We start from the raw sequence: 72,089 nt of genomic DNA, 5'->3' as shown, positions 1-72,089 counted from the left end.
CAACTATTGATAAATATTCAATTTAGTCTCAGAGTTTCACATTGTTCCAATTTAGACTCTCAACTACTAAAAATTGAGCAAATTTAATTTCAAATCCTAAAATAAGAGTTAAAGTTAACTCCAAAGTTGAATATAAAGATATTTTAGATATATTTTATTAAATCAAAATCTAACATGATAAAAATTACAATTAAATTAGATTTAGCTTTAAGAAAATATACCTAACATACCCTTCATATTTAATTTTGCAAGTAACTTTCGCTCTTATATTTTGATTTCTCTAAAGAAGAGCTTGAGCTAGTGATCAATCAATTGGAGGCCAATAAAGCTCAAGGTAATGATGGAATTACTTATTCTTTTATTAAAACATATTGGTCTATTATTAAAGAAGATGTTTGGAGGGTTGTTGAGTCTTTTTTCACTTCTAGTAAAATGTGTGCTGAATCGAATGAGACAATTATGGTGTTGATACCAAAGGTGAACAATTCTTTGAATCCATCAAATTTGTCCTATAAGCCTTTCTATGTCGATATATAAGATTGTGGCGAGGATGATACTAAATAGGTTGAATCATTACATTCCTAAAATTGTTTATGAAGAGCAAGCTGCCTTTGTGAAAGGGCCCCTATATCTAATCATATCTTGCTTGCCCAAGAGCTTTTTATCAAATTCAGATATTCGAAATCTAAAAATGGAATGATGTCCATAAAGATTGGTAAGTAATAGACCTATGATAGCATTGGGTAGTCTACTTTGAAACAAGTGCTAATTTATGTTGGTTTTTCTTCTAAGTTTTCAAATCTTTTTCTTGAATGTATAATGAATCTGAAAATCTCCATTTTGATTAATGATAGTAAATCTGGTTGGATAGAGGCTAAAAGTGGGTCTAGTCAAGGATGTCCTTTGTCTCCCTTTCTTTTTATAATGTGTTTTCAATTGTTATCAGTGTTTTATCTCAAAGAGGGAGGAATATTGGTATTAAGGTGGCTCCTTCTGCTCAAAAAGTATATCATTTATTATATGCAGATGATTCTATCATTTTTTTTTAGGCTAATTTCAAAGTGTGAAGAAAGTTAAGAAGATTCTTAATCTTTATTATAGATGATCTGGTCAAAATATCAATATCTTGAAATTGTCCATTCTATTTAGGAAGGCGGTTAAGAGAAGTTAAAGAAAATCTTTATCTAAAGTTTTAGGTTTCAAAGTGGTGACTGAGATGGAATATAATGGTATCAAAATTTCTTTAAGAAGATTGGTCTTTTCTGATTTTCAAGTTCTATTAGGGATAGCTTCTAATAGATTGAATGCTTGGGGAAATAAGTTCATTTCTTTTGCTAGAAAGCTCCAACTTTCTAGATCTTCACTTCTTTCTCTTCTTGTCTTTATATCGACCCATTCATTAGTTCCAATGGGAGTTTTGAATGAGTTTGATAAGATGTGAGGAATTTTTTATGGCATAAGTATGACGGGTCTAAAGGACTCCATTTTGTTGCTTGGAAAACTTTGTGCAAACCTATAAGGTGCGGTGGATATGGGTTGCAATCTGCTATTGAAAAAGTTGGTCCTTTGAGGGCCAAATTTGCATGGAGTTTTATTTCTGAGCCAGGTTCTCTTTTGAATATAATCTTAATGTCTAAGTATGGGAATGATATTTGGAACTCATAATATAAGAGCTATTCATCTGCAACTTGGAGAATCATTTTGAGTGGAGCTAAGTTTCTTCATCTAATTATTAGATGGAAGATTTCTATTGGTTCATAGATTAATATTGTAAATGATACATGGCTTATGTATAAGTGTATTCAAATGTGACCTACTTTTGTTGCGAAAATGAATGAACAGACGGAATCTCTTGTAGCTTTCATCGAGGATGGAAATTGGAATTTGGATATGATGATGCGATTTTTTGGCCAAGATTTGGTTGAACTGATTATGACTGTCTCTATATATTATGATTTACAAAGAGACAGTTTGGAGCTTTTATTCAAATATTTGAGTAAATCAATTTCTTCTTTAGTGTCAGATAGATCTTATGTATATAAGGAGGAGGATATGGATTGGAGATGGGTTAATAAACTCAAACTTAAGCCTCACATTGAGCTATTTTGGTGGAAGCTTCGTATGAATGCTTTACCATCAAATTACTTTCTTATGTATAGAAGGTTATTAGAATTTGATGAATGTGAGATGTTGCAAAGATGTTGAGAATAGTGAACATATTGCAATAAAATGTGATAAGATACCTCAAGTTTTTAGTATTCTCAAAAAATAAGGATTTTTTATTCCTATCTTTGATTATTTTGAAGATTGTATAATGGTATTGAAGGAGCTTGCATCTTCTGATCCAGTAACTGGTAATATTTATTGTTCTGTTGTGTTTTTTTGTTGGAAAGCAGATGTTAGATAATTCATGGCGGTTCGGATGATAATGCTAGCTGTTGTTATAACAGCTTCTTCTATTAGTTTTTTGGTTGCATGTTTTCAATCTAATCTTTTTCGGAAGAGTTGGGGTGCTAATCAGTTTTCAAAACTGTTAGTTTCTTGGCATCCTCCTCCTACATTGATTAAGGTGAATGTTGATGCATCATTGATGAGTTCTAATAAAGCTGGAATAGGCGGTGTTTTTAGAGACTCCAAAGGATAGTTCTTATGTGCTTTTGGATTCAGTTGTCTCCATTGGGAAACTATTTAGGCTTTGAGATTAAATTGACTCAATTTTTTATATTTGAGGGACTAAATTAGAACAATATGAAACTCTGAGACTAAATTAGACATTTATCAATAGTTAGGAAACAATTTTGAACTTTTACTCCCTTCAATTATTATGTTAAATTGAATTGTGAAATGATTATGTTGATTAAATATTGCACTAAATTTCTCAGACGCCTTAGAATTTCCAAGGTTCCTAATTCTTGCAGTGCTTGTTTGTCTAAACTTGCATTCCTAACTCAACTGCAAGTGAAGACAAATCATTTGTAATTTGGCCCAAATTAAGTTATTCTATCTGCAAAAATATCTATTTAGGGTCTAATTCCCTAGTCTCTCTTTTCATGAATGAAACCTCTCTGATTGTTATTGTTAGATCATTTTTTTCATGGATAAGATTTAAAGTTTTGCTGTGATGGTCCACTATTACTTCCACATATTGTACCTTGGGAAAAATGACAAACTAAACTAATCAATAATAAATGCCCCTTCTTTCTAGCCAAGTTTATCCCATAAATAATAAATTTTGTAGTACAACTATTGAATCAATAGCATAAAAAATCTACTTCATAAAAGTTATGTATCGGAGATAGCATCAATTAAAACCGCTGCTAATACCCCTTTTTGACAGCGGTTTTCAAACTGCCCATAACAAGTGTTGCAAAAAATCATGTTTTTTAGTAGTGAGATGATATTGGTGGGAGGCTTTATCCTTAGATTAGTGGTGAGAAATGATTATGGATGATTAGTTTAGAATTCATAGGTGTGATTTAGATTTTATGGTGGAATGATAAGACTTTTAGAAGTGATGCGATGGTGAGATAACCAAGATTAGTCTAATTTAGACTAATTTAAGCTAATTTGGTTAAGCACTACAAATAATAAATTTAATGAATGAGAAATGGAGGGAAATGGATGTGCACTATTATATTTAGATATGAAATTGTGATATGAAGCTTTTGATTGCTTCTTATAAGCTTGAAATGCTTATGAATGGATGGAGAACAAGACTTGGTAGGGTGTGGCTACTATTCGTCAGCAATTTCAAGGAGGTTTCGATGTGACTTTGATGGCTTTGGTTGAGGTTGGATGGCCTTGGGAAGTGACTTCGATATAGAGGATGTTGCTAGAAATATTTAGAAGAAATTTTGAAAGAGTAACAATTAGTATAAAAGAAAACTAATAATCAATCCTACTAAATACAAACCAAATGTAATTATATTTCTCCAAAGTTTTATTTTATTATTCATAAGTTGAAATTTTATCTTAAAAATCAATCTTGTTTATTAATATTAATAATGGCTCTTAGATTGTCATCATTTCAAATAAAATGAGAAAAAAAGAGAGGGAAAAAGTGGGGTCGAACACTTAATGGAGAAGGTATTCAACATACTTCTAAATGCTTATGGTTTTCACCAAATCTCTATTAAAGGCCAGCCAAAATTTATCCTAACGAGAAAATATAAAGCTTCAATACCAAAATTTCAAAGTATAATTTGAAATTCTTTTGAATTTTTATTAGGCTCTTATTAATTGGGCATTTTCTTTAGTCTCTTGTTTAATCTTCACCTTTAGCTCTTCACATTACTTTTTTATCTTAATTTTTATTTATCTACATGATTTACATCATCAATAGGAGGTGAACTAACCTCTAAACCTAGAAAATGTTAATAATTTATCAATAATATTATGATCAGTTAATAGAAACTTTTAATTTATTCTCTATCAAGGACTCAAGAGATGGATTTTAAGCAATGATTCACTACAAATAAATCAGGCTTTCACAACATTTTTTTTCTAACCTACAACAGCGATGTATTAATTTTCTCACATGCCTCCATGGCATTAGCTAAAGCTTTGAAGGTTATTGTTGAATACTTTTGCAATTGGACAGGGCAAAGAATTAATGCCAACAAGTCACAAATTATTTTTGGCCAGGTTGTAAGATACCCCGTGAAGAAGCTGATTGCTAAAGTTTTTGGCTTCAAAGTGGTTAAGGAGATGAGTTATCTTGGGATAAAGATTTCTCTTGACAGGTTGAAGATTATTGATTTTCAAGAATTATTGAGCAATGTCATGGATAGACTCAATGCTTGGGGTAAGAAGTCTTTATCTATGGGTGGTAATATTACTCTCATTATAGCTCTTTGTTGTTTATGCCAAATTTTTTAATTACACATTCTTTGATTCCAAAAAGAGTGTTGTATGCATTGGAAAAACTTTTTAGAAGTTTCATTTGACATAATTCTGAAGGCAGCCGTAGTATACATTATGTTGCTTGGGGAGATATGTGTAAACCGAGAAGTATGGGTGGGCTGGGTTTGCAATCTCTTGTAATGAAAGCTGGCTCGTTGAGATTGAAATTGGCATGGAACTTTATGAAAGTTCATTAGGGATGTTAGACCCTATGAATTAGTCCCAAAGCTAACCAAAAGGAAGGGGTGAATTGGTATTTTAAAAAATCTTTAAACATATAGAACAATTATCACAAACCAAAGTCACCACTGAAAAATAAGTGCAGAAAAATTAAAATGCAAAAGCATTAAAAAAGAACACAAGGGTTTATAGTGGTTTGGTCAACTTGACCTACGTCCACTCCCCGGAGGTGTCCTCCGAGTATTGCACTACCAAAGTGACTCTCCTTTAGCCCCCACAGCTAGGTGGAGAAGCCTTTAAAAACACCTCCTTTTTGCCACCCCCGACAAGACAGAGAACCCCACTCCTTTTGCTTCCTCCTAAAGCAGGCAGAGAACCTCGATCAATCGCTGAATCTTACCTCTCCCAACCTTCCAGGACAAGAGACTCTAGTGGAAGAAGAAGTGGAACAATGCTTGGAGCAACCCTTGTGAAACCCCTAATTAGCTCTTCCTCAAAGATCCTCTCTCTCTCCCCCCTTTAGATTTTCTCAGGTCAAGACAGCAGCCAACGATGTTAAAAAACATAGAACTAAAGCTCTTAAATAGAAGAGCTTCAAAGGAGTTCAATAAATGCAAGTTGCCGACCTTATCATCCAGGACGATCATCCGATCATCCTGTACGATCAGTACAAATCACAGATTACTGGCCAGACCATCGCTCTGAAAATGAACTAAATGATTGAAAAATGGCTTGATCGTCCTAGCCGATCTCACGATCATCCCGGATGATCAGTTCAAATCAGAGGAAAATTGTCTAGAGCATCGCTCTGAAAATGAACTGGACAATTTGAAATTGGCTTGATCGTCCCGGCCGATCTCACGATCGTCCCGGACGATCAGTTCAAATCAGAGGAAAATAGTCCAGAGCATCGCTCTGAATTTGTTCTGGCCTATATTTATCGTCTAGAAGCAACTAAGGGTTTTTGAATAGTTCATCCTGGCTCATCTTGCGATCGTCCCAGACGATGTGATCGTATCAATAATCCTTAATTGCTTCCTTGATTACCGGATCAATTTAGGCATAATTGTGCAATATCTTCCAGGCCGATCCAAGATCATCCTGGCCGATTTCCAAAAATACAGAATATCTAAATTGATCATGGCGGTTATTTCTTTCTGTATTGAGCATATTGTCTTGGTTGATACAAGTATCGTCCAGGCCGTTCGACTAATGATGACTGCCTTAACTAAGAATCCTGATTAGATTTTCTATTTTGAACTCGATCGTCTAGGACAATATAAATATCGTCCGGGATGATGTGAGTAAAAAAAATAGAAATTCTAAACCAGTAAGAAAAAAATCACCCAAGTGTGTGTTTAGGGTTACTTAGTATCAGACACTTCACAAGATTACAATTGACTCAAGAAAGGGAAAAAAAATACAGACTGACTCAGACCTAGTCTACTCAATCTTGAATTGGCTCCGTTTGTAGTCTGATCTCTTGGACCTGAAATGTCAGTAGAAAAAAACAGTCGTATTGTTTGCTATCATCAAAAGCATAATCTATGAAAAATAGATTTGTAACAATCTCCCTCTTTTTGATGATGGCAAACACAATTCTAAAATAACACTGAAAAACATATATGGCTTTTAAATTTCAAAAATTTTACAAGAATAACCATTTCAGAAGAGAACACTATAAGAACAAACATACTACTCCCCCTTTTGACATCTCAAAAAGGAGGAGGGAACTAAAACAAACTAAAGCAACAGAAAACATAATGCATAAAAAAATAAACTACAGAAAATAGAAGCTAAGACTAGTAAAATGAGAGACCCTGATCATCAGACGGAGGTGGTGGTGGTGGTGGCTGCTGAAAGTAACTGGTCATGGCAGCAAACTGTGAGCCAAACCAGGTTATGTCCTGGTCGTGCTGCTGGTGTGCAACGTAGGCATCGAAACGGGCTACATCCTCATCGTGCTGCTACTGCTGGTGAACTACAAAAGTGTCGAATCGGGTCTCCAACCGATCAAATCTCTCCACTAACTGATCAAACTGCGAGTGCTGGCGGAGAGGAACAGGTTCAAGAATGGGAGCGGGAGCCACCTCCTCTTTAGCCCCCTGAGGTTCCCCATCCCCTGGGGTGGACACGAGTACTATAAAGGATATTGAAAGAGCTGTTCGAGTAGAAGGGAGGTTAGAGGTTGGGAGGAGCAAGATATTGAAGTTGATATTTGATTTCAAGAATATACGCTATGAGATGTCCTAAAGCAAGCTAGGTTGGGCCTCCTCTTATGACCTGGATCGCGGATTGTTGTCAAATGATCAATGTAATGAAAAATTAGGTCAGTCGCATTAAACTCTCTTTGGATCATATTGTAAAAGGTAGTTAGAGAAAGCAGAGGAGTGATGTGGACTCGGTCCCCAGCTTTTGGAATAATGGAAGTGCGAAGGACATGTTGGATTATCCTAGCATTTTTTAACTAAAGAGTTAGTCTCTCCAACATGAAAAGATGCGTTTGTGTGGCGAAGAAAGTGATTTGCAGTAGATCAATCATAGTCAGGATCAGAAACAATGGTATGCAGCTTGTCCCCAGTGGTGGACAACTGCAACAGTTCAGCACAATCTTGATATGTTATTTCGACAGGGCGTCGATTCACATAAGAAGTAAGAGCAGTGAAGGAGGGATTTATGCGAATATTTGTGAAGAATTCACGAAGATATTTATGGATGACTTCTCCATTTTTATATACCAATTTTAATTTCTATTTTGAGCATTTATCTGTTGTTTTAAAAAAAATGTGCAGAAAAAAAATTGAAACAAAATTGGGAGAAATATCAATTCATGAAAACATAAGGCATAATTTTTGTCACAAAATTTTAGAGAGAAGTTTAGAAATGGATAGGGACAAAGTTCAAGTCATTAAAAATCTAGCACTTGAGAAATTTATAAGTGCTAGCTAATTTATAAATATTTTTCTATAATTTTCTGGTCCCTTGATTTGAAGATAAAAAAGAATTTTTTGATAAAATTGTATAATTAGCATAATCACATATACGTCCTTTAAATATTTTATTATAAAAATCTTAAGTCACTTATAAAATAAATTAAATCCCCTTTTTCCTCCCCATTCATTTAACAGAGAATGGAAAATCAAAATTAAGGGAAAAAGAGAGGGAAGGAGAGAAAAAAGCTTAGTTTTAGAGGTCGTAGAGAGCAATTTTTGCTCGTCGACGTAGTTGGAAAATTTGTTCATCTTGAGGTAGTCACATTATGCCTATCTCAGATTTTAAAAATAATAATTTTTTATCAATTTTTTTTTATTAAATTTCTAGTTTTGTTACTAAAAATGAGGATAACTTTACACTGGTAAAGTTTTCTCCACGTAACTTTTTTATATGTTATAGATATTAAAATCTTGAATACTTTAAATATTTTTTCAAAATTTTACACGAGAGATTTTAGAATTCATATAGTTTTTATCAAACAAAAAGTAATATGAACTCTAAAAAATAATGTTGTAGTACATTTAAAGTCTTAAAATAGTGTTTTACACCATCTTTATTAATTTGGTTATTTTTTAAAAAATGTACCTTTTTCTTAGTAGGATTTTATATTGCCTACCGTTATAACATTTTAAAAAGTTTTGAAATTTGTTTCTTTATGCATTATTTACTATTACTTAATAAAATATACGATTAATTGGTTGCAATGGGTGATTTTATGGAGAATTGAAAGGGGTAGAGAAAGTTCTATTTAGGTGATATATGTGAATTCTACCTCATAGCTGTTAAAATATGTCTATTACTAAGAATGTTGAACTCTGTCTATTACTCAAAGTTGTTGAACTTTGCATGTTGCTCAAATTTATTGAACTCTAACTGTCGAGAGGCACAAGGGTCAGAGTTATTAAACTCTGTCTATTAAGAGGAATATATAAAGTGCTTGTATATTTTATCTAAAATTTTGAAAACTGATTTATTTCTCTACTTAGTTTTGCTTTAAATCCTCAGTAAATGTTTAATAACTAAAATGGTTTGAGAATTTATATGGTTGAAATGTGGCATGCTGAGCTATGGTTGTTCACAGATGTTTTGCTTCATATTTTTAGGGTTTGGGAAGGGGAAAGTCCAGTTGAGTAGTTGTTCATAATCTAACCCGAGTTGTATTGTTTTTTATTGTACAACCATAACTAGATTTTTTTTTATGTTTTGCTTAGCATTATACTATATGTAGCCATGTATTACAGTGTATATACATTTTGATAATAAAATGAAAGAGATTTTGAAGATGAGTTTATTTTTAACACTTTAGATATTTTATTAGCTATGTATTTTGTTATTATTTTAAGATTTATTTTAAAAGGAAATAAAAATTAACTAGATCTACGGATTTATCTCTCATAGTTTAACACAGTAAGACATACTTATTAGTGGGCCTTGTCATGTTGGTTATTATAGAGCATCCGTTGTCCAAATATCACATGCTCTTGCGGAACCTCTTGTGAGTGCATACCTCATCATTGTTAGAGTCCTCAATGCCATATTTATCTATTAAATAGAAATTGGTTACCTCCTCTTCTTGTTCAATTTCTAAATAGTTTGATTCAGAATTCACCCAAAAAGCCTTATGCAATTCTTTGCTTGCTCCGTTTATTGTTACTTTCCTCCTCACCCTTCACCTTCACCAGGCAATTGGATCGTATGTGTCCTAGCTTTTTTGCATTAAAAAAATAAACAATGCTAGTGATAAACTTATTTAGCTTTGAGTTCTTATCTAATTATTTATTGTAATAAAACTTATGCTTCTTTTTTGGGAATCTTTTGAATAACCTTGTCATTAAAGTTAAGTCTTAAATTTCTACAAAGTATGAGTAACTGCTTTCTATATCATTGGATTTCAAGGAAATTATATTCTATTTCTTTTGTTCTCCTGAATCTAGATTTCATTGACTTACCTTTTTCTCATAGGTAATCAATGAGCTAAGAAGATTATTAAAAGAATATTCATTTAAATACTTTGATTTAAAAGTAGCTGTTACTTTTCATCTCTAGATTCAGGCAGGCAACATAAAATTTTATTAACTTTTTCAGCATTTGAAATGTCTTTTCCTAAGACATGCAGAGAAGTGATATTTTTTGTGAACTTAGTATACATAAAAGAATTGGACTCTCTAGGTTACTTGCAAAAAAAAATTGTATTTATGTAATATCAAGCTCATGCAATATTGTTTTACTTCACTGGTTCATTCATATATTATACAAAGCCTATCCCATATCTATTACTAATTGTAAAAGTTGAAACACACATGTAGTCTTCAAATTTAAGAGCACTAAAAAAATAATATAAATATTTTGCATTTATTTGTGCTAAATCATGATCATCTATGACTATTCAATAAGGAGAATATCTATTTTAACTCTATTAAAAATGTCAGAAGGTAAAGCATAACCAACTTGAATTATCTGCCACAATAAAAATCAAGGGATTGTAAAAATATAGACATACAAAATTTTCAAAACTAAAAGGAATGTTATCAAAAAATGGAGGTTGGGTAATTAAATATTCGTCCAAATTATTATGATTATCAAAGTGTCCAGTGGATCAACTTGAATTATCTGCCACAATAAAATCAGGGGATCAACTCAAGGTGTATAAACCTTAAAAAAAAGAGAGAGAACACGTTTTGATACCAATTGAAAGTTTATAATTAGCTCTAAAACCAATTGAAAGTACTTTAAGAGCACTTGAACATGCATAATGCATACTAATAAGAGGAAAGGGGAAGGGGAAGAAAAAAAGGGGGGAGGGGGGGGGGGGGGGGAGGTGTGATTGATTCTCTTAAAAAAATTTTTACTTAAACATAAAACTTGAATGTTGCAGAAGTGATTAAACAAAAGAGGTTTAACTTCTCAAACCAAAGTTCAACCAAAAATAATAACCAGATTTTATTTCACGAATATAATCAAAATAAAATTATAAAGAAAAGTAAAATGTTAAAAATAAGAAAATACAAATCAAAATTTATATTGGTTTGGTCTAATTGACCTACATCCACTCCTAAAGGTCTTCTTGGTTAGGTATTGCACTAAAAGTGACTATCCTTTAGCACACATCAAGGCAGAGAAGCCCTTCTCCCTTACCACAGACAAATAATAACCTTTACAGACTCTGAATAATCTCCCTCCTCTCACCCCCTCGGCCCTCTTTTAGCTTCTAGTTCTGACAGAGATGATGCTTCCTCTTTTTTCTATCAAGATCAATAGAGATGTTGAATCCATAGCCTCCTCGGGTAGGAATTCTCCAGCCCCAAATACTTTTCTTCTCCAAAGCTTCTCTCCAAGTTCTCCACTAAAACATAAGTAGCAGATGCAAGGTGCAAGCTAACGAAGTAACTATATGACCCATCTCACACCCCTTCATCCCTTATGGCAATTTCCCCATCTCCACCTCACCATCTCTATCCATTGTGAATATGGACTCTCTCCAAGCATTCACACATAAAGAAAATGTTACTTGACAGTCAAAAGACTCTTTCCCTCAATACAAGAAAGACTTTATAAAGTGGGCTAAAAAAATCCTAATTTTCAATATACACCTTTCTTTTCATACAATATGATACACAGATCATACAATACAATTTATTTACTTCTGCCAAAGATCATCATGTACGATTGAAAATCATCTAGTACTATCAGTTCAATCAAATCACAAATCCAAGATGAACATAGTTCGTCTAGAGGAGCTCTCTGTCAATCGTCCAATATGATAAAGATCATACCATATGAAATAAAAATTAGACTCTTTCAAATGTAAATTTACTTTTACATTGATGCAGCACTGGCTTGAGTCTTGATTCTTAACTTTTACTTGGTGTATGTTGTACCTAAAAAGGTTAGTGGCACATAAAACAAATGTAATATATAATGCAAGAATAAGTAACTAATCATCCAATAATATTTTTTAATTTCAAAAAATAATGTCATACTATGAGATTTCAACAATGTAAAGCTTGGGCTTCGTTTGTGATGGCTTTCTTACTGCTTCTTAAAGCAAATTTCTAGAATAAAATTTAATTTTTATACAAAAAAGGTGCTTTAAGAATCAATAAAAAGACCGTCTCAAATAAAGCATTAATCTATATCAATTAAGCTCAAATTGGAGATAATTAAGTTAAAATTAAACTAATCAAATTGAGAGATTTTTTTTGTATCAAATTGAGAGATTATAGTTTAGGTGTAATGACCATATGACCCTCTATATATCTAATATAGATGTTGGAAGTATACTACACAGGATCAAGATAAAAATACATTGGTGTGCTTGCAATGTTCTAGTAGGATTTTGTTGCTGGCAAGCTTAAACCAATTCAAATGAAAAATAAATTTGAATGCTTTAAAATTTTAATGAAAATTTGGATTTCCAAGATTATTTTTTAATTTAAAATTTTTATATATCATGGAGATGTTGCCATAATTAGTGATTTAACTTTTAATATTTTAGGAAAACAAACTTAAATGAATGATCAAAGTCAAAGTCTTCTTTAATTATGAAACTAGTCAAAGAAGAATAAATAATAATAATAAGAATTATGTAAGATGACTCTCTCATAATTATGATTGATCAATCTTGTAATTATTATGAAACTATAATAATTAAGTAATATTAAATAAAATTTGGAAAATACTAATAAATTGAAAAGTATTTACAAGTATTTGATAAGATGTTTGAAATTGAAAACATGCATTAGTTAAAACCAAAATGTATGAAACTCATTTTTTATTTATTAATTTATTTTTTTTATTTTAGTGACTTTATCACCCTAAATGAAAATAAAGATTTTTGTTTTTATCGAGGTATAAGTAAAATCGAAGTTTGAGAGGCTTTAAAGAAAATGAGGTGTGGAAAAGTTGTTGGACCTAATGATATTCTAATAGAGATGTGGATATGCTTAGGAGATGAAGGAATTTCTTGGCTTACTAAACTTTTTAATACTATTTTAAAGACTAAAATAATGCTAGATCATTGGAGAATGAGTGTGTTAATTCCTATTTTTAAGAATAAAGGTGATGCACAAGAGTGTGCGAATTATAGAGGAATTAAGTTAATGTGTCATACTTTAAAACTATGGGAGGGAATTATGGAGCATAGGTTGAGGTGTGATACTAATGTTTCTCAAAATCAATTTGGATTCATGTCGGGTAGGTCTACTATGGAAGCCATACATTTATTGAGAGGTTTGATGGAGAAATATATAGAGAATATGGAGGATCTACATATGATATTTATTGATTTAGAGAAAGCATATGATAAAGTTCCAAGAGAAGTGCCATGGAGAGTTCTTGAAAAGAAAGGCGTTAATAATGCTTATATTCAAATCATTAAAGATATGTATGCAGGAGCTATTACTAGTGTTCAAACACAAGGTGGTTTGACTAAGTATTTTCCTATTTTGTTGGATTACATCAAGGTTCAGCCTTAAGTCCATATCGTTTTGCTTTAGTCATGGATGTTCTCACTAGAAATTTGCAAGAGGATGTTCCTTGGTGCATGCTTTTTCCTGATGATATTCTTCTTGTTGATAAGACTAGAGAGGGAGTTGAACGTAAAATTGAATTATGGATGTCAACATTGGAGTCTAAAGGTTTTCACTTGAGTAGATCTAAAACTGAATATATGGAGTGTAATTTTAGTGGAAATAGACCTGGTGCGGGGATTGTGACTTTGGACGATCAAGTCATTAATAAGAATACATGTTTTAGATACATTTGATCTATTGTTTAGAGTGATGTAAAATTGATGGGGATATTATCAACAGAATTCAAGTTGGATGGTTGAAGTGGAGGAATGCATCGGGCTTATTGTGCGATATAAAAGTCCCCCTCAAACTTAAGGAAAAATTCTATAAGATGATGGTGAGACCTGTAATACTTTATGGTGCCGAATGTTGGCCATTAAAAGAGAAGCATAATACTAAGTTAAGTGTTGCAGAGATGAGGATGCTTAGGTGGATGAGTGGCTTGACCCTTAGAGATAGGATACAAAATGAGCATATATGTGAAAAGGTTGGAGTAGCTCTAGTGGAAGATAAGATTAGAGTGAGTCGCCTTAGATGGTTTGGTCACATTAAACGGAGGCCTTCCGATGACCCAATTAGGAAAGTTGAGGTATTAGATTTGACGTATGTTAAGAATGGTAGAGGTAGTTCTAAAAAGACTTGGTTAGACAATATTAGAAATTATATTTCTTTATTAGATTTAGATGAGAATTTGACTTCTAACCAGACACAATGGCGAAAAAGAATTCATGCAGCCGACCCCACGTAGTGGGACAAAAGGCTTAATGTTGTTGTTGTAATATAATTTTTAATTTTAGAAAATTAGGATTTTTAATTTGAAATTTTTTTATTTTGGCATCATTGAATTTGAAACTTATTTGAATGCATTCACTAGCAAAAGATGACATGCTTAAGAACTCCTCAATTCTTTAAGGGTATTTATGGTATTTTGCAAATAAAATAATTAAAATATTTTATATTATTTTAATTGTTAAAAATTAGAGAAGAAGTCAAATAAATCCCAATAAATTAGGTTATATTTTAGAGAGATGATGCATCAATGGAATGCATGCCATGGTTATGCCCCACTAAGGGAAAAAATGATAATTTTGTAAATAATATTTTTTTTTCTTCACAAATTACCTACATGCAAATGCATAAATTAAATTATGGAAAAATTTAAGTTTGTATATATTGAATTAAAGAACATCATTAAATTATATATATATATATAATTAGAAAATAAGAAAATTATGGGTTGCCAATATTTTTCCTAAGTTTCTTGTAGTATAATGTGTCTTTGTCCAAAATTTTATAAGGTTTGGATATATGATTAATGCACAACTAAAATCTTAAGAAAAAATTAGGGAATATTTGTAAGAAAAATTTCCATTTTTTTCTCCCCCACTCTACTTTAAAACAAAGTTTGGGTTTTTGCGAATCAGCTAATCTGATGGTGACCTTAAGTGATTTCTCCTCAATAACTTGACCAAATATATTGATTTCAATATGATAAGTGTAAGGGAATCCATACATCAACCTATAGGATTTTCTATGTTTGCCCTGGACTCTGAATTTAAGAAGGCCCAAATTATAAAGAGCTAACTAGTGATTTAGTTTTATAAATGTTTGAGTAATAATGCTCATTGAGATTGGTGCCTCACTTTTAGTGAGGCGAGGTGCAATAGACCTACCCTCTATGGGATTTGCCTGAATTGGTTAAGATCAATGGGTCGACCCCCACCATTTTTAAGCAAAGGTCTCAGTTGGTTTAACCAAGTGATTAAAACCTATTTAGAAGAGTTCATTGAGTTTTTGGGAGCTCACTACGAGTGAAAGAAGTGCGCCCTTATAATGGGAAAGGCTACTTCCTTATGGAATCTAGTTCCCGGGCGTTTGCTCCATCATCCACTGCCACTTGACTTTAAACATTGGCTAGGCTATTGTCAAAAGTCCTAAGGAGTAGGATCACGATTGTACTTCAGTTAGAGATGGATCATTTTCAAAGGCCATATGTACTTAGAACTAATCCTCTTTGATCAAAGTTTAATCTGTGATTAGCCTTGAATTAAGTGATTTATTTGTGATAAATTTAATTGAGGTAGTTACTAGCTCATATTATCTTTTAAATGGAAAGCTAATTCCAATTAATTGATGGTTTGGAAAGGGCTAAGTTGGATTAACTCCATTTGGTCCCATATGTGTATGTTGGCCTATTCGCTTAAATTGTCCAACTTGAATGGGTTATATGCGTTGGACCAAATTAGGGTTGCCTTTCAAACCTCCTTAGTTGAATTCAACCTATAACGATTTAAATAATTTGTTCAGCTAAATCACTTTGGAAGATAAGTATTCCCATTAATGGGGGAATTTAACTTGAATCCCCTAATATTTAATAAATATCATATATCTAATATTCAAAATTTAAAGTCCCTTAAGATTTATAAAATCTAAATTTATAGAATTCATTAAATTTTAATTGATTTAAATCATGTTTGTTGTCAAACATCCAACAATACCAATAATTAAGATATTTGTCCCAAAGAAAAAAAAGTGAATTTTAATAGTGAGGTAGAGTTTTTTTTTTTTTTTTTTTGATTGAAGAATAAATCACAATGAAAATGCAAATTAATGCATCAACATTTGTTATAACTCTCACAACCCAAAGAGTTACTCTGAACCACGGAGCTTCGATTCGAAAGGTGAAGCGAGTCTAGCTGACTCATGAACTAGCTCTATAAATGACACAACCTCGAGAAGCTAATGAGCTATGCTTGGGCCATCTTTGACTCGACTCGTTAGCTTGAGAGATGCCTGGTTTAAAAATATTATTGTGAAGTACACTAAAATATATTAAAATTTAACAGTTTCATTATAAAGCTATTAAAAATATTTCAACCTTATATATCACTTTCTTATATCAATTAATTATTTATAATTTGTCTCCTAAAATCTCATTTTTACCATATTATTATAATAATTGCTTGAATCATACTTATTTTGTCTCCTTAATAAGTAATGAGCTGACTCGATCTTATAGAATTAAACTTAAATTAGAGCTCAAATTTAATTAATTAATCAAGCTCAAACCTAATTTTATAATATTTCATACACCAAATTTTTTTGTACAAAACTTCTTGGAAATAACAAAAAATATAGTGATCAAAAGTAGTCAAAGTAAGCCTCATTTGTTGCCTCGAGCTCGCAAGGCGTTGAAAATAAGGCTTAATGAATCTCATCTCTATGATTTCGTTTATGTGCCACAGGATGTAGGGACTCCGACACGTAAATTTGTGTGTGTGCGTGGCAGCTAGGGGGAGGGGGTGGATTTGGGGATTCGAGCGCACAAATATATTACTTTTATTTATTTATTTTAATTATTATTTAGAGTTTAGATTATGACTGTTAAGTCTACGCTTCTTTTTCTTCATTCTTCTCTATTGTCGCCTCCTCTCCTTGTTTGATTTCCGCTTGACACCTTTTTCCCAAACAATTTTTGTTTCTCTTTTTATGGGCGGTTTGATATCATATTTATAGCAAGATTTACGTCATATTTATAGTAATCTTGCCAAAGAATTTTGGAGTGCATAATAAATCCAAATGCCTCGTAAATTCCGAATTTAATGATTTAATAATTTATGGTGTAAATATGGGATTTAGTAAATCCTGAAGTTCGATAGTTTTAAAAATTTACAAACAACGAGATTTACGTATTTAGCGAAAGAAGCACGTGAACGGGGTGAAATATCATTACCTTTGCGATGAACTCTAGGCGGCAAACTCCGATATGACAGGAACAACGTCTTCATAGAAGGTGGATAAATTTTGATACTTGCATAACTCAGTTTCAAAAGAAACAGAACATCAACAAAGAAATGCATAAGATGAAAAGCATGCCCAAGACAAGCAAAGGTAAGCGACTCGTTCAAAGTTATAACTCACGTGAACCAGCGAAACCAAAGAGAGAAGCTCTATCTCATGCGAAAAAGGACGCATAAAGAGGTAAAGCCTACCCACCTATAAGATTAATTCTTAAGTTTTTAATTAGACAATAAATATATAGTTTAATTAATATGATTTACTATAGAAAAACTTAATTAGATAATTAAGTGTATAAATATTAATTAAATACTTAATTAGCAATAGAATAATTAATTAATTAATTAGATAACTGTAAGTATAATTAGTAATTAAAAATAATACCTAGTTGTACCGAGTTGTACCTAGATTTTTCTAGCAATACCGAGCAAATACCTAGCACTACCGAGCAAATCCCTATCAATACCGAGCAAATCCTGAGCAAATACTGAGTTGTACCTAGTTTTTTCTAGCAAATCCTGAGCAAATCCTGAGCAAAAAAATAAAGCATTCCTGGGTTCTGCTCCGGGTCAAGTCGTCGGGCCGCGCGGTAAAGAGTAAGAACACGTGGCGATATGTTATTGGCGGCCGAAGGTACCTCTACGTCAGGTCAGAGGACGTAATAATTGTTCCAAAACTTTCTAAATCCGAATTTTCAGGATTTGAAAGTTAAATCGACTCCGATACCAAACAGCCCCCTTTTCTACCCATTTAAAAGATCTATTTATTTTTTCTTAACCCTAGCAGTCAAGAGCTGTTGATTTCGCCCTTCGCGCCCCATCAAATTCCAGAACTTCTGTGATACAAACCTCGATATGAACTTGAGAGGAGCTGTAACGCCCTTTGCCCTTGGCTTGTTTAAACATAAAGGAACATGGAGACGCACGTCCGGATCCTGGTGCAAATTCGAGCCTTACGGATTCCCAGAGACCAGCAAAAGTTCGATAAGATATTCCTGTCAAAACAAGAGCTCTGTTTTTTTTTTTTTTTTCCTTATTGTCTGCATCTCTTTTTAATTCCATTTGTGTCCGTAGAGGAAGAAGACAAACCCAGTAAAATATATCGGCGATTTGGGCCACGCTCGGATTCCTTCGTTAAATTTTCAACGGCGAATGTTTGCCCTGCTGTTGTCATTGTTTCTGCTGAAAAGAGTAGACATTCTTATGGCCGAAGCTCTCAACTTAGTAAGATATTTTTAATCTAATATTCATTTTTCCTCGTTGCTTGTAGGAAATGGAGGGTCTGGAATCATAATAGATTCCAACGGCACAGTCTTGACCCATGCTCGTAACATTTTTTCACCGGACTTCAATAGTAAGGTTAGCTTTTTACACTATTCCGGAGAGATGCTCGAGTCTGGTTCGTTAAGGAAAAAGTCTCTTTGTTTCTTTTTATTTTTTATTTTTTATTTTCCTCCTTAATCACTTCTCCTCATGACAATTGTTGCATATCTATTTTATTCCACACAAACACTTTTCTTCTTCTGCTTAATAGTCCCATGTCATTTTGCTTTAAATGGCTTTCACTGTTGCAACATCATGACTAAGGCTTTGTTTGAGATGGCTTCATATTTTTGTACTAGAAAGCTGCTTTAAGAAGCATTAAGAAAAAACATCTCAAAAGAAGCCTAAATCTTGCAGCCACAGTGCGTACAATAAGATTTAAACGATTTTCTCCCTTAATATGTACATCTTAATTGGTTTTTTTTGCTGTTTATTTTTTAATTCTTGGTCATAAACTAACATTGCTTAGCATAATCACTATTTTATTTAATTAGTCAAGATATCTTAGAATGCAAAATGTTTTGTCTCTTATTGTTCTTATGCATTATTCGTTGTAGTGGTAACACAAGAATGTTCAATATTGTCTCTCTTTGAATTTTAATGTTCAATCTAAAACTTTACACTGCATAACAATATTTAGTTTTCAATGAATTAGACATTATATCTTAGTATTTAAAGATGCTTGATTCCCTATCTTTCATTCTACATATTGCTCATTATATTATTAACATTGAATGCTCAATATTGTTTATTTTTATATAAAAAAACAGATTAATGTCAGTCTACATGATAGAAGAAAATTTTCAGGAACTATTCTCGAGGTTAATGAGGATCATGAGCTTGCTCTTTTGAAAATACAGTCAGAAATTCCCTTACCGACAACAATGTTTGGATCTTTGGGAAATTACAAAGCAAGAGAATTGATTTCTATTCACCGTCTAATAAGAGAAAAGGCTTACCCAAGGTAATATTGAAGAATGAAGAATTATTCAAATTTGTGATGAATATTGTTTAGAAAAATGAGAAATCTTGTCTATACATTCAACTTCTATATGTGTATTGATTTGATCAATGATTGCTAATTGGTATAGTGGTCACATAGTTTACCATATGCTGCTTATTCCCTAAAATCTCAAATAAAATTTCCACTTTTATAGCTGATTGATAAACTGATGATTGATGATTTTTTTGTGCTTTTTTAATTGATAATGTCTTAATCATATGCAGAACTTCAAGTCAAAATGAAGTAGATGAAGAGGTAAAGTTACTAAAGTTTTTTAGATAATTTTGTGTTTTCTTTATTGTTCTTTTTTTTTTTTTTAATTTTTTTTGGTTTCTGTTAGTTTATTCTTATTTTTTATTTATTCCTAAATCTTTTATCTTTCTATGTTATGTTGTTAACTGATATTTTTTTATAATACTATCTCTTGTATCTTTTTTTCTCCATAAAAGATAGATATTAGATAACATATGAAGTCTTTCCCCACAGTTTCTTGTTGCTTTTTATATTTGTTTTAGTGAATTTGCTAGTCCGGTTGATTTTCCTTGGATATATAGGGAGTCTAATATAATCTCTTCAAATGATTTTCCTACAAAATTATGTATTCTTTTTATTATACCCATCTTACTTCTCTTTTATCTTTTTGATTTTCTTACAAAAATTTGGCTCCTGTTTAAAAAAAAATAAGACTTGCACACACACCTCTTTGTGCGCTTATGCTCACGAGTGGCTCGACAACATTCCAATGGCCGGCTAGTTTGGCTGTCAAGTCTCAGTCAAAGTGTTTTCTACCTAGATGGTATGATTTGGACATTTTTTGAAGTTACTAGGACCATTTTTTCAACCGTCCATAATCAATTTTGGCATTTGCAAATCCTAAAAGATCCCCCACAATAAGTTTTTAGCATTTGTGAAAGTTATGGAGCAAAATTTTGACATTTTTTGCTTTGATCAATATCCTTATTTCATGGATTATTGAAATTATAATTAAGGATATTTTACTTAGTTTATATTTTCATAAGGAGGTTCAAGTTAATGTCTACGGAACGATCGCACCTCATAATTTTTCTAAAATTATTAATTTTATATTACAAATTATTTAAAAAGCTATGATATATATTTTCGGATTCTACAAGCTATGATATTCAAAATTCAATTATGTACCATATGAACTCCAATCTCAACAAACTTATAATCAAATTGAAGTCTCGATGAGACAAACCCAATGATATCAAAATCAACTCAATCTTAAGCCAAAATAAGCCCAAATGAAAAGATTGAAGCATATTTAGAAGCTTCTAAACATTAATGAGATGATAAAATGATCTCCAAAACATGACATGCTTATAGGTGAATCGATCTGCTCGACAAGATTAACCCAACGAGCCTAAGATCGCTTGATTCCAACACCATTTGGTGTAGCAATTGAAAAAACAGAATAGTAGTAAGCAGGAAAGCAATAGAACAAAAACTTAAGCAGATTGTATGTCTTCCTTGTGTGCTTACAAGAGTTTATATATTAAAGATAACTAACTCTACTTTAATAATATGAAGAAAAGAAAGGCACTGTACTTGTCATAACATAAAAGGAATAAAAGCAATAAGTAAGGGGAGTAGGGCGAAAATCATAGGGTAGGTTTTGCAAAGGATAAGATAGTTCAAATCAGGCCTCCCCTACTTCAGCAGAGCTTGTCTCAGATGCAATTGTAGTGGTAGAGATGTCAGGTGGATGGTATTGATAGATATCAAACACATTAAATGTTGAGAAGGTTTGAATATCATTAGGAAGATTGATGATGTAGGTGTTGTTAATTTTGCACGCAACATGAATAGGACCAATCTTTTTGAGGCTGTGTTTGGAATAGATGCCAAGTGGGAACCATTCTTTATGTAAGCACATCGTGATGAGATCTCCTAATTGAAAAAAATTATGTTGATGATGGGAATTAGCTAGCTGCTTATACTTGGAGTTAGTTTCAGCTAGCATAGTCATGACTTTATTTAGAATGCTCGAGAATTGATTGGTGGACTGAGCAATTATTATGTTGGACATTTAAGGAGAACTGCAAGATCTAGGATATGGTTTGGCATTTTATTATACACAATGCTAATATAGGGGTGTCAACAAAGTCAAGTTTGGATCCAACCCGAAATTAATCGGCCTTGATTGATTCAACATGAATTCAACCCGGTCGCACAAATGGGTTAGAAATCTGAACATGAACCCAATCCTCCCCAAACCTGGGTCGAACCGACCCTACACGGTTGACCTGACATGAGTGCGGGTCGAGCCCGAGCGCAGAGGTGCAGAGCAAGCCACTAGGCACAGGGGTGAGGCGAGACGTCCGGGGCATGGGCCACGGTGCGGGTGGGACCCAGTTTGTGCAGAGGGTTGGACATGGTGTGGGTAGTGATGATGGCACAAGCTAGTCACGCTTAGTGTGGGCACGATGGCACGTCGTGCGGTGCTAGCTGAACTCACTATGCGAGGGAGAGCTTGGCACGTTGTACGGGCGCGGGTCTGCCAGCTCCCAGCCGTATTGCATGAAGCATTAGTGGGAAGTGCATGTTGGCCATTTACGGGTCATTTTCGGGTTAGCGGGTTAACCCAGACCCAAACCACTTTTTCATATTGGTCGAAAGTCAGAATTAAAATCCGACCCGTTTGTTAAACGGGTCAACTAGAAATAGGATTTTTCGGATCGAGTTTGGGTTGGGTTTTTGGGTCATGTCATAAATTGACGACCCTAGCTAAATGGGCACTAACTTGTAGACATATTGAGCATAAAATTGAATGCAAATTTTGCTTGTACAAGAAACTCTTCCCACTATTTGGGATACTGCTGTACTAGGCAGTGGAGTATTTTACGAAGTGTTAAATTAGCGACTTCAATTTGGCCATCGGTTTGAGGTTGATAGGAAGAGCTGAGTTTCAAATATGTCTGTAGACGTTTCCAAAGTTATCTCTAAAATTGGCTGATAAACTTGATGTCCCTATTGGAGGTAATGCTACAAGGCAACTCGTCAGGGCTAATAATTTCTTTGAAAAAGAGACGGAAAATGTTAACTACATTAAACGTTTTCTTACATAGAACGAAGTGAGCCATTTTAGAGAACATGTCGACTACCACCATGATAGAATCCGAGCCTTGTTTGGTTTGTGAAAGGCCCAACACAAAGTCAATGCTTAAATTCTCCCAAATTGAGTTTGATATTGGTAAGGCAAGTAAAAGCCAAAATTTTATGCACTACCCTTATATGTTTGACAAACTGAGCATTGTTTGAAGATGCGAGACATCTCTACATATATGTGGCCAATAAAAATGGTATTAAAGCTGAGAAAAGTTTGTCTTGACTTGCATGAACAATTGGAACTCCTTAATAAACTTTTTTGATTAAGTATTGTCCCCAAGATGATTCGGGAATACATAAACAATTGCCTTTGAACAAGAAACTCTCTTAGATTGAAGTCAGCAAATGGACAACCACCTCTGTAGCGATCCCATAGTTTCGAAAAATTTGCATTGTAGCTAATAAATTCGTTCATTTCTTGCAATCTAGTCACCTCAGTTTATAGTTGAGTGAGCAAAGCAACTCGCCGGCTTAGAGCATAAGCAGCACAACTTAACTTTCCTGCTTTGTGATTTAGCACAAAGTTAAATTTCTACAAAAAGACTACCCACCTAGTGTTCATTTGGATGATGATTTTCTGGTTTTTGAGATATTGAAGTGCTTAATAATCACTGCAAAGTATGAAAATGTTGATGTAGAAGGTAATGTTCCCACTATTTTAGCGTCCGAACAATGACATACAACTCTTGCTCATACATCGATCATTTTTGTCAAGGAGGATTAGGTTTCTCACTTAAAACCTCAATCAGCTTATCATCTTGAGACAATTCAACTCCTCTACCTATAGATGAAGCGGAGCTGTCAACATTGAAAGGTTTATCAAAATTTGGTGGGGCTAATATTTGAGAACTATAGCCAATTTAATTGTGTTGAAGCTACATTGTTGAGCTGAAGATCACATGAAGGAGCAGAATTTAAAGCATTTTGTTATGGGAGCCATGATGACACTAAATCCTTGAATGAATTATTGATAGAAGTTTGCTAAACTGTGAAAGCTACGAACGTCAAAGTGACTGCGAAATGGGCCAATCTTTAATGGCCAAGACTTCGCAAGGGTCTATTTGAATACCTTCTTGAGAAAGGACGAAACTCAAGAAATAAATGGCACAACAACAACAACAACATCAAGCCTTTATCCAAGGTTTAAAATTGCGTAAATAAGCCTCGAGGCAGTTTTCGTCCGTGAGGCGAGGCGTAAGCCTCGAGGCGGTCTGAGGCGTAAGCCTCACGGACACAGAATTGCGTAAATGAAAAATTAAGGGTTTAAGCAGGAAAATAATAGCAGTAGTGGAAAATAAGAATGTAGATGCAATAAAATCATGTCCCAAAGTACAAAATCACAAAATATTAGTTTAACAAAACTCCCAAAGTACAAAAAATATATAAAATGCAATCATATCCCATCACTAAATGGGTCTTCAAGAGAATCTTCTCCAATTGTATCTATGAATGTCATGTCATCATCATATTTAATATGCGGTACCGAGCATGTATTGAGCGGTACCGAGCTTGTACTGAGCGGACGAATAAAAGAAAGTCGAATCAGGAGTTATTCAAGCTTTTGTTACTGCACGTCAAAGGCAAAGCCACAACATCGCGTACCTGCTCTTCCAACCTAACCGATGCCTGAACGTTTCCTGCACTCACAACTTCGGCTTCGTTTCTTTCCCTGCGTCGTCTCCTTCCGACTTCGTCTCCTACACTCACGGCTTCGTCTCCTTCCCTCACAGCTTCGTCTATTTCCCTCACGGCTTCGCCTCTAGTTCGCCTTTCAATTCTCACAGGAAGCCCTAATCCTATACGTGAATACACGACTCAATGCGGACGCCTCGTCCGCTTTTTTAATGGTTGATTTTAAGTAGGTAAGACCATTTGGATGAGGCATACGCCTCACCCATAATTGCGCAATTGCGCAATTGAGGCGCGCTCACACAGGGTGAGGCATACGCCTCAATCAGTGTCCAAATTGCGTGCGCCTCGAGGCGCTTTTGGACAAAATTGCGCAGAGACGGCGCGCCTCTTATTGCGCAATTTTAAACAGAGCCTTTATCCCACTGTGTGGGGTCAACTACATGAATCTTTTTTCTCCATTGTGCCATGTTAAAAGTTAAATTCTCATTTAAATCTAATAAAGAAAGATCATTTCTAATATTTTCTAACCAAGCCTTTTTAGGACTACCTCTACCGTTCTTAACATAAATCAAATCTAATACATTTACCTTCCTAACTGGCTTATTGGAAGACTGTCATTTTATGTGACCAAACCATCTAAGGTTGGGTAGAACCTGGGAAAAATCCAGGAGGGATTTCGACCCCTCTTTATGGGGCCCATGAAACTTATAATTAATTATGAAAAAAGAAGAAATCCATGGAGAGATATTTAGGAAGGTTTTAATTAAAATTGGGAGGGAATTATTTATGGAAAGAGTTTCAATTAGAATTTAAATGTGAGAGAGAATTATTTAAGAAAAGTATGCTAATTGGGGGGGGGGGGTTAGGAGGAGCTATTTAGACCTAATTATGTTGTTATTTTGTTACTATGCAATTTATTTATGTTGTAGATTTTCTTTGAGAGTTTTTTAGCTGTGTTTAGGGTTTGTGGGAGAGTCGATCTACCTCTCGATTAGTAGATTAACTTACTCGTATTCCTGTAGTTTTTTTACTTAGTTTCTTTGTTGTTCTTACTTCTAAGGCACATTAGAGTCTTGGAAATTTTAGTTAGGTGGTGAATGTGATCGTCAAAGGAAGAGCTAAAGGCTAGAATATCATCAAAGTAAGAAATATAAAACCCATCAAGAAAAGGCTTGAGCACATCATTAATAAGTTTTAAAAATGTATAAGGGGTATTACATAATCCAGATGACATCACCTTTCACTCATACAAGCTCTTACGAGTCTTGAATGCTATCTTCCACTCATTTGGGAGTTGAATATGAATCTAGTGGTAGCTACTCTGCAAATCAAGTTTTGAGAAAATGACAACTCCCACGAATTTGTCAAGCAAGTTGGAGATCATGGGGACTCGGAAATGGGATTTGATGGTAATCTTGTTAATGGCCCTACTATCAATGCTCATGCACCACTTTTCATCCTTTTTTGGAACAATCAATACTAGCACTGCACATGAACTCAAACTATGTTGGATCAATTATTTTTGAAGTGGCTCATCTTTCATATCTTGTAATATAGTTTGCTCAGTTGAGAAACAAAAGAATTTTGCTGTAAATTCCTCTAGTTCCTGAGTGATGCTAGCTAGAACTTCCGATAAGGCGTCTGAGTTTTGATCATAATTGATAGCTCGTCATGAATTTTCCTCTGTCATTGTCCTAGGTAATCAGCTCTGTTACTAGAATGGTGTAGCAAACAAAAATACAAAACAATAACGAGTAGGAAAATAATAGAATAACAATCTTAAGCAGAAAGTACATTAATCTATATTCTCCTTGTATGCTTACAAGAGCTTATTAAAGATGATTAACTCTTCTTTAATAAGCTGAAGAAAATAATGAGGAGGTACGATACCTTCCATAATAGGATAGTAATAAAAGCAGGAAGTAAGGGGGAGTGGGGAGGTTATAGGGTAAGTTGTGTTGAGGTAGGGCTGCAAATGAACCGAGCGTTCAACGAGCTACTCGAGGCTCGGCTCGATAAGGGCTCGCTTATGTTCGTTTGATAAGGTAAATGAACAAGTTTGAACAACTTTGACAATACTCGATAGCTAAATAAACAAGCTTGAACACCCTGACGTTTGACTCGTTTATGTTCACGAACAAGATCGTTTATAGCTCGTGAACATGCTCGTTAAAAAACTCGATTAATAAGCTCTATTACGTCTTATTTAATAAAAAAAATTTAACTATTAACTAAAAAGATATTTAACATTTATAACTAGGCTAGTTTATATTAATGTTGAAGTAATAATATATTTAATATTATTTAACTATTATACCGTTATTTAATTAATAATATATTAAGATATAGCTATTACTGCTCCGGCCCAAATATTCCCACTCAAAAAATAAAAATAAAAAACTCCTCCCTCCCACACTCAGGTTTTTTTATTATCCTGATTCACGCCTGATTCTCTCTCTCTCTCTCTCTCTCTCTCTCTCTCTCTCTCTCTCGTGGTGTCAACAAGTCAACAGCCAAAAAAAAAAACTTGTAAGGGATTTAGTCCCACACCACCTAGAGATAACTAGTTGTGCTTTATAAAAGCAAAGCATCTTTGAGCCAATCTAAGAACTGCGAGCTGGGGTGGGATCGGCCTGTTCGGATTTGCTGTCTAGTTGGATGGCGAGCTTCTTGGTTTAATGAGTATATTAATATAATTTTTTTTTTGTGTCCTGCTCGGCTCATTAACCGCTCCATAAGAGTTAACGAATGGCTCGATTAGAGGCTCATCAAGCTTAATAAACGAGCTTGAACATGAACGCGAATTGAATTCGAACAATGTATATCTTAACGAACGCGAACTCGAACAACGAACAAAAAAGCTCGTCAAACTTAGAACCTAGCTTAAACTCTGGTCAAATGAGCTCGAACATGAGCATGTCTAAGCTCGGCTCGGCTTGGTTCGTTTGCAGCCATATGTTGAGGATAAGATAGTCTACATCCCATTTAGGCATATAAATGTGAAAGTAATTTTTTATGATCAATGGAGTCAATGTAGGCGATCTGATGGAGTGCTCAGGATTTGCTTCATATTTTCAGGGCATACCATTTGAAAAATTTATAAATAAGTTATCACTCACTACATGAAAGAAAAGGAGGCTTGAGCTTAGACTCTAGGAAGGAAGATAACTTTGAGAATGAAGAACCTCGGAGCTCCACCCGAGCACCACCACTAGTAAACTTTTGTCATTGATCATCATCGTTAGACCTTTATTGGCCACCACCGGACCTCCTCCCTGTCGTTACTATCACCTCTGCCTGATCCCCATCATTGGAACTTTCAAAAATGAATTACCGTAGTCAGGCCTCCTCGGCCTGACTGTCGCCATACATCTGGCCGGTTGCCAACATTAGGCTCTTGCCCATCAACCGCCACCATTAAACTTTCATTTGTTGACAACTTCTTAACCGTTGTCATTGAACCTTTCACCAGCCAACTACAGTCCATAGACCACCGTCGATTGCCGACTACAGTCCTCGGACCACCATCGCCCGACTATGGCCCCTCTAATCTCTATTGATTGACTACGATCCCTCCAATCTCTATTGCTCGACTATGGTCCCTCTAACTTCTGTGGCCCGATTACAGTCCATCCGATCTTTGTCGCCTAACTATGGTCTCTTCGACAATTATCGCCCGACTATGATTCCTCAGACCATCGATACTTGACTATGATCGCCCCCTGACTATAGTCCTGTAGACCATCGTTACCCAACTACAATCATATCAACCACCATCATCCTATTGCAGACACATTGACCTCATCGGCGTAATACTACGGTCTCACTGACCTTCATCTATCGAATATGGTCTCTCCAACCAGCATTGATCGGCTACGATCTCTCGCTACTATCGCTTGATTACGGTCCTATTGACCATTATCACCCTACTATGTTTATAATGACCACATTTACTCAACTGTGGTCCTTTTTTTTTTAAACTCCATTGTGAGTCGAATATAGTTTTTCGACCTTACCCCGCCTGATTGTGGTATTGTTGACATCCATCGCCTATCAGCAATGGTCCTTTTGACTTATGCTAAAAATTATAATCTTTCTGACCTCCGTCGCACGAATACTCCCTCCAAACATGATCTCTCGACATTAATTTTAATAGTTCGCCTATCAACCACGTTCTCCGTCACACAAATATTTCAGATTTGGCCAAGGTTTGAGAGGTGGTGTTGTTTCTAATGCGGATGCTACGCCTTCCTCTAATATGGAGAATTTTGTGAATAAGGTTGAGAATTCTAGTTCTTTTGTTGGTGTTGATGGAGGATCGACGTCAAATTTTAATAGTTTGCCTGACAATGCTGCTTGTTCGAAGACTGATGCTGGTGTGTCTGGGGAAAAAATTATTATTGACGATCAATGTGACTTGGAGGCTCCATCTTCCTTGAAGTCTTGTGCAAGAGTTATTAGTTCTGATCGTTCGGTTGTAGATCTTGAAACGGTTCGTCATTGTGAGTCAGGAGATTTGGATTTGTGCAATCATGGTGTTGCGAATTCGGATGTTCCCAATTTGAAGGACCTGGTGGTAATGGCTTGCTGAATGCTTGGAGTAAGAAAACCAATATTAGAGTTATTGATTTGGATTATGGTTCTTGTTTGACGGATGATGGAATGACGGTGAAGTTACATGAGCAGAATGAATTGGAAAATGCTAAGAAGCTTCAAAATGCATTAGTAATTAAAGTATTTGGTGAAAATGTTCCATTTCATGTGATTAGCTAGGAATTGAGAAGGCAATGAGCTCAGTTTGGTAAATTTCATCTAACTCTGCTAGGTATGGGACGTGTTTATGTACATTTAATAATTCAGAAGCCATGGATTCGATCTTCTCTAATGGACCATGGTATGTTAATGAATATATCATTGGTATTGATAAGTGGTCGACAACGTTTCTCCTACTTCTTTAAAGGGATTATCAGCTCCGGTTTGGATAAGGAGGCCTAATCTCCCGTTACAGTGCTAGGATGAAATTAATATATGCAATATTGCTTCCAAAGTGGGAAAGCCTTATGTGATCGACGGGAACATGTTTCAATGGGGTAGGAGGAAATTTGCTGGAGTTTGTGTCCGTATTAAGCTGGATGACAAGCTTCCCCTGGGTGTTTGGGTGGAGGGCAGCTCGGGGAGATTCTTTCAGAGGATTGAATATGAAAGAATCTCTAATTTCTGCTTTATTGTGATATGATTGGCTATTATAAAAGTAGTTGTTCGGAGCTTAGTTTGGGTGCTGCTCAGGTTGGTTTGAAGCAACCTGAGAGCTATGGTAATGGGAATGTGGGAGATCCTTTTATGGTGAACTCTTTCAAAGGTTATGTGATTGCGGGGGAGTTGTTGCTGGGAACATTTGTGCTAGTTACGGACCACAGATCCATGTCAATTATGGGAAGAGAAAAGTTAAAAATTCTGGGTTGAGGAGGCCTGTGATTAATGCTGTAAGGAATAATGTGGTGAAGGGGACTGGTATAAGGAAAACAGTTGATGATGGAAAAGATTCTATTGTGGGTGTTGTTTCTAGGGAAGTGGTTCATTCAGAACTGGCTTCTGGAGGTGTTGCTTCAGTTGAGTCTCCACCTAAGGTTGTTTCAAATCATGCATATTCTATGTAAGAAGGTTCGGATTCTAGAATGGGTATAAATTGCTTCTCTAAATCTTTGATCCTTCCTTCTAATGATAATAAGTTTAATATTTTAAATGGAGTAGGTGAGGAAGGGGAGTTAAACCCCTCGGAGGATGGGTGTGGGGAGACTTGTCTTGGTATATCTGTTAATGGAGGAGGTAGTGGTGTGGGCTCTCCTGGGGGAAATTTAGGTGTTTTGAAGGTTGGTTCAAAGTTCAAGGGAGGGTGTTCTTTTGCTGGTAAGAAGAAACTTGCTAAAGAACTTAAAAGTTTGGGTCCTATTAAGTTGGTTCCTAGGAGTAGGAAGTTGGATGGGGAGGTAATAGAGAAAGTGGGGGGCTCTTCCCCTTATGATAATTAATGTCTTCAATTGCTTTTTCGAATTGTAGAGGAGCTAGAAAAAGACAAGCTTCTCTATGTCTAAAGGAATTTGTTAAGGAACATGATGTTTTTTTTTTTCGTGGGTTTGTTGGAAACTAAAGTAACTTCCATTGATAGGATGGAAGTTAATTCGTTGATTGGTGTGGATTGGGACTTTTATCAAGTTCCGTCAGATGGGTTATCTAGAGGTATTCTTGTGCTTTGGAAGTCCAATATTGCCTCCTTTTATATTTTGGAATCTACTTATCAATTTGTAATTGATGAGTTAGATATTCTCAATAAAGGTGTGTGGAGGATGTTTATTAAAGGAGAGAGCTGTGGGAGAAATTGGAGTTCTATTCTTCAAAAGATATGCCTGCGGTGGTGGATGGAGACTTTAATTGTTTATTACTAAGGAGGATAAAAGGGGAGGGAAAATGTTTATCTTTTTCCAAGGATCCAAAGCGATGAAGTACTTTTTGGCTGGTAATAATTTTCATGAGGTTGGTTTAGGGGAGTAAATGAGTCGAGTTTAGGCCCTTATCGAGCTCGGCTCATTACATGGAAAGCGAGCTCGAGTTAGGTCGAGCTTGAACTCGAGCTCGTCTCACTGTAAATGAGCTCGAGCCGGCTCGTCAGCCATGGACGGTAATTTTTAAATTTAGGTAGGATTTTTAAAAATTTTAAAAATTAGGAGGGATTTTTAAAACTTAAATGGGATTTTTAAAACTTAGATAAATTTAAAAAAAAAAATGAAATGTTTAACATTTAAATAAAATTTAGGTGATTATTATTATTATTATTTTTTAATATTTAAATTTAATAAATAAAATAAAATTATTTTTAAAATATTAATATTTATTCAAGCCTGCTCGCGAGCTCATGAGCCGAGCCAGCTCAAGCTCGAGCTTGACTCACGAGCTTGATAAGCTCGGCTCGCGAGCCGGCTCAGCTCACTTACACCCCTAGGTTGGTTGTATTGGCCCAAAATTCATTTGGTGTAACAAGGCTGGTAGCGCTCGGATTTTGGAAAGATTAGATAGGTGTTTTTTGAATTCGGCAGCCTTCAATACTTCATATCGTATGATGGTTCGACATCTTGCTAGAGTTGCATCCGATCATTGTCCGGTTATTTTAAATCTTTTAAATCTTGATTATAAGTCTAATAGGATTATTAGATTTGAAGATGTATGAGCCTCTTATCATGGGTCAGCAACTTTGGTGAGCAAAGCTTGGAGACTTATGCAAATATTCTTAACATCAAGTTGAAGAGATCCTTGAAATCCTTGTACTACTAGAGTAAAACTAAGCTTAGAGATTATAGTCAGTTGAAGGAATGTCTTTAGAAGGAGATTCAGGAGCTGCGGAAGAAGGAATCTGATTAAGGTTCTCTTGGAGGAGGATAATTGGATTCTCAGATTGAAGGTGAGTGAGTTGAATTCTACTTTGGCTCGGTTAAATACTTGGTGGAGGCAACGAGCTAAGGTGAAGTGGATGGCAAAGGGTGACATTAACTCCAAGTTTTTTCATTCCTTTGTTAATGCAAGAAGGAATTCTAATTGGATTTTTAAAATCAAAGATGATAGTGTGATGATTGTTGAAGATCAACATCAGATTGAAGATATTTTTTTTTTCCGGTTCTTCAATGATAAATGGAGGGTTAGGGATTGTGTCCTAGAAGGTTGGTCTTCCCTTTTGTGTTCACTTGATGAAAGTGATAGATGCTTGCTAGATGGAGAATTATCTTTGGAAGAAGTTGAGGGAGTTTTGAATCAAGTTGGTGGTTTCATAGCTCCTAGCAGTGATGGTATTTTCTAGTTTTTTATTAAAGCTTATTGGGGTATCATTAAAGTAGATTTATGTAATGCTATAAATCAGTTTTTTATTCTGGGAAAATGAATGCTATGTGGAAAGATACTTTAATTGTGCTTATCCCTAAGGTGAGTAATCCAATGGTTCCTTCCAACTATATGCTTATTAACCTTTGCAAGATTTTGTATAAGGTGGTGGCCAAAATTCGTTTGAATAGATTGAAAATCATTATCCCAAAACTTATTTCTGAGGAGCAAGAGCCTTTTTGAATGGTCGTTCTTTTTCAGAGCATGTCCTAGTAGTACAAGAGGCATTTCATAAATTCAAGTTTTCTAAATCGTCCAAAGGTTTAGTTTTCTTCAAAATTGATATGGAGCAGGCGTATGATTCTATGGGATGGGACACTTTGAGGAAAGTTTTGGAGTATTTTGGTTTTCCACTTAAGCTCTTCAGATTGATTATGGAATGTGTTGAAGATCCTTAGTTTTCTTTGTCGATTAATGGTAGTTTTTCCAATTGGATCAATGCAAGGACTGGGTTTCAACAAGGTTGTTCTTTATCACCTTTTTATTTACTCTATGCTCGCAATTATTATCCAATGCTCTTATTCGGAAAGGTGATTTAATTGGTGTTCGTCGTCAACCAAATGGTCCGAGGATCTCTCATCTGCTTTATGCAGATGATATTATTATTATTTTCTAAAGCCAATTACAAGGTTGTGAAAGAGTTTAATGGTGTTTTGTTGGATTTTTGTGGTTGGTCGGGGAAGAAGATTAATTTCAATAAATCTGCTATTCTTTTTTGTAAACATGTTAAGAAGAGGAAAAAATCCATTGCCCGAATTATGGAGTTTAAACCGGTTAAGGAGTTCAATTATCTTGGCGTCAAAATTGCTTTGAGGAGGTTAGTGAGATCTGATTTTCACTTTATGAGGAAGCTGAATGTTTGGGGAAGCAAATTGATTTTCCTAGCTGGGAAGTTTACTCTTATTAAATAGGTAATGCTCTCCTTTCCGATTTTTAATTGTACACATTCTTTTGTTCCTGAAGGTGTTATGGATGAACTTGACAAGTGTAAAAGCTTTATATGGGATAAGCAGGAGGGGAGATTTGGTCTTCATTATGTCAATTGGAATGTTTTGTGTGAGCCGGTTAAGCAGGGAGGCTGTGGGCTTCACTCATGTGCAAGCAAAGTTGGTCCTTGGAGGTCAAAGCTAGCTTGGAAATTTATTTAGGAGAAAGATTCACTATTGCATAAAGTTCTTGAAGCTAAATATGGGTCTTGGATTTGTGAGGATGGATCGAAGGAGGGTTCTGCTTCACGAAAAAATCATTTCTGTTGGTTCTAAATTTCTGAATCCTATTGTAAGATGGAAGGTGATAGGAAATACTTGAAGATTTCAAGTAGATCCTATCAATTTCTAGAAAACAATGAGAGATCTCTACGAATTCAATGGAAAAAAAATAGAAAAAACAATCACTTTATGGAGAAGAAAACAATTAACAGAAGAAAAACAAACAAGATACAAGAGATCCTCTATTCTAGAGGATGATCTCTTGCTCCCAAATCTCTAGACGCCGCTAAAGCTCAAAGAAACCAAAAGGATCTCAAATTTCAGCCAAATTCAAGATGCCCTAACATTGGGAAAACAAACTATTTAATGCATACAAATCAAAAAGAAATCCCTAAACAGTCCATACATTCAAATTTCTTTTATGATTCTCTAAAAAAACCTTCTAAACAACTCCATGGGATCCGGTGAATTGCGCGGTGCGTACAGGAGGTGGATATCTCCGCTCTTATTCGCCTGGGCTGATCCTGTGTGGACCATCTAGACCGGTCTAATAGAAGATTGCAGTAGGAGATTCTATTGATGTTTGGCTGTTGGATACATGTATTAATAAGTGGCCAACTTTTGTTGCGACTCAAAGGAGCGACGCTATTACAGTAGACAAGTTTATTGCTGATGGAAGTTGGAATTATGTTGAACTTTGGAAATTCTTTGGAGAGGAACTGGTCTTGTTGATAAGTCAAATTCAAATACATCTGGAGTTATGTGGAGATTAGCTGAAACTTATCCATCAAAATTCTGGAAAATTGATTGCCACTTTGGCTTTTGAAGCTTCAGTACAGGAACAATATGATTGTCTCTACTGGAAATGGATTAAGAAGGCAAAGCTGAACCCAAGGGTTGAGGTATTCTGGTGGCGGATGTTCCACAATGCAATTCCAACTTTTCATTTTCTGTCATATAGAAGGCTTCAAGATGTTACTTCATGTCCAAGAGGATGCAAGGTGATAGAATATCAAGAACATGTGGCCACTAAGTGTGTGAAGCTTATTGAGGTATTTAAATGCTTAAATAAGTGGGGCTTTAGTATTCCTACTTTTAGTTCATTTGAAGAATGTTGTAATTGGTTGAATTTGCTTGTCATTGATTAATTTGTATCGTTCTTCGGTTTACTTATCTTGGAAGGAGAAACAAATTTGTTCATGGCAGTAATGCACAAAGCTTGCTGGTTATTGCTGTTAATGCAGTGAGTTATGCTTCGATCTCTTTCTCTAATGGAAGAGTGAGTTCAGGCCACTGGGTGTTAATTAGCCATGTAGGCTATTGGTGAATCATTGGCTCCTTTCTTCCCTTGATTGGATCAAAGTGAATGTTGATGCTTCTTTATTACCTTCATACAAATCTTAGTTTGTTAAAGGTGAAATGTGATAATATTATTCTGTAGCTTGTAATAAGTTCTTGAGTTAATGCAATGGTTTTGCATCTTTCAAAAAAAAAAAAAAAAAAAAAACCACGATCTCCCGACTAAGATCTCTCAGATCATCACTGTCTGACTACAGTCCAATCAACCATAATTGCCCAACTTCAGTCCTTTCGGCCACCATTATCCGACTACAATCCTTCCAATCTCTGTTCCCTAACAATGACTCCACCAACCTCCATTGCTCGACTATGGTCCTATTGAGCTCTGTTGCTCGACTATGGTATTATTGACCTCTGTTGCTCGGCTACGGTCCAACTGACCCTCTGTCGCTTGACTATAATCCCACCGACCCCTATGTAGCCTGACTATGATACCACCGATCCCTATGTAGCGTGATTACAGTCCATCTGACCACATTTTCCTAACTACGTTTCTCTGACTAAACAAACATCCCAACATTTTCTTAAGAGCAACTCTCATGCCATTAGGATCATCCAACTCCAACCATATAATGTACTTTATACAATGTATATTTATTATATTATATATCAATATCTTCCCTCGAGGAAGGGCACTATTTGTTATTGATGACAAATACTAGTGGACTCATTTCAATTGGATAAGACATCATGGTTTTCCCCTTTTCAAGGTTTTCCATGTAAAAAAATACGGGGTCTCTTATGATTTTTGCACCTCTTACTCTTATTTGTGTATGTGTTAGATCTTTGAATCAAGTTAGAACGTTAAACTCTCCCTTTCTCTACCATTGTGATTGTTTCATCATGTCATAAATAATTTATCTTGCACATGGTATTGCTTTATATAAATTTTATTAATTTAAGGCTTTGTTTGGGACAGCTGCAGCTGTCAGTAAAGCAGGTTGTGAAGTCGTTGCCCAGAAAGTTGCTTTTTAAAATTGTTGTATAAAAATCAATACATTTTATTTGGGTAAGATATCTGTCGAGTTGCTGTACTGCTACTGTATGACAACAAATTACCTTGATATTCTTTTATATATTGAGATAAATATAATAATCAACTAACATTTCTGAATTAAAATTAAATAATTTTATCAAATCTTTTATAAGTTTATATATAAAAAAACTATAAAATTTTAACTTAACTTTTTCTATCATACTTCAAATTAATTTGTTATGTTTTTTTAGATTCTAGATTATTATTTTATAATAAAATATTTTTTCATAATAATAAAAATCTGTTTTGATTGATCTTTTTTAAAAAAATATATCAACATAATGCTTAAAGAGCAAAAGTTTGGTGCATCAAATTTTTTTTCTGAAATCTGTATAGGACATAAAAATTTAGAAATATAATATAAACTAAAAAGATAAAATTTTTAATAATATAAGATTTATTTTTATTACAAATTATATGCTTCTTGTTTAAAATTTAAAACATAGAGCCGTATTTAATGTCACCAATGGAACATATATTTGGAAGCGCGAACATCATAGTATTAGACTAAAAAGGTTGTTTAATAAATTGATATTTCTTCTAATATTTATTTTGGACAATTTGATATTTAATACATTATTCTGATATTTTTTAAAAAAATTTACTTGCTTAAAAAACTGAATAAGAGAATCAAAACAGTCAAAACCATCTAAACTTTGTATGACATTGAAACCAAATTCAAAACCAAATTTAAAATCCTTCATCTCAAAAAACAATTATGTACATTACATAATTTCATAATTTGAGTTTTCATCAATGTATTGTTTCATATTAGAACACTCAAAACCATACAAACAAAGATTATTTACAAAATTACATATTAACACCATAAGACCAGGTCTGATACATGAATTGGAATGCTAGAGAGATACACAACAACATCAAAAAAAATGCAGAATAAATAAGGGCTAATATTGCTAAAATAGGCAGCAAAAAGGTTTCGTATGGGGAAATTGAAGGTGAACAAATATTACCATCTAAAAACGCCCTTGCATATATTAACATTGGATCAATACAGTTTAAAATCACAAGATTAAGTATTGCTAAGCAGTAATTCGTTGATCTATGTAAAAGTTTTGTATTATATTTGTAAAGTGAAAATAAATAAAAAAATTCATCTAAAGATTCACAAACTTAATCAAATAAGATTGAACAAACTGCCAAACATATGAAACTTCCTAATTTATCTCAGTCATCAATGCATATGTGATTTCCTCTCGTAAATGGATCATCTACTCCGCACCTTCACCATCTCGTGCCTCCTGATTATCCTCACAGCAATATCCAATCAGCTTCACTAGATTAAGATGCCTTAACTGTCCTAGAAAATTAACCTCTGTTTGGCAAATGGAGACAAATAATACAGTTAACCAGGAAACTTTTCCGATGGTCAAAGAACAACATACAATGAAATCATAAAAAGTTTTAAGATCACTTATTTTTTATTTGATCTAAAATTTATAAAATGCAGACAATGACAGCTTATATTTGGTAAAGAAACTTAAATCAGGGAAAAGAACAGAGAAAGACAGCTAGCAGAGAAATAGTTTTTAGCTCATATTATTTATGTATTCTTTCTGATACACCTTGATGTACTATATATAGACTAGTATGTATAGAGGGACACGTGTACATAGATGATAGGCTACATAATTAGTTTACATTTAGATGTGGTACTAATGATCTTTAACAGATGCCTCTAATAGTCCCCCACAAACTGATGAATTGTTGGTGATTGTCAGTTTGAGTCGTAGGAATTGAAATCTTGGGGTGGAGAGATTTTTTGTGAATATATTAGCAATTTGATCAACTGTATGATTGGTAGCAAGCGAATCCGATTATGCTGTATGTGGTCATGAATGAACCTATCATCAATCTCAATATGTTTCGTTCTAGCTTGAAACACCGGATTGTTGACGATTGCTATGACAGACATATTGTTGCAAAAGAGATCAACTGGATTGCTATGATCAATGTTGAAGTCTGTGAGAAGTCGTTTAAGCCATATTATATCGGCGGTAGCGGCCGCTAGAGCTCGGTATTCTGATTCTGTAGAGGATCTTGCTACCGTAGTTTGTTTCTTGACTGCCCAAGAGATGAGAGTTTGGCCAAGAAATGAACAATAGCCAGAAGTAGACTTTCTTGAAAGCAGATCACCTGCCCAATCAGCATCGGAGAAGGTACAAAGTTGAAGATCAGATTTTGTGATGGGTAGACCCCATTCAATTGTGCCACGAAGATAGCGCAGAAGGCGTTTCAGCAGATATGTATGATGATCGTCGGGATCGTGCATATGTTGATAGAGAACATTAACTGCAAAGGCTATGTCAGGACGAGTCAAAGTTAAGTACTGCAACGAACCTGTTATACGTCTGTATGTATTAGGATCGGATAAGCAAGGATCTGGAATGATTTTATATGGAAATTTTGTGCACGTCAGATTAGCTAGCGTGTTGCATTTGAGTAATTGAGCCTGCTGAAGGATGGATTCAGCATATGCTTGCTGTGATAGAAAATATCCTGTTTTGGTAGACCGAATGTGAATGCCCAGAAATTGATTTTCCAAACCGAGATTTTTCATGGTAAACTTGGACTAAAGTTTCTGGATGAGAGTTGAAATTGCTATTTGGTTGTTACCAGTAAGCAATATGTCATTAACATATACCAATAGGTAAATTTGAACTTCATTTTTCTTGTATGAGAGAAGAGAGGGGTTGGCTTGACTGTGATGTGAGATAGTTGGTGAAGGTAGTATATCATTGCCGTGGAGCTTGTTTGAGCCCATATATAGTTTTGTGTAAATGACAGACATGATTGGGATTGATAGAGTCTTCAAAGCCTTTAGGCTGTCTCATATACACTGTCTCGATGAGATGGCCATGAAGAAATGCGTTGGCAACATCAAATTGTTGAATTGGCCAATCATGAAATGAAGCAACAGCTAGATGAACACGAATGGTAGGAAGTTTTGCAATGGGACTGGATGTCTCCGTATAATCGATGCCGTGCTCTTGGTGATTGCCTTGAGCAACTAGACATGCTTTTAATCGAGCAACTGTACTGTCCGTATTTCTTTTTATTCGAAAAGTCCATTTACAGCCAAGTATGGATGCTTGCGGCGGGGAAGAAACAAGTGCCCATGTGCCTTGTTTTTGATAGGTGAAGAATTCTGAAGCCATAGCTTGCCTCCATTTAGGAGTCTTGACCGCTTCAGTGTAGGAATGAGGTTCAACTGGGATAGACTTGGAATTGTGCTGATGAAGAAGATTTAGACGATTTTGTGGTTTCAGCTTTCCATTTTGAAATCTTGTAATCATGTGATGTTTGGGTGGTAGAGATAATATGGGATTAGTATCATCATCAGTAGAAGAATGTGGAGGAGAATCTTGAGGATGAGCGGAGCTCGGTTCAGGTGAGGTCTGGGAGATAGGAGATGTGTCCGATTGGGTGATCAAAGGCACTAAATTAAGAGGAGAGCAGGACTGAGATTGAGAAGCATGCATATTGGGCAATAGAAAGGACGGTAAAGAAGAGAATTGAGCCGGAGTTGCTTGAGTGGTTGTTAGCCTAAAAGGAAAGGAGTTTTCAAGAAATGTGACATGACGTGAGATCCTGACAGTATTGGAGATTTTGTTAAGACATTTATAGCCTTTGTATTTGTCCGAGTAGCCGAGAAAGATGCTCGAGATGGATTTTTGCTGCAGTTTATATCGAAGAGGACCTGGAGTGAGGGGAAAACATTCGCAACCGAATGTTTTTAAGTGATTGTAGGACGGCAACTTGTTGTAGAGTTTTTGAAAAGGAGATATATCATCAATATTAGCAGAAGGCAAACAATTTATTAGGTATGTAGCAGTTAGAGCAGCGTCAGGTCAGAATTAGGGAGGAACGGAGGCTTGGTGGAGGGTGTGAGTGGTGTCAAGAATATGCTGGTGCTTGCGTTCGGCCGTGCCGTTTTGTTCGGGAGTATACGGGCATGAGATTTGATGATGAATACCGTGGTCACGAAGAAATTGAGTAAAATGATGGTTGATCCATCAGTACGATGACTTTTATTTTATGAGATAATTGAAGTTCGATACAATTTTTAAATTCAATGAAAATTTGCGTAACTTCTAATTTATTGCGAATGGGAAAGAGCCAAGTAAACCTCGAGTGATCGTTAACAAAGATTACGTAGTATTTACCCTGGTTTGAAATAATAGGGGATGGACCCCATACATCAGAATGTATAAGAGCTAAGGGAGTAAGTTCTCTATTATTGGAAATATCAAAAGGTAACTTGTGCCCTTTACAAGATTGACAGGAAACACAAGCATGGCTGGAACTAGATATGTTGAGCTGAGGTTGAGCATTGGCGATAAGACGCAGGATCTGTTGATGAGGGTGACCGAGTCGATTATGCCAAATATTTGAAGAGGTGCGGATAGCGGGAAGCGCAGAAATGATCGCAGAAGAACTGGTAAGAGGATATAGGCCATCTTTACATGGCCCTTGAAGAAGAGTTTGATCTGTCATCATGTCCTTGAAAATAAATCCCATGGGTTTAAAAGTTATAGAAATGTTGTTATCCTATACAAGATTAGAAGTCGAAATAAGATTGTGAGAGATGCTGGGAATGTGAAGAGGGTTAGAGAGTTGAAGCTTACGAAACGGAGTTGGAAGAATGCCGGTGACTGAGTGAGCAATCGGAATGTTTCTTTCGTCTCCGATAGTAACCGTGTAGGATCCTTGATAGGTAGTGGCTTGGGAAAGGTTCTCAGAAAGGTTGGTCATGTGTGCCGACGCACCGGAGTCAAGATACCAATCGGTAGACGTGGAATCAGTTGCAGCGACCATCGCCTTGTTGGGATGCAACGAGATTTGCGGAGTGTAATTGACATTGAGACGATGCCAGCATACCGAGGCCACATGTCCTTTCTTGTTGCAAATTTGACAAATCGAGAGCGGTTGAGAGCTGTTTCTTGCTGTGCCGGCTTGAGTTGGCTGAGATCTACCATGATTCCTTTTGTTTCGTCCTCTTGCTGCATACAGAGCAGCATGAGAGTCTATTACGGACAAATTTCTTGTTGCATCTGTGGTGACGTGAATCTCTTCGCTTATCAGTAATGCATAGAAGTTTTCAAGGCTTATCTGGTTGGGCATTGTTCTAACGAAGGTATTGAATGCTTGATAGGGCGGTGGTAGACCATTCAAGATATGCATAATAATATCTTCGTTGTCGATTGTGGAGCCAGAGGCTGCAATTTGATCTGACAAGAATCTTGATCTCATTGAGGTATTGCGACATGGATTGCGTCTTCATGGATACATTGTGCTACTCATTCTTGAGCCTCGAGAACGGTTCGTGGACTGAAAACAAACCTCAAGAGCTTTCCATACTGCGGCTGTAGAATCGAGATGTAAAACATACGAGAGTACAGATGCAGAAATAGTAGAACAGACGCCGGCTGAGAGATTTTGATCAGTAATGAGCCACTTTTGAGAGACTGGATCGGTATCAGAGGCATGTTCTTGATGTGTTTCTTGTAGTTGGGAAGAAGACGAAGAGGGTTCAAGAAAGTGAAAGAAACCGTTTGCTCTGAAGAGCTTGATGATCTGGCTTTTCCAGATCGCATAGTTGTCTGTGGATAATTGAGTTGGAACAAGCGTCCTGAGATTGGAGACGACAAACTTGAGCGCTGCCGGGATGCCGGAATTTTTAGTAGAGCGAGTCGTGGATGCTAGTGCCGGAGAGGATGCAGAAGAGGCCATTGAAGCGGGAGAACAAATTTCAGAAGCGTACCCGCTCTGATACCATAAAAAAACTTAAATCAGGGAAAGAACAGAGAAAGACAGCTGGCAGAGAATAGTTTGTAGCTCATATTATTTCTGTATTCTTTCTGATACACCTTGATGTACTATAAATAAACTAGTATGTATAGAGGGACACGTGTACATAGATGATAGGCTACATAATTAGTTTACATTTAGATGTGGTACTAATGATCTTTAACAGATGCCTCTAATATTTGGGAAAACAGGGACATTGACCGAATTTCAGAATCTGCTTGCAGCGTTTTGTCAGGAACTCCACATTTGGATCACACAAAAAATTCAAATATCTCTATTCAATATCGAGGGCCGATAACTATACAAGCAGCAAATAATAATTTCATTTGGAAAAGCAAAAAAAGGGTCAAACTAACCTTAGCAACAGACAAAAGTGGGTGCACTATTATATCTTTTGTAATAAACGGCCTGTGCTGTTTCAGTCGACTCCCTCGGCAAGTTCTTGAAGAACCATAGATTGGATAACGTCATTGGAAGAGCTTCTCTTCATTCTGAAGTATACAGTGGTTTAGCTGCAGGTCACATGACACAATAGATGGTGAGCAGAAAACATGTGATTTGAATACTCCCTCTTGGAAGAATGTCAGGATTCAATAACAAAGGAAGAAAATGATTTACAAACAAACGCAGGACATGAACTGTTAATCCCAGACACAGAAGAAAAATAATTTCTCTAAACATTATTATGAGCTGCGCCTTGTTGTAGAAAAAATAAATATATTCAATGTGGACTTTGAGGTCATCACCTTCTCAATCAAACTTGTCCACAGGTGCTTGATTTGCGCAAACTTAATTCTATTCTAAACTTTTATATACTCAATTAAATTATATTGCTAAATTATCTAATATATTTCTTACTAAAATCTTTTGTAGACAAAGAGCAAGCAAAAAAAAATTTGAATTGCATCTATTGAAGTCATTGCATATAGTTAACAAAGGTGCAAGGTGGCTTATTTTCATCTACAATAAAAGGATGAGAACTTTGAAAAGACGAATAAAGATATACTTCAGTAGTTCAGTTGATGAAAAATAAAAAACCTGTGAGCTTGCTAACTTGATATAGTTTCCAATTGGCAGCTTTGCTGATTGGATCCCTTGTTCATTTGCTTTCTTCATCGTAATACCTAGCCATCTGTTCCGATCAACAAGCTCACCCATGATATAAATTCTGTTCGTATCAAGCTCCTCAAGGGCGGTCTCTGCATCAGCTATTAAATAAATAAGCTTTTTTTATGATCTTGTAAAAAATAGTAAGAAACGAAGCCTTAATTAGCATAATACAGTATTTGTTTGGAGATTTAAAGGTTTTCATTCCTGAAGGTGTCCACTGCTACCGCTTTGAAATGAGTAATTATTTGTAAAATAAATGAGAAAAAAATTTAAGCTACCAGTTCGTTTTATGAAGACAAAACCTGATAGGAATTTTCTTAGGATCACAAATAAGCATCTAAGTTCTCGAGCTTTCAAGTCCAATAATATTCTTTACATTATGAACTCGAATGGTCTACATGAGTTTTAATATTTAATATAAAAACTGCAGGAAACATGCTGAAATACTACTCGAGCAGAGCATGCTTCTTCTTACCTATAAGCAACGGCCAGATTTGACCCCTAATCATTTCATCCTCTATCTTTCTCTTCAAAGCTCGAACCTTTCCTCCTTCCCGTTCCTCTCCTCCCACTGTTCCAAAAACCATTTCCATGCTCCTACCAATTTCTCTCACTTTAAACGGCCTAAAGCTCGTCAGCAGCCGGCCATCTTCATATCCAGGCGATATCTTCTGCGTCGTTGTCATCGATGGCGACAACGAATTAATATGGGTGAACCCTAGGTATCGATGGATGATGGAGGAGTTAGAGTTGTCGAAGGAGGAAGAGGGGGTGTGGGACTCATTAGAAGAGATGAAGCTTTCCGTGGAGAAAGTTGCCCAAGGAGGAGGTGGCAGGGTAATGGATGCTTGCAGAGGAGGTGGGGGTGGAAAGGAGGCGACTGATCCACGAGGAGTGAAGGCTGGTAGAGTACTTTTATTGGTGGAACATGAAGCATTCGACGGCAACCCATGCGGCAGAGGTCCGTTGGAAGGAGCAAGCGCCAATGTGGAAGATGCTACCGCTCTTAAGTCTCGACAGAGGGAAGAAGAAGATAATATAGGGTTTGCTAGGGTTTTTTACCTCCCTAGCCGACTTCCGCCCCTGACTTCATCTCCACGCTCTCTTCTCCCGGCTTGGCCGGGGGAGCTCATCCTCCCCGATGGCCAACCTCTCTTCTCCTGAGGAGTTCCCTCCTCTTTCTTCTAAGAGCATTTTGTCCTCCTCAGCGCCTACTCTCAGCAACAGCAATATTGTAGCAACTCCAAGACCAGGTAATGCTTTTGTGCTCTCTTCGTCCTCTTCGCCGGATGACCCTTTGGATTTTTAATGAGGCACAAGTCAAAATCGTGAAGGAAGAATGGGGTCTATCGTTGGTTGGTTATTCCATCGGCAGAAGACCATTTTACGAATCTCTGCTGGCTGCAATTCATAAGGTATGGAAACTCAAAGGTATGATGAAACTGTTGTCTCTCAGCGATGGTTTTTTTATGCTGAAGTTTTCTTCACATGAAGATTATGAGATGGCTCTAGCGACTGGTGTGTGGTTTTTTCTAGGAAAGCCGTTTGTGTTACAAAAATGGGTTCCAAATTTTAAACCAGTAAGAGAAGAATTCACTTCTATTCCCATTTGGTTTAAAATTTTGGACTTGCCCCTTCCCTGTTGGACTCCGGAAGGAATATCGCGTATCGCTAGTAAAGTCGGAATTCCTTTAGCTATGGATGATTTAACTGCAGAAAAATCTAGGCTGACTTACGCCAGAGTTTGTGTTCAGGTTTCAAAGGATTGTGTCTATCCTGAAGTAATTTCCATTACTATTTTAGGGGAGCCTTTTTCACTTAAACTTCAATATGAGTGGAAACCGGTACCCTGCGAGCATTGTGGTTCGATCGTGCATATTCTAGAATTCTGTCCATCCAAGCCTCCATCTATGCAAGCTGAAACTCAGCCTCCTCCGCGTGGTAGGAGCACAAGCCGTAGACCACCAAGGACCTTTAACAGAAATGTTGCTCCTCAAGCCCAGCAACCCATGCATCACTCTGCAGCCTCCACTTCTCAGCAAAACTCTGAAAAATCCGATTACTCCAAACAATCTTCAGTTTGTAAGATTGATGTTCCTTCTTCTTTTAAACCGCCAGTGGTTGTCATTCCCACCCCTATTACCACAGACGAGCCGCCATCCATCAACATTTCTAACCTGAATTCTCCCACTGAAGAAATTCCTAGTTCGGGCATTACCACTCTCCCTAAACAGCAAGACAAGGTTTTATCTCCGAACCGTTTTGAACTTCTACAAGAAGGTTCAAAGGATCTAATGCCCTCTCCTTCTTCCTCCTCCCAACGGGAAACATGCCAAATGCCAATGCCACCACAACCTAAAGCTTCTAGGAGTAAGCAATCTAAAAAAGCTCCTACCCAATCTAATAAATCCCAATGATTACGCCCCGTCTTGCGGCTTGGAATGTGAGAGGTTTCAATAGCCCAGAAAAGGTTTGGGCTTGCAAACAGTTGGTCCGTCAGCACCATTTAGACTTATTCTGTGTATTGGAGAACAAGATTCATGAAAACAGCCTTTTGAATCCTTGGTTTTGCTCTAACCACCAAATCTATGATAATGAGGAAAGTTGTCATAACTTCAATCTTGCTAGTTCTGGAAGGATTTGGATCAAATGGGATCCTCTTTTGATTCAATTTAAACCTTCTTATTTCACTCCGCAATTGATTTCTGGAGATCTCTTTAGGGGGGAGGACTTTCTTGGTGTTCTATCGGTTGTATATGCTTCAAATTCTCAAGCGGATAAAATTATGCTTTGGGATGATCTCAGAGTTATTGGTAGCCATATTTCTTCCCCTTGGCTCATTCTTGGTGATTTCAACTATTGTCTCCTTCCTGAAGAAAAATCAGGCTGTTCTCCCCTTCTTTCTTCTCAAATATGGGATTTCAAATCACTCATTTTTAATCCGGGCTTACTTAATATGGCCTCTACTGGACTGAAATATACCTGGTTCAACCAAATAGCTAATGATCCTATTTATCTGAAATTAGATAGAATGTTGATCAACGATATGTGGTTGGAGAGTTATCCTCATTCCTTTTATGAAGCTCTTAATCCTTCTTGCTCGGACCATTCACCTATTGTCTTGTTTTCAGGACAGTCTATTAATTTGAAGCATAGATTTCTTTTCAAAAATTTCTGGACCAAGCAAGACAGTTTCTGGTATGAATTACTTAACATTTTTGCTCAACCGATCCATGGGAATCCAATTCAGGGGCTTTATTTCAATCTTAACAAATTCAAAGAGATCATCTAGGCAAAAACTTGGTCTAGTTCTTCTTTCCTCTCTGTTAATCTTTATTCTCTTATGGAGCAACAAACTATTTGTCTTAATAAGATTAATGCAGACCCTCAAAATCCAATTCTGAATCAAAATCTGAATTGTATTAATGATCAAATAAAGGAATGCTCATCCTCTTGGACTAATTGGGTTATCCGACGTGCTAAATTGAAATGGCTTTCGCAAGGAGAGGATGATCTTAAATTTCTTTATGCAAGGATTAGGAAAAGAAGGAATCAAAGTTCTTCTTCATTGGTTGCTAACGACGATCCTCTTATCAGACAGGACTTGATTTCTTCTATTATTCTTCATTTCGAGAGGCTTTTTAATGCCCCTATTCCTGATTCTTTGGGGGATTCTTCCTCCATTCCTCAAGGTAATGTTATTCCTTCCTATTTAGCTAACATGCTTACTGTGTCTGTATCAGACGATGAAATCAAAGAAGCTATTTTCTGTGGGAATTTTAACTCCTCCCCTGGACCTGATGGGTTCAATTTTGAGTTCTATAAATCTACTTGGCTCATTACTGGTCCTTTGGTCTGTAAAGCTGTTAAATCTTTCTTCTATAAGGGGTATCTTCCCAACAAAGTCAAGGCTACTGCTATTGCCTTAATTCCAAAATCTGCTCATGCCTCTGATATCATGGATTTTAGACCTATAGCACTTTGCAATGTCTTTTATAAGATTATCTCTAAAATCTTGGCTACTAGAATGAAGGACATTATGCCTACTATAAAAATCGTATTATAGGGGAGAACCAAGCTGGTTTTATTAAAAATCGTATTGCTACTGAAAATATCTTACTTGCTTCTGAATTACTTATGGATTTTAAAAAATCTGCTAAAAGCAAGTTGTTGTGTGCCAAACTGGACATTCGTAAGGCTTTTGACTCTGTTTCTAGAGATTTCATACTTGACAGAATGAGGCATAAAGGCTTTCCTATAACTTTTATCCATTGGATTAAAGCCTGTATTTCGGATGTTCATTTCTCAATTTCTATTGATGGTGCTTTGGAGGGTTACTTTTTATCTTCTTCTGGGATCAGACAAGGTTGTCCCCTTAGCCCTTACTTGTTCTGTATTGCTATGGATGCATTTACTTGTATGATTGATAAAACTTCGGGACCGGATAGATTTATTGGCATTAAAAAGAAGGACATGCATATTTCACACTTATTATATGCTGATGATCTTCTCATTTTTGGAGATGCCACGCCAAGCAATTGTGAAGTACTTCTTAACATTCTAGACTCTTTTGCCAAGATGATTGGGCTTTTGGTCAATCATGATAAGAGCAAGCTCATTATTTCCAATTACATTGCTAATCCTTATGTTGTTTGTGAAGCCTTACATATCTCAACATCTTGTTCTAAGATGACTTACTTGGGTATTCCAATATCTGCTAAAAAGCTTGGCATAACAGATTTTCAACCTCTTATGCAAACTATTACTAGACATTTATCAGGTTGGAAAGCTAGACTCCTTTCATTTGCAGGTCCACACATCCGGTCGGATGAGACCGACCGACCTGGGTTTTCACGAGCGTTGGCGGGTCCTGGAGTGCCCGTCAAGGGCGCTAGCGCATACCTCGGGGTGATCATCACCACCTGCACCTCACATCTCGGCACAGTGGAACGTGTAACCCGCCTGCTGTCCAAGTAAACCACTGAATTTCCTGTAATCCATAGCGCCTAACAGAACGTAGCAGCAAGGGACAACCCACCCATACAGACAGTCTTCAATTTCTTAAGTATACAGTTTGCAATACCATTGCCTATTGGATTAGGGGGGCTATTTTTCCAAAAGCATGTTTTAAAAACTTGAGCCGGTTATGCTCTAGATTTCTTTATTTTGGAGATTTGGAGGCTAAAAAAATGCAACTTATAGCATGGAAGAGAACTTGTAAACCCAAAAAGTATGGAGGGTTGGGAAATCTGGACCTTCAAGCTCTTCAATTTGCTAACCACTGTTCATTGCTATTCAGATTTTATAACTCTAACTCCCTTCTCTTTTCATACTTGAATACTAAATATGGCACCCCTTGGACTCCGTCTAATATGAAAACTTCTGTTTTGTGGCGGGAAATTGGGACAGTGGCTAGAATTACTTCCTCCAGTATCCATTTTGATATTAACTCTAATAGCAAAATTGCATTGTTGTGGGATCCTTGGTATCAGGGAAGGTCTCTATTTTCTGTTTTTCCCAATTGCAGTCTTCAATCTTACATACCTAGTCAAGCCAAGATTTCTGATTTTTGGATGGAGTTTGGTGTTTCCCGAGCTATGTTCATGAGGCTTTATCTCAGTTTTTTGAGCAATTTACTATGCATAATGACCCTAAATGCACGATTGGTTGGATTGATAAGAAGAAGCCATCTTTTTCCTCATTCAAAAATTTTTACTACCGGGAAGACACGATTTCTGAATGGCACTCGCTTGTGTGGCATAAACTGCATGCACTGAAATATTCCACGTATACTTGGATTGCTGTTAACGGTGGGCTTAAAACGGCTGATGAGCTCTTTAAAAGGAATATTGTAGTGACGCCTACCTGTTCTCTATGCTCTTCTAACAATGAGTCTAATTCCCACATTTTGTTTGAATGTGATTATGCTTTTGCTGTGTTGAAAAATCTGGTCCCTGCTGTGGGGAATTTTCTCCTGCGCCCTAGGCTTATTCAAGTAATTCATTTTTTGGGTGAGAGAAGTTATATGCATAAAAATCAAAGAGAATTTGCTTTGCTTACGACTTGCTGTATCACTTATCACCTATGGAGGGAAAGAAACGAGAGAAGATTCAACTTTAAATTTAGAAGTGTATCCACCTTATGCTATATCATTAAACGTGCTGTTGAGGAGAAGATTTCTTCTTGGAAGTATAAAGAAAACTTGAGCATCTCTTGGCCATCTTGAAGCAGATTCTTATTCAGGCTGTTCTGGTTGTTTGAATTCTGGATGGATGGTGTTTTATCTGCCTTTCAATTCTCGGTTGCACTTTTTTTGTTTTGTCTGGGCCAGGCAGCATTTCTGGATGCTGTTCTTTTTTTGGCTGGTTATTCTCTCATCTCGGTTCTGAGTAGCAGTTGGTATTTTCATGTTCCTGGATGGCATTTTTGCAACCAGGATAGGTTTGGATGTTTTGTCGGAGGACGATGATGTAGCTGCTAATCATCTCCTTGGAGGGCCTCTTGGGCAACCAGGAGACAATTGCACGGTTATGCTGGAATTCAGATTGTTATGCGATTAGCAGTCTGAGTCCATTTTTGGGTGTTCAAAAATCTTTATTGTTTTCTATGAGCTGTTGTTGTTCTTTACATGTTTTCTTCATGCTCTTTTATTGCTCTTTTGGGAGGTATAGATTTTTGGTTTATCCTCCACTTGTTTGAGGATAAATCTTTTTATTATACCTTACTTGTAACCTTTTTTTTCATAGTAATATATGGGCTCAAGGCCCTTAATTTTCCCAAAAAAAAAGTCTCGACAGAGGATTTCAGTGACAGCATCGGGTGGGCAGTCATGGTTGAGAGCAGGAGAAGAGACTACTGGTGCGAAAGGCACCGATGAGTGGGACGAAGGTCGCGAATATTTTCAAGTGGGATTTACGTCATTTTTGCCCTTCGAAACCGCGGAACGCAGCGGATCGCAGGAGACGGCGAAAGGTTGCGGGAAGCAGATATGTGCCGCAAATTTTTTCAAACCTGGTTCTGCCGCAATGCCCCAAACGATCATTCGGTAACTTTTTATAAAGTAAAACAGTAGTGACGTCGTCCCAAACGAACCCTAAGTTAGCTATTTTCTGTGTTAAGGTTTTTTCCAAAATTTAAAATTTAAACTGTTATCTACTTTATTTTTGTGAGTTATCTTTTTATGTTAATAATATAAGCAATATGCTAAAATTTTGTTGAGCTAGCTTCCTCTTCTATCTAATTCAATTTGATGTAGGGTTTGTGACTAGGCTAGATGTTGTTTTCAATAATATAATGATTATTGTATTTACTTGACAAGTAATTTAATTGAATAATTCTATTTTCAGGACAACTTGATGCTAGTGGATGAAGAATTCAAATCTACAATGGATTATGAAAAATTTTCTTTGGTAATTTTTACGCCCATTTATTTATTCGAGTTTTTGTGTAGTCTTATCATTTGATATGATATTTGCTTTAGTGAATATGTTTGTTAGCTATATAACGATATTTGTCTCTTTTTTTTTTCATTTACTAAAGGACAATAGTGTTGTTTGATACTTATTAATCACACTAAAGATAAATAACTATTCTTTAGATTAAAATGTGTACAAGAGGCATTATAAGAAAGCTCTATCCAAATCCCTTCGCCAATTCTATTAATAATTTAATATAAAGAAATTCTATATTCATAAGAACATCCCTTCTAATCCATTCATTTACATCATTATCTTTGAACTTTTTATTTTCAAATGCCCTTGGTTGTCTTAATCCAATGATGTCAGGCAATTCGTAGAGTTCTAGCCAAATAGTTACTGTAGCTGATTTTCTCATTATCTTTGATTGCATGTGGTCCACTAATTGAAGCAACCTTTATTAAATTTGCATGTTGTAAAAAGATATGATCATTATTTTTTATTGAATAGTATGCCTACTATAAAAAAAGTAGTATTGAGTCGGTGGGGACTGCCTTTTTGCCAAAGCTTCAGAAACCAATGAATGTACAACAACCAATTAAAAGCTTCTCTTCTATGACTTGTAGATTCATGCATGGCACTTCAAATTCTTATTCTTGCATGACGCTTCAAATTCTCGCAAAAGGACTGCCATTAACTGATACCCTATTTTGTCCTATTATTACTTTATTTCGTTAAATATATCTTATGGAAAATTTTGTATAAACCACCTAGATTTTTGCATGTTAACACAGTAATAAAACTAAATAAATTTTTTTAATATCTTTTTATTTTATTTTCTATAATATCATAGAGCTAAAACGATTTCCAGATTGTTGTCCTTTTCTTATGTATCTCCTTAGTCTTTGGTCACAATTATTCTCTTTGAAGTTGTGGTGTTCTTCTCATGATGCTCGAAGTTTTGTCAACTACAAGGGTTGCTGTTCCTGTTGTTAAGCCTATGCATTTGTTGTTTCTGAAGCATAACTCAACTGCAAGGCATCCAAATCAACACAATGGAGGCAAGCATGGTTTAAAATTGCGCAATATGAGGCTCGCCTTGAGGCCCGCCTTTGCGCAATTCCAGTAAAAAACGCCTCGATGCTTACGCCTCGAGTTTTTGTTATGAGGCTTACTCCTCAACTTGGTTGAGGCCCGGCTTAAGGCCCGCCTCGCCTCACTGGCATGAGGCTTACGCCTCACACTATATATATTAAAACCTACATAAATCTTGAAGTAAATGCTCGACATTGGATTCTATAGGAGATGAGAAAGGGGACTCTATAGGAGAGGAGGAAGGGGGGAGAGCAGTTCATCATAATGATGATTCAAATGAAGAACCCCTTAGTGATGACAGCGTTGATGACTTTTGAGTTCTTATGTGATATGTCATTGCTATTTATTTTTAGAAATTAGAATTATATGTTAATGAAAAGAATACTGGGATTTGGGAAAGGTAGAATTTTGAGTTGAACTATATTTCATGTTGTCTTATTATTGGGATATTTTGATTTCACTTCATATCTTATATTTTTTTATGTTTTATGTTATTCACTCATTAGTATATAAAAAATTTATCATTTTATGTTTACGCAATCTTTTGATTTTGAGGCTTACGCCTCAAAACGCCTTGAGGCTTACGCCTCGCCTCACAAATGAAAAACGCCTCAATACCCGAATACGCAATTTTAAACATTGGAGGCAAGAACAATCTATGTTGTGGGAATATTTTGCTCAGTGAGTTTGATAGATATATCATTATTTAGTTTGTTATGTAATCTGTTAGAAGCTTCTCCTGTGATACAACATATGCCCAACCTAGCTCGCTATCTTCCCTCTATTAGTAAACTGCCTAGAGATTCTAATAGTCCAATATTCTTTATTCCTTCCATATGTATTTTTTCTGGATGAGAACTTAGGAAAAACCATTATGATTACTGGGGAACTAAATAGATAATATTACATTGATGATAAACTTTTAAGGTTAAATTTTTTTTGGAATAACTATTACCAGTTCAACTTTCTGTTAATAATTAAGTCATAGTATGGTATAGGAGATTAACATATCTTAATTTTTCTTATCTTATCTTTATTTCCTAAATTATTTCAAAAAGTTTGTTCAAAATCACATCTTCCTTCGAAAAAGTTTCTTTTAGTGGAGAACATATTAAAGGAAGATAAATTTTAGAAATTTTACCAATTCCTCTAACTAATTCTAAAATCTATTGATTGAAAAAGTATGTAACCTGAAGAAAATTTTGTATGGGCTAAAATAATCACTTACAATATAGTTTTGAACGATTTGGCATTGTTGCTGGTAGACAATTTTTAAGAAAATCAAGCCTATCATGTCTTGTTTTTCAAGCATTCTACTGAAAGTGAAATAGTCGCATTATTGTTTATATTTGTTGACATAATCAAAACTTGAGATGATTTCATTGAGTTTATTAACTTGATAAAAAAGTTTTAGGTTGAATTGACATTAAGAGTCTAGGATAACTTATTTTTATGCATTCACCTATACCTAGCCACTTTGACATGAGTTGTATATTTTTAAATATTTCAAAGGGACACCATGAAAAGGACTTTTGTTCTAAAGTAAAAAGTTATCTTCGAGTAAACCTATACAAATGTTGATTAGGCAAGAGATATCAATGAAAGAAGGTCTATGTTTGCATAATGTACCTTGTTTGGTGGTAACCTAATTACTTTGGATTCAAAAAATAAAGTGTTGTTGCTAGAAGTAGTGTTGAAGTTAAATTTTGTCTAGTACATGACATTTGTGAGGTGTTATGGATAAAAAGGCATTCAGAAGAATTAAAAGTCCCTACCCCATTACTTGTTAAAGCTTATGTTGACCATTGTTTACAATTGCATAATAAGAGGCATGCTTCAAGGCTTACCTCAATGCAATTTTGAAAAATGCCAACCTCAACGCAATTTTGAAAAATGCCATGATGTTTGCATCCCATTTTGGCCTGATGAGATGCATGGCTTAGTGTGGGGCTTAGGCCTCCCTCAACGTAATTTGAAAAAAAAAAAAAAATTGCAATGAGGCTTACCCCTCATCTTGACCTAATGAGTCGTATACCTCCATGGTGAGATACGCCTCTATGCAATCTGTAAGGTGCTTATGCCTAAAAATTAAGGTTTAGGTGATTTGGAATTTTAGTTTATAAATTTAATATATAAAATAAATCTCAATTTATTCCTTCTTTACACAAACAAATAAATTTTAAAACTATAAAGTCTATAATTCAATGCACTCATTAACATCTGGCTACATTATGCACTCGTAATCGATATTGTTCATATGCACTTGTAAGTTCAATTGAAGATGAGATAGGAGAGAAAGCAGCTTATTATAATAATGATTCTAATGAAGATCTACTAAGTGATGATAGTTAGGGTGATTTTTGAATCCAGACATTATAATCTTAATGACAGTCACTAGTTGTTTATGTTGAATTGGGATGAGGGATATAAATATTTTTATGATCTTACTGTTGACCTGCATGATATTATTTAATTATTTATCTTTGATGTCAGTAAGTTACATGTTATTTATATTTTTATTAGCCTAATAGGTTAATTCTGAGGTTTATGCTTGTCTCATGTAGTCACGTTCAAAAAATGCCTCAATATTTGATTATGTAATTTTAAATTTTATCTTCATGAGCAATATCTTCATGTTAGTTTTAGGGGTAGTGTTGAATAATACACCTACTGTCAAAGCTAGCAGGCTTTCAATTCTTGATGTGGACTTACTCCTTGCCAAAGCTTCTTAATCCGGCAGGCCTAGAGCAGCCAATTAAAAGTTGCTCTTTTATGACCTAAGAAGTCATGCATGTTGCCTCAAATTCTTGCCCATGTGTTGCTATTAGCTGATGCTCTTTCTTATTATTGCTTTTTTTTTTTCTCCTTCAGTTTTGTAGAAAAATCTACATAATTGTTGACCTCAGCCATTAAAACAAAAAAGGGAGAATAAAAAAAAAGCTTAAATGATTACCAATTGCTTCCCATGCCATGTTCTGCTAAAATCCTGCGCCAAATCTCGTGTGCCACAGTCACCCATGCCCTGCGAACGGCGTCGAAGCAATCCTCTCAGACGACAACACTTCGAGCACACCCATTCACGTTGATAAAATGAAGAGCAAGGCTTCGTTTTCTCACACGCACGTGAAATCTCTCCTCAGATCGAATCGCAACCTCCGCCTCTCCTCTGCTCTAGACCCGCTGAGACCTCCACTTCTCCGGCCAAATCCACTTCCAAACTTAGCCGCAAGACATCCGAACCCCATTCATCTTCCAGAAATCGTCAAGCCGCGAGCTCTTCAACCTCAACCCATACAACTTATACTCGATTAACCCTACCTACCTATAGTTAATCGAAGACCTCTTCACTGCTTTGCGAGCCTGGCCGACAGCAACACTCAGCCGAAGCCTTCCCTCTCTATGCAAACTGACGCTTCATTCATTGAACCCGTCGCCTCTATCTTGTCCGACGACCTGCTCGATTCCGTCCTCCCAACCTTAGTCGCCTCATCTAGCCGAACCCTCTAGCCCTTCCCCCAACCCTCCAGTCCTACCTGAGTTGCCGTGCTTTGCGAGCCTAGCCGACAGCAACACTCAGCCGAAGCCTTCCCTCTCTATGCAAACTGACGCTTCATTCATTGAACCCGTCGCCTCTATCTTGTCCGACGACCTGCTCGATTCCGACCTCCCAACCTTAGTCGCCTCATCTAGCTGAACCCCCTAGCCCTTCCCCCAACCCTTCAGTCCTACATGAGTTGCCGCCCCTCTCACGACCACCTGCTCAACATTGATTATTTGTTTTGGACTTTAAGATAAAAGAGATAGAAAATAAAAGATGAAATAAAATGATATTCTAGGATTAGATAGGGACATTTAAAGAATATTATCAAAAATATTTTTTAGAGTAAGATTTTAGAGCTTAAGATTTTGTCTGTGTATCGGATGCTAATGCTATGTGGGAAAAAGTGGCTAGTGATATTAAGAATATTGTAATATCAAAGCGAAAAAAATCATAATAGTAAAAATAGTTGGTGGTGGAATCCAAATATGCAAAAAAAAGATTAAAAAAATAAGAATGCTTGTTATAAAAATTTGCTTAAATGTAAAAAATTCAGATAATTGGGAAAGATATAAAGAGGATGTGATGCAAAGACCTTAGCTTTTAGTGATTTATATAATAGATTAAATACTAAGGATGAAGAAAGATATATGTATAAGTTAGTCAAACAAAAAGATATGAGTTGTAAAGATTTAGTTCAAGTGAAGTATAGATTTAACTCGAAATGGATTGAAGAATTTCTTGATTGGATATAATACAATGTATAGAAAGATGCCATCTTTTGCCTATATTGCTACTTATTTAGTCCTTACGAGCAAATTATGACATGTGAATGTGGTGGAGACTCATTTGTTTGTGAGAGATTTAATAATTGGAAGAGAAAAAAAAAAGAAACTTTTGGGACATGTTGAAGATTAATTTTTAATTGTGCACCATAGAAATCGAAGCAGCGCAATATTAGGACTATTATGCACTGTTGTTTGCCCGTATAGCTTAATTGGCGCCATCTATTTTAATCCCATATATTCTATATTTCTTTGATTTGAGTTGAAATATGTTTTTATCATTCATATTTTGTATTGGGTTTTTGACCTATATGAATATGGCTGGCTGAAGATCTCTCTAAATCAAACATAATATTTAATTTTCACTGTTTTTAATTTCTATCTTGTTTTTTGTTAATAGGGTTGTGGAGGACCAATTGCGACTCTTGATGGTGAAGTTGTTGTTGGAATTAGCACTGAAATTGATATTATTTACCCTCATCTATGTTATAGTGGTTCCTATGGAACTATTAACGCAATGGGAATTGAGGAAGCCTTGAGCAAAGTGGGATACCCAAAAAAAATGGTAGGATTCTTGCAAAATTCATATTTTTTATTTTCAATACACTTTAGTTATTGTCATAGTCTAGATGGAAATGTAATTTTAAATATGTGATATTTTGTGGGTGTTGATCTTTGGTTGAAGAACAACATAAATCATGTAGATAATATATGCCATTTATATATATTCAATTAGTAATTGAAGATCTATATTGTCAGAATTGGTGCAATGTGACAAATAATGCATGATTATATTCTTTTGATGATTCTTAATTTAACGATTCTTGGTTTAATGAATCAAGATCAAGATTAATGCAACAAGTTGTGCTATGTGATCATAACAATAACTTTTTTGTTGCTGCAGATCCTTGGAATTATTAACAGATGAAGATGGATAAAGTTATTGAAGGGATCTTATATTCTAACCATATCTGTTGTATATGATGTGGTCATCATGAGAAGGTTGATTGGTCCTCTTACTTCTTAAAAATTTCCTTCATATTTTATTACTATTTTTTTTTTGTGGTTCACAATCTTTATGACTCATGATTAAGTTGAAAGTTGATCTTAAGACTTTAATTATGAGAGATATGATTATGATTTTATATTTAAGTTTGTGCAGCAATTTCTTTGTGTTGATATTAAGAATTTAATTACATGTCGTGATTACAATTATTGCCTTAAATTTCGTGATAATTAGACAGTAATTTTATTTATGTATTATTTGAGCTTACTCAAAAAGTCAAATTTTGAATTGAAGGGTACTTACACTAATTTTAGTCATTTGTGGCTCATTGATGAGTAATGCTTATGTTTGTTATGCTTGTGATTAATGGTTCTGACAAGGTTTTTGATGTATCTTAAGCTAGAGAAAAGTAGTTGATTTTTTTTTTCCAAACTTTTGTTTTGAAAATTATGAGTATTTATACAAAAATGTTGGTTTAAGCCGCTGATTAGAAATCACTAATATTTCTTCTAAAAATTGTTAGAATGTGATTTTTCTTTTGGCATTTGGTACATGAAAAGAAAAGTTTTTTGAACAATTGAGAGGAAAAAAAAAAAGAATAACAAGAAACATGTCTTGATGCACAGGGCAAATTATTGCATCCGGTCACCTGACAGAGAGAACTGTTCGGATCTCCCTCTGTCTACAGTAAAGCGCAGGTGAAGCGTAGGTATGCTACAATACCTGCACTTTCATTGTAGACAGAGAGAGCTCCGAATGCATCTCTCTGTCAGGTGACCGGATGCAATAATTTGCTGATGCACAGGAGTTGAAATGATCGCTGGTTTTTGGTTTAGGTTTTTTTTTTTTTTTTTGCATAGTACTTTTGTGGTCGTAGGGGTGATGTCGTAAATCGTAATAGAAGCGCAAGGTGTAGATATCATCTAGACTCTTGAAGCTAGAGTGGAAAATAACTTGAATGTAGTTTACATTAGGATTCAATTTTATAAGCATGTTAATCTATTTTATGAACCTTTTTAAATCGAGTTGAGCCTGTGGGGGCTTGTTACTCCTAGGCCCTCACTGTGGTTTCACTAATGGTTGAAATGAACAATATATATATTAAGAAAAAGCACCCTTATTCATATGAAAATTTTATAACCATTTTACTACTTTTTATTAATGTCATTATAATTTGATAATTTGCTAGTTAATGTTATGTTACTAGAATAAAGGTGATGATTTTTTTTTTTAAATAAATATTAAACACTTTTGTTAAATTTTTTACTTTTATCCTTAAATGAAAAGCTTAAATAAAGATTATTTTTTTTTCTATGCTGTTTTGAAAACTCCATGCGTAAATATTTTTTAAAAAAAGCATATTGTGGAATGCATAGGCACAAAGGAGATGGAGGTTAAGTTAATTCAAATGTTATATGATTTCTTAGACATTAATGTATGTTGGACCATGTGGGCTTCGAAAATTCATGCCCAGGCTTCCCCTGTCTTTTCTCGTTTTCTTTGACAAATTTGAATTCACCTTAGCTAACAGAGGACTTTATGTCATATCGATTATATTCTATTGATTCATATCTCAATGATTTGATGCTATTGGGGAACATACGAGTTCTGGCCGTTGCAGTAATTTAGTGGCGCCATTTGACGACAAACCACTCGGTTCAGAGGGCCCCAATCATAACTTTTTACTTGCAGTGCCATTTGGCGACAATATTGTTGGTTTGAGGACACGTGCCGCATTCTTACTGGAAATAGACTGTTTGAGAATGAATCCAATTAATATTCGTGACCAGACACTAGCTCTTTGTGAGCTGAAGTGTATTTTTAGGTTTGTCCACCTCGTCAAATTATAATGTAGGATGAGTGGATTTTGCTTTAAGTGTTTGATGGATTATTTCAATTTTAAATATTTTGAATTTTGGTAGTTTTTTGGATTTTTTGGGTTCTCATGGGCATTTGGATGTTTGGGGAGTATTTGGAATATTTGGAATTAACTTCTCCGGTTGAGATTTATATTTAACGCGGCCTTCATTGGGGTGTATGGGGTCATTTGAAAATATTTGCATTTTTGTGAACGTTTGAACTTTGTGGAGGTTTGACGGCATTTGAAAATGTATGATCCCCTCTGTTTGATTTTTGTATTTAGCACGTCCATCATCGGGGTGTATGGGGTCATTTAAAAATATTTCTATTTTGTAAAATTTTAAGGGCATTTTAAATATTTGATCCCCCCCGGTTGATATAAACATTCAACATGGTCATCATCGGGGAATATGGGGTCATTTAAAAATATTTATATTGTGTAAAAAATTGAGGACATTTTGAATATTTGATCTCCTCTAATTGATATAAATATTCAATGCAGTCATCATCAGAGAATATGGGTTATTATATTTATGTTGATTAAACATTATCAACTCCTGCTTGTCGACAGATGATCAGATTCGAATCTACATTTATTTCTTAACTTGCATGACATTCTTAGGCATCATGTGTGTACTTACAACATGCTTGTCGTGACCTATGTAGGTATATGCCATTGGACGCATTTCACACGATGCACTTCATGACATTATGGGAGGACTTCTCCTTCATGAATTTGGGTCGTACAAGTTTGAGAATATTGGAGACTTCATTTACATAATTTTGAAATTGTGTGCTTGAAAGTACTATCTTTTGAGGTATCTTAATTCTTGCAAGTGAATGCACAATAATAATGTTGTTATTTCTTGGGGTATGATCTTCATCTGGAATTATAAGGCCAAGATCCTTTAATAGTTTTTTAGGGTATCAACCATCATCATTCATTGCATGCTCATGCATTTAGAAATTTATAGTTGATATTTGCTTTGTAATTGCTGCGAGTTGATTAACATTCATTATATGTATGGATTAAGGTTTTGTTTGCCGATTGATAGTGTCGCAATTTTAATTCACAGGAGGATTTTTCTTGCGTAAGTAAATGTATGAAGTACTTATACGTACATTTCTTAGTTGGCTGATGTTGCTTGTAAGTCAACCGTATCTGTTACTTCACCATAAATCCCCTGCTTATTTGGTTTGTACTTAATTGAGTGAATTGAATTGCATTTTAAAATTTGCATTTTGTAAGTTAATTATACAGTTTATTGTTTAAGGTCCAGTTCCTTATAATTTGGTTTAAGTCCTCTGCTTGTTTGGTTCACAAATTTATTTCTCTGCACAATTGTTCAAATTTTGTGTACTTGTATTCAGATATAGGTCCTATGTATTGCTGCTCAAGTTAGGTCTTCTTATTATTATGGTCTTGTACACTAGTGTGAATTTGAGAAGCATCTCAACATATTCCTCGTTTGAGAGAAATGTGGAGAAGTTGGGCCTTCCTACCATGCTACAAGAGCGTGAACGGTAGGTGTCCGTAGACATCGCGGCCATAGTCTTTAGTCCTACCACACAACAAGAGCGTATATTGGGTCTTCAAGGTACTTGTTTAAAAATACACAGTTTTCTTTTCCCGTAAGCACTGAGGTGCGTAGCGTCTCAAAATGGTTTAACTTTCAATCCGATGGGAAAGGAATGTCGTTGAAGGAGCAAAGTCGAATGACAATGGAGGAGCCAAAGTCGACCAACAACGAAGGAGCCGAAGGATGGAGGTCAGCTAGGGCTTCGGGTTGGAGGGCTTTGGTTAACGGGAGGTAGAGGAGGAGGTCGGGTGTGCAGCTTCATTTCGTCTAGAGAAGAGGAGAAATGGGAGAGAGGAATGATGAATCGAAGGAAACTAATGCTTCCTTTCTCTGGGATTTTAACAATGAAGTATATGTATTTATGTACTTTTGTGATGTTTTGATGTTGGAGGAAGTTATGGTATTGAATACAATGATCTATAAGGGCTGGAATTTTCTGAATATCTATGTGCTAAGTATTGGGTGTGTTTTAAATATACTAGCACAAGAAATCATAAAATCCTAAGTTTTGATATCTATTTTTGATGAGAGGTATAAGAGCTTTATGAAAATTTATTACTTTATACTTTAATATAAGAAGTATTTAATTATTTACTTTTAGTGAACAACATACTTTATTTCACTTATATATAATTAATATTATGCACAATTGATATGTGTAAATAATGTAGTGTTTTATGTGTTATATTTTTTGAATAAAAAGTATTGTTTTAGTTGTGTTGTGTAGAAAAAAAAAATAGAAAAGGCACAAAATTTCACATAACATATATTGCCGCAATATCAGATTACTCACCTCCTCAGCGCCTTCAATGACACCGTCGGGGAGCCATATTTGGACATGACGGTTCCCAATCTCTATTTGGATAGCACCATAATGTCCAAGGTTGCAGCACCACAAAGCCTAGTCTCTATATTCATAATACCGCGACGCCTCTTTTCAGCGCTACCAAGCCCAAAAACTGCCACGTTGGTGTTGCACCGCTCAAACGACAGCAATGATGCATTGCTACCGTAAAAAAATATTCAAGACATATTCTTCCAGCGAAGTAATGTGACTATTTAGTAGGAAGCTAATCCACATTAGCAAGAGCCGCAGTGGAGTAAACGTTTTAGCGCTACAACGTTAGTTGATTTTGTAGGCACACAGAGCCAATGTGTCGAGTGCTGTAGCGTCAGTTTTCATTTTTTGTGTTTTTTTATAAATACTCAATGTATTATATTAGTAGGGCAGTTCATTCACTTTTATAATTTTAGTACATTTCAGAGTATCTCTAAATTTTCCTTAGGGTGATAACTAAGAGTTTAGGGAAGTACTTGATACTAAGGGAGTTTTGGATTGATGATATGACGATCATATGGAGTATTAATGAATTTTATTATATAGTAAATGATTAAAATGATATTTTTAATATTATCATATCTTAATTTAATACAGATAGTGGCCATATGTGCATTTAAAACTAGGTGTAATGTGGAGCCTCGACAGAGGGAAGCATACATAACCAAGAATGTTGAATTAGTATGTGATATGCCTAGCTATGGAATGTTTAAATTCTTAAAGAGATGATATAATTGTAAAGGATCTATTCTTTTTTCCATACAAGCTCAATAGATATCTAGGGATGCATATGCTCTGAATAGCATCACAATTAAAGAGATTCATTAGGAAAAATAAGTAATTGACATTCATAAATCCAAAATATTTTATCTATATAGTGTATCCATTATTTTTTTTTCTAATTTTATTTATGTGATTGAAACTCCTAATCACCTTTTCTATTTAGTATGATAATTGTCGTAATTAAAGTTGATAGTACATGTTATTTGCAAGTGAACATTACTTTCTCGTGGGATTGATACTCTACTCTATCACTATATTACTTGATTTAGCTTGTATACTTGTATATATTAAGTGGAATTTTTATAATTTTATATCAAAGAAAATCTAAAATATTGTTAGGGATTACTAGAGCCCTAAACCAATTCACAACTCAATAGGTTACTCCATAAGCCCCATCAAGTTTTTGACACCATTGCCGATGACGTATTTTATTTCTTGTAATTTAAACTATATTGTTGAATTCATTATATAGTGAGACCTACTTTTATTTTTATTTTGTTTATTTTTATTGATTGTATATTTGTGGTTGCATGCTTAGAAGATATAGAAAGGAACCTTTGTTAAATTTTGATTCTGAAATTGAGACAACCTTTTTCAAAATTAGAACATTCTTAGTATGCTCTTCACTTTGAATCCTAGAAGAAGAGGGTCTTTGCTTAATCCTACCCATTACTTAAATTTGGATTTCTAAGATAAGATCGAATGGCACACACTCAAAGATTGATAAGGACTGAGAAGTTAACTTCCCTGAAGTGGGTTTTATAGATTTTAGTTGGAGGGATGTTTTACAATTTGAAATTTTCATTCATTAAGTCATAGCAGAGTGCTACAACATTTGAAGTGATGTCATCATGACGTTCTCTTCTTATCTTAAAGGTTTTTTAAAAATAAAATCAAAACATAATCTAAAGATAAGGTTGCCTCCAAAGAAGCATTAAGTTTATAGTCATCAACCAAACAAAATAATCGACTAAATCTAAAATTAGGTTTCCTCCCAAGCAACGCCAAGTTTAGTCTTTAGTTAAACTGGCTGATATCTACAATTTAACTAGGATAAATGGTTGTTACTCCTCAATTGGATTCCATTTAGATCTTTTTCCTTTTCCTTAAGATTAACTTTTGTATTACTAAGAAGGGATCTAATGGGTCTATTACTCACAGAAATTGAAAGTTGACTTAATTGAGTCTTAAAGTTTTTAATTGAAGTAGCTTGATTTTATAATTATGTTCCCAATTGTATTACCACATTTTCAAGTGGTGTCTATCTATTTTCAAATAGATTTCTTTGATTAAACTAAGGAGGATATGCTGATCTTAGATTATTATTAGCTTAATTTTGATTATTCTAATTAATTCCTTAATTTTTTTGACCAGATTTTTGATCCATCGATTTCAACAATTATTATTTGACCAACAAAAAATTGGGTGATTCATTCAACCTGGATTATATGTATTTGAATATAAATTATTCTATCCCCTAATCAAATTAATATTCTCAATCTCTTAGATATCATTTTCTTCAATTGAGCCTTTATCTTCCAAATGTACTAAAGTTTCAAAATTTAAGTCTTAAGTACTCAACTTTTTTGAAATTGATGCAACTTATGCTGTAAAAATAGATACAAAATTATTTTCATAGACTCATATCACTCTCTTAGGATTGATCCTATCAACATTCCATTGAAAATTATTTATTATAATTTCCTAAATTAATTCATAAGCCTCATCAAATAACTTTGACATGGAAGAACCTCCAACTCTAACATCAATTATAGCTCTAAGGTATCCTACCAATCCATTGTAAGGATTTTGAATTACTAACCAATCAGGTAAGACATGATGAGGGTACTTCCTAAGCATTTTCTTAAATCTCCCAACTCTCATAAATGGATTCTCCTTCTGCTGGGTAAAAGAAGTAATATCTTTTTTAAATTTGGCTGTCAGAAAAGGTGAAAATTACTTACCAAAAAATTTGTGGATTAACTCATTCCATATAATAATTGAGCTTGGGGGTAAACTATTTAACTATATTTTTGCATTATCTCTTAGAGAAAATGAGAATAATATAAGTTAATGGCATCACGCTAACATCGTTATACTTAAATGTAGCAAATATTTCTAAGAAACTTGCTAAATATAAATTATGATCTTCAGTGGGAGTAACCCTCAAATAGAGAATTTTGTACCATCTAAATGATTGCAAGTTTTAATTCAATTTTATCTGCTTAGATGGCAGGTCTGTTAATGCTTTGGTGAAGTTCACCTACTAAAGGGTTAGCAAAATCTTTAAGAGGTCTAAAATGATCTAAGTCTTTAGTATGGTCAACCATATTCAAAAAATCTTTTTGGTGGTTCTAATTTAAAAAATAAGGTTTTTTTTTTTTCAATTTTAGAATCAAAATCTAACAATAGCTCCTTTCTATGACTTTTAAGAATGCAATAAAAAATGTACAATCAATAAAAAAATTTTAAAAAAATTTAAAAAGTATGTCTAATTATGCAATTGATTCAAGAATATAGTAAAATAATGAGTAAAATAAATTCTTCTCCTACAATGTCGCCAAAAACTTGATGGGTGCGGTGGAGTAACCTATATAATTATGAAAATAATTTTGGGCTATATCAATCCCCAAATAATGCTTAAGTTTTTTTTTTATATATAAAAATTATAAAAATCATGCTTGATATACACAAGTATACGTTACAAATCAAGTAATATAGTGATAGAGTAGAGTATTAATCTCACGAGAAAGAATGTTTACTTGCAAACACTAATACTGCTTACTACAATTACAAAAATTATTATACTCAATAAAAATAGATTTTTTTGGAGATTCAATCACTAAATTAAAATCAATTAAAAATAATGGACATACTATTTGGATAAAATATTTTGGATTGATGAAATGTAAATAAAATATATTTCCTAATGATTCTCTTTTTATAGTGATGCTATTTTTTTTTTTTTTAAGATGCAAAAGCAATAACATTAAAAAAAACCTATTACAACCTACCAATAGATTCACATTCCTCCTTTAACAAATTAAAAAATGAATGAGGAATACTACTCAAAGTAAAATCATCCAAAAGAAAATCATTGCTAAGAGCAATGTTAGCACAAAGATCATCTAACTTATTACATTCCCTATCAACACAATTAAAAATAACATAATTAAAATCTCTAAGATAAATATGATTCTCCAAATTGATTATCCACCACATGATCTTTAGAAATCTTCGAGCTACTTTGAAGAAGCTTGATGACATTAGCATTGTCACCTTTAATTATGATTCCTTTATACTCTGACATCCACGTCTACAAGTAATAGCTCATAGAAAGAACAACTAACATCTCCAATTGGCCTATGTCCCAATGAAGCTAACTAAACCCAAATGCAAATAAGAATCTTCTTTATGATCTCTAAAACACCTCTAATACTAGCCTTGTATGATGAAATCAAACACGTCATTCACTTTGATCAAAATGGGAGGGGGAGGATGCTAAGATTTCTTCAACAGCCAATAAGACTGATTAACATTCCAGATGCCTGCTTTTAAATTAACACCACTGGCCAAACTAATAATAGCTCACCGTGTTAGAAGCACTAAACAAACAATTATCTTCATTCCCACCATAAACTCCTTTACATCTGGACTTTCAAGATAAGAAAACTACAGTACAATATAATCTTTCCAAAAAAAAAAAAAACTGAATAGAACCATTTCATTCCAACCAAGCATAACAATCATCAAAGGAAGTAAATATTGGTATAGCAAAGTCCCATTTGCTTAAAATCTGAATAATATGGATAAACTTCAAACATCCAACTACCACATGCTCATAATCCTCTATTTTAACACAGCCACTAGGACAAGAGTTATTCTCTTTCAATTTTCTATGAACAAGAAATATAAAAGTAGGAATGGCATAGTGGAATATCCTCCACCAGAAATTCTCCACACGAGGATTAAGTTTGAGGTTTTTAATCCACTTCTAATATTGTTTTTTAGGAATATTATCAATCATAGCCTCAAAAGCTAAAGTAGAAATGGTCTTACCCAAAATTTGATGTAACAACTCCACTTGGTCTTCTATCATTTCAGGAAAAAAATTTGTATTACAAATAAGTAAAATAATCTCCTCACCAAAATAACTTGGAAGTTCCTTTATATTCCAAACTCAATTAAATATAAAATTCTCCACCATCAAATCAGGATCAGCATGAATCAAAACAAACGTTGTCCATCTCAAAAGAAACTTGTCCATTATCTTATTTGATTAAAAAGTGAAGTTTTGAAAAATATTATTTTTTTGGGAAAGATTAATTTTTGGAATTATAGTTTTGAAATTGAACACATCATTATAAATGATATATCACCGCAGGAGGCAAACATATCATTCTTTAATGGGTTCAAATTTGAAAACTTTGAATTTATCATGAATATCATAGTCTAACCCAGGAAAATTAAATATGATCTCGAAGGGTTAAAATGATATTTAATCGAGTGTTTGACTATAATAATTTGGCTAAGAGATCATTAATTTCATAATCAAAATTATAATATTAATTGACACATCTCTATGAGGAAAGAAGATATCAACCATTATTGATCATTTGAGAATGAAGATAATGATCGTTGATTTTGAATTTCCTAAAGAAAATTAATTGAAGTTTTGAAAATTTGATTTTTGAAAAATTAGATCTGGGTTTCTAAATTTCCTATGAGCGCAAGCCCTCGCAGTTAGTTATATCAAAGGAAATTGGAGTTTCCTAAGAATACTCTCGATTAAAATAACGATATAAATTTCATTTAAGATTTTAAAGATTAATATCAAAGGAGGCAAGGATTGGAAATTTTAATTAGGAATGAATAAAATTTAAATACTTATTTTTAAAGTCAAAGGAAGAAGGGTAGGGAGTGCTTTATCATTTTGAAATAATTCAAAAGCACTCCAACCTATCCTAAGTGTTGGGCTTGAATTTGATTGAAAGAGATATTTAGTTTGAATGATTGATTTTATTAGAAGGTTGAGATTCAATTACCAAAGGTTGAGGGCTTATAGATTGAGTCTACCTCAGAACCTAAATCTAAATTGGGCACTAAAAAATTAGTAACATGTACCTAGCAAATATAGTGCAAGATCTGGACTTACCCCGACCTGAATTGGGGAGCCAACTAAACCACCTAAATACTTCAAAACTATATATTTGATCTTTTATGCAGGAGTGGTAAGGACATTAACTATATTGAGTTTAAGGAAAGCAGGGCTGATATCTAGAGCATATCCTAATTATCCCATTTGACTTATGTAAGTTATTTTATGCTTAGGTAAATGCAATTAAATTTTAACTCATTTTAATTGATTTCTAATGCAATGCATGCTAGTTGACTTGATGGAATATTTAAATCAAATATAAAATAGTTTTTGAAAAAGGTTTAAAAATAGATTTTATCCTAGAAGAATACACAGGTTCCCCTTGAGAAATCTATACCCTCATAAGCTAGGTGGTCTGCCAAAACCTGTAGGCAGGAAGGTGCCTAACAAAGGAAAGAAGATGTAATGAATATGCATATGAGAACTCCCAACGGTCCCGAACTTACTTCTTAAAATGTTAGAGTTGCTATGTTATCTTAAAAATTTTAATTTTGATTAAAGTAGAAATAGTTTTAATAATCCCTCACGAGCCTCCTATCGGCTTCCAGGTTAAATCAAAATTGGCATGCAATAATCGCAAAAAACTACTAAAAATAGGTAATCCTATATCGCAATCAATATCAAATAATTAATATTATTAATTAAATCAATTAAAATTTAATTTCCACAGGAAAATGTTTTTAATATTACATGCCTGAATTGCAGAAAAGTAAAGTGCTCGGGTGCCATGACAACAAGCCCGAATTTCTAATCTTAATATATGAGTGACTTTGAGAATTAGGATTCTTCTCATTCTTCACTTCTTCATCTTTCTACGGGCTTCTTGAATCCATCTGGTCTAGAGATCCAAGTGAAAAGAAACTCCCCCACATAAGGGGTGTTATCTTTTCTCTTTGGATACTCAAAATATCCTAACTTAGGCTTCCAAATGGAGGATGAATCTCTCTTAAGGGATGTCCTCTCCTATTAGGAATCTAATTATGATATATGTATATCCCATCTCAAACCACGTTTACAACTCAAAAATATCTCAAATTATATTTATAAAAGAGAAAATTCTAGACTCAAAACACCTGCAGAGTTATCCTAACCAGTTATAATTAAAACATCTCAAATAATTAATATTAATCTCAAACAGATAATTAATTGAAAAATACTCAAATTTACAGCCACACTTTGCCATGCTCTTTAAATTTAAAGCAAGACAAGCATTTTTTGAAGCACCCGTGCAAAAAATATTATATTTTTTTGATTTATGCCCCCTTTATTTTATTGCTCTGTATAAGCTTGGCTACATGCATAAAATTGAATTACTATATATTGTCCCTAACCTAGGGATAGATTTAACGCACAATCAATCACATTATAGAGTGCATAAAAGTAAGTAAACAATCACATCAATATTAACAACCATCTTGTAGTGAAAACTCAATAGCACGGCACATAGAACAAAAGTAAACATCAACCTAGCTTAAAACTAGAGTTGGTTGTCCCAGTAAGCCATCTAAAGTGTATGCAAAAGGCTGTGTGGTTTGAATATGTCATATGTAGGATATTTGATTGAAATTGCTTCATGTTTTGATTGGTTGAAATGTTTAAGAGAAATTTAATTAAAGTTTAAATATTAATAATTTGAAATTGATTTTAAGATTTATTTTTAATCATTTGTTGGATACCACCTTTGTTGCTCACCGAGACCGTGAAATTTATTTCACCTTCCTTGGGGCTAAGCTAATAGCCTCGTAGGCCTAGGTTACCCGATGGTATCTGCTATAGTTAAGTGATTTAATTTGATTAAGATATAAAAGTTACTAAAAAAATTTTATTAAGGTTTATTGTTTGCTGATTTTAAAGTTATATTATAATTTTTTGGATTTTTAAGTGATTTTTGAATTTTAAGATTTTTTTTATATTATTTTAATCATTTAATTAAGGGGTCAAAAATTAACTTTTTGATTAAGGTTGAATTCTAGAAATTTATTTTTTTTTTATAAAATATAATACCTTGATCAATTAGAATGTAAATATGTTAGCTTTGGATTTTTTTTTATATTTTATTATGAAGGTTTGAAGATTTGACTTGATTTTAACTTAAGTTTGACCAGATTGTTGACTTTTTGACTTTGATTGATTTTTGAAAGTTTGATATTTTTGATAAATATTAGATTTTATTTTGAATTGATTTCCTTTGGGTTTGATCAATTTGTAATTAGTTATGATTTTTCAAAATTAACTATTTGTTTGAATTATTAAATTGCTTTAATTAAAGGGCTTTTAATGATTTTAATCCAAATGAGTTCCAAACTTCTTGAAAGCACCTCCAATAATCAGAAATGATATAAGGAGGGATTATAAAGTGTTTGAGAATTTTTAGAATTTTTAAATATTTTTAATTAATTAAATTAATTAAAAATTAATTTTAGTTAAAATTAAATTAAGCTTAAATCTGGAATCAAATCAAAGAGGTTTTAATTTTATTAAGTTATTAGTTGAATTTTGGTTAGTTTTAGGTATTATTTGTATTTTTTGGATTTAAATTTGATTTATTAGATTTTTTTAGAAGTTTAAATGTTTAATTAAGGATCTAATTTAACGAAAATTAATTAAAGGGTTTAAGGACTTTTAAAGTTGCTAGAAATTTTTCTAGGGGGCTGGAGATGTCACTAGGTTTAAGTGCTAAAAGTTTCAAGTATAAAGGATGTGTGTCCTAATTACTAAAATTAATCAAAGTTCTTTATATATTAGTTCTTAATTATTATTCTTAATGGTGTCACTAAGTTAAGTAGGTTTGAATCAAAGTTCTACTAACCCTTAGACTTTACACATATGAATGCATCACACATAAGCACAATCAAATCCAAAATCTAGGAGAACCTAAACTAAGTGGTGTATGTATTCTAAGCATGCAAGAGACAAAATTAACATGAATAATTGATAAATTGATAAGTTAATAATTAATATAATTAATTACTCACTAAGCACCCTCATTAAATCTCTTTATTCATTAATATTTAATATTTAAAATAATTTAAAATAAATTTAATATCAAATTATTATTAATTTAAAATAAATTATTTGATTTTTTTAATTTCTAATGTATATTAATTAATTTTTATGAATAATTATTATCTTTTATGTTTTTTTAAAGGTTTTATAGTTAAAATAGTATTTAAATATAATTAAATATATTTTAATTAATTTTGATGGTTGAAAGCCTCGTGGCGGAGCGAGATTGGCCGGTCAAATTGCTGACGATGGCAAACCCATCATTGGCCATGATTATGTGGTGCGATCACTAGGAAATGTTTAGCACACAGGTGGGGCCCACATGATTTCGCACTTAACCTATTTAGTAGTAGCACTAGACTATTCAATCATCCGCTGTTTTGATCGAATGGCTCTGATTGAGCCGAATGGTTAAGTCAATGGAAGAAGGGACTGCGGGGTTTATCTAGGGGGTTATATGACTCAATCTGGATTGTTGATTGCATGATCAACAATCCAGAAATCGCCCAGTGCATGCATTCAACGAATCAGACCAAAGGCAAAAAAGGTCTCGTTCTCTATAATGGCTCAATCATTTTTAATAAAATTTTAAACATAAATCACATGAGTGAAGGACATTAATTGGGGATTAAAAAAGTAGCTTAAAACGAGCTTTTCAAAAAGTTAAATATCTCTATCTGATCTAACCTAGGATTTGAAATATATCTTAATCCAACCATTGGATTGGGGGGATCTCGATCCCTCTGAGCTTGTAGATTCTCCTCATTTATTTCATTAGTTGAAAGTACATCTAAGAATACAACAGATGGAGCGATAGAAGTGTTTGAACGGGAAATGCTTCAGTTAGCCGAAAAGCTTGCCGACAATGATTTTGAACGATTGGTTTTGGCTTGGAAAATGAAGAGGGATACTTGGGGAGCTCTAAGGGACTGGAGACTAGACTTGAGGGGGGTTAGAATTGATAGAGAGTGGAGAGATTAGAATCAATGCTCAAAATGGGGTATTTCCCTATTCAAACTATTTATGATCGAATGATGGGTTGGGATTTCTTTGGAGAGCTGCTAAGATGTTACCACATGTCCTAAGAGCACGTGGGATGGCAGGGAATCAAAGGAAATGGGTATAAGCCATATGGAAAGGGGTTTTGGTCCCCACTTGATCATGAGAGAAATGGGGGCTATTGGATCTAGATCTAAGGGATTAAAACATCTCTAGGAATGTTCTAGAGATTGCTCAAATAGGTGAAGAGGTTTGGATTAAAGGGTACTAAGTTTAAAAGGTGTTTTGACCAACTTTGACCACTTCAAACTATTAATTTGATAGTTTGACTCGTCCCCATGCAACATGATGCTGAGGTGGCATGAGAGAGACCTTTGGATGCTACTTGGAAAAGCTAGAGATGGTTTGATGCTCAAGGGTTTAGAGTTGAGTGGAAATATAAAGGTTTGACCAAGTATTTTGAGTTGACATAGTCAATTTAGCTTGATGTGTCTCAAGCCTGATTTGAGTAAATTCAAAATATACCATTAAGTGATCTTGAAGGTTTGAAGAGATTGCTTGAAAGGATTTGATTAGATGTGATGAATGGAACTTAAGTTGACTAGAGTTGACCAAACATGGGTATAGTTGACCAGGTCAACTATTGATTGGGTTAAAGGGTTAAATTAATGCCAAATCATTCAGGAATATGTTCAAGGAATTTTGAGAAAGAGTTGAATACATTTAGGGTTTGATTTGAAGTAGGGAGGCTTAAGGGTGTTTAACCTGGTCAACCCAGGTTGACTTGATCAACTAGGTTGACCTAGGTTTAGGGGTTTAACTCGATAGATTTGAAATGATGAATAGGGTCTAGTAGAGGTGATTTTAGGGTTTAGAATGGTCATATGGTTCAAATCACCTATTTAGGCCTTTAATGGTTCATTAGGTCAACCAAGTTTGTTGAAACTTCTTAAATATGAATTAGGTTGTTAAACCTAAGCTTATGTCCCAACGGCTAACCAAAAGGGGGGGGGGGGGGGTGAATT

General features: G+C 34.7%; 2 protein-coding genes and 1 non-coding gene across 7 annotated transcripts; 2 read left to right on the top strand and 1 right to left on the bottom strand.

The window, feature by feature from the left end:
* Nucleotides 1–18,141: 18,141 nt before the first annotated feature.
* Nucleotides 18,142–57,046, top strand: LOC110104079 (putative protease Do-like 14). Of its 5 annotated transcripts, none has more exons than XM_020833034.2 (8): nucleotides 18,145–18,422; nucleotides 18,518–18,634; nucleotides 18,714–18,802; nucleotides 19,537–19,730; nucleotides 19,994–20,024; nucleotides 50,348–50,410; nucleotides 56,235–56,399; nucleotides 56,739–57,046. In XM_020833034.2, the coding sequence occupies exons 1-8, from the start codon at nucleotides 18,299–18,301 to the stop codon at nucleotides 56,760–56,762; spliced, it is 807 nt and encodes a 268-aa protein (XP_020688693.1). In that variant the 5' UTR covers nucleotides 18,145–18,298; the 3' UTR covers nucleotides 56,763–57,046. The 5 variants fall into 5 exon arrangements, 3 of the variants coding, with proteins under 3 accessions (XP_028551657.1, XP_020688693.1, XP_028551656.1); XM_028695823.1 differs by having other exon boundaries at nucleotides 18,518–18,667; XM_028695824.1 differs by lacking the exons at nucleotides 56,235–56,399; nucleotides 56,739–57,046 and adding an exon at nucleotides 51,438–51,613 and having other exon boundaries at nucleotides 18,142–18,422; nucleotides 18,518–18,667.
* LOC114579889 (tRNA (guanine(9)-N1)-methyltransferase-like) lies at nucleotides 42,137–55,038 on the bottom strand. The gene is made up of 3 exons (XM_028695825.1): nucleotides 54,465–55,038; nucleotides 42,930–43,090; nucleotides 42,137–42,403 (listed from the first exon to the last, which is right to left on the bottom strand). The coding sequence occupies exons 1-3, from the start codon at nucleotides 54,481–54,483 to the stop codon at nucleotides 42,359–42,361; spliced, it is 225 nt and encodes a 74-aa protein (XP_028551658.1). The 5' UTR covers nucleotides 54,484–55,038; the 3' UTR covers nucleotides 42,137–42,358.
* A 6,686-nt stretch (nucleotides 57,047–63,732) lies between the features above and the next one.
* Nucleotides 63,733–63,836, top strand: LOC114579891. Its single transcript, XR_003701129.1, has one exon. It is a non-coding gene; the product is annotated as a small nucleolar RNA R71 (small nucleolar RNA).
* Nucleotides 63,837–72,089: the final 8,253 nt, after the last annotated feature.

This window comes from Dendrobium catenatum, unplaced genomic scaffold (assembly GCF_001605985.2).
Source record: "Dendrobium catenatum unplaced genomic scaffold, ASM160598v2 fragScaff_scaffold_692, whole genome shotgun sequence".
Taxonomy (NCBI): Eukaryota; Viridiplantae; Streptophyta; class Magnoliopsida; order Asparagales; family Orchidaceae; genus Dendrobium; species Dendrobium catenatum.
The sequence above is the reverse complement of the archived record's forward strand: the minus strand, read 5'-3'. Positions and strand labels throughout refer to the sequence as shown.

Coding starts and splice junctions, on each gene's coding strand:
- LOC110104079 (XM_028695823.1), top strand. CDS start 18,299: ATGAACTTGAGAGGAGCTGTAACGCCCTTTGCCCTTGGCTTGTTTAAA. Junction 18,423..18,517: donor ATTCCCAGAGACCAGCAAAA/GTTCGATAAGAT, acceptor TTGTGTCCGTAG/AGGAAGAAGACAAACCCAGT. Junction 18,668..18,713: donor TGGCCGAAGCTCTCAACTTA/GTAAGATATTTT, acceptor CGTTGCTTGTAG/GAAATGGAGGGTCTGGAATC.
- LOC114579889 (XM_028695825.1), bottom strand. Junction 42,404..42,929: donor TCAAGTTAGCAAGCTCACAG/GTTTTTTATTTT, acceptor TGTGACCTGCAG/CTAAACCACTGTATACTTCA.